Consider the following 72,089-nt stretch of genomic DNA (forward strand, 5'->3'; position numbering starts at 1 on the left):
GAGGCTCTTCTAAAGAAGGAACTAGGGTAGACTTAGAAACTGGTAGTGGTTCGAACTTAGGTTTCCATCCATTACTAGTATCTAACAAAGGGGTTGAATCTAACAAAGCATTCACCTCATTAATCACCTTATCATCATCAAAATCAATCCCAAAGTGAGCTAGGCATTTCTCTAATGGATCTTCTAACAAAGTGTTTGGTAATGACTCCTCGACTAATGTTCCTATCATGTTCACCTCTTCTATATTCGAGTCATCTAGTTCAGAGGGTAGCTTACTAATATTAAAAATGTTCAGCTCAATAGTCATATTACCAAAAGACAAATTCATAATACCATTTCGACAGTTAATGATCGCATTGGATGTAGCTAAAAACGGGCGACCTAAAATCACTGGTATTTGGTTCTCTGGGTCAGGGATAGGTTGGGTATCTAGGATAACAAAATCCACCGGATATATAAACTTGTCGACCTCTATGAGAACATCCTCGATCACACCACGAGGAATTTTAACGGACCTATCAGCTAACTGAAGTGTCATCTGTGTAGGTTTCATCTCACCAAGTCCTAGCTTAAGGTACACATGGTATGGCAGTAAGTTCACACTGGCTCCTAAGTCAAGCAACGCTTTCTCAACACGGTACTTACCTATTGTACAAGCAATGGTAGGGGACCCTGGGTCTTTATACTTAGGAGTAGTGGTATTCTGAATAATAGAACTCACATGACTAGCTATGAAGGCTTTCTTCTGGACACTGAGCTTACGCTTTCGCGTACACAAGTCCTTAAGGAACTTGGCATAAGAGGGAATCTGCCTAATTGCATCTAATAATGGAAGGTTGATATTAACCTGCTTAAAAACCTCCAATATATCATTAAAGTTGGACTCCCTCTTAGTCGGAACTAGCAGCTGGGGGAACGGGGCTCTGGGAACAAAGCGGGCTCATCAGGACCCTCATTGGTCTCTTTGGAGACTCTATCAGTCTCCTCATTTTCTGGCTCATAAGGGTGAACTACAGCATGTTCACTATCAGGCATGGCAACCTTATTGTCAACTTTCTTTCCACTCCTAAGGGTTGTAATAGAGTTCACATGATTGTACGATTTCTCTGCTTTAGGATTGGGTTGAGTTTGACTAGGAAACTTACCTTTTTCCCTCAAAGACTCATTTATATGACTAACCTGGGTTTTCAACTCGGAAATAGCCTGAGAGTTAGCCTGACCTATTCTCTTATTTTCTTCTATACCTTGAGCAACAGATTGCTGAAACTGCATAGTGTTACGAGTTAACAAAGCAAGAGACTCTTCTAAACTCATAATCTTCTTATCCGAAGGGTTCTGAAACTGTGCCGGGGCTGAAGGATTCTTAGGATAGCCAAAACCTGGGGGAGCTTGAGAGTTACTAGACTGACCTTGATTCTGGCCCTTAGACCAAGAAAGGTTGGGATGGTTTCTCCAGCCAGGGTTATAGGTTTCTGAATAAGGGTCAAACTTCTGACGGTTATCGAATCTAGTGTTGTTATAAAGAGCATTGGCTTGCTCTTCAACAGTATGGTCTTCCCAAAAAGGCTATATTCTACCACTAGTACCACTAGAATGACCTAATTCCAACGCTTCTAACCTTTTGGCTATGGCTGCTATTTTAGCATCTGACTCATAGGATCCTTCTACCCTATTGGCATTTCCTCTACTAAGAAGAATTGTTTTCTGGGGTTCCCTATTATTTTCCCATTGTTGGGTCTTATTGGATATTTCATTCAAAAATGTCATCGCCTCATCAACAGTTTTATTCTCAAACCCACCTGTGCATAAGGACTCAACCATGGTCGTTGTTGAATAGTCTAAACCCTCGTAGAGGATCTTAACTAACCTAACCTTCTGTAAACCATGATGAGGACATTGAGAAATTAAGTCATTGAACCTTTCTAAATACCTATATAAAGATTCTCCCTCTTGTTAAGCAAAAGTACAAATTTTTGTCCTAATAGACGATGTTTTATGCCTTGGGAAAAACTTATGTATAAAGGCATATGTAATTTGTTCATATGTTTCAATTGACTCAGAATCCAAACTATACATCCAAGATTTGGCTTTATCTTTTAAGGAAAAGGGGAATAACCTAAGTTTTAGTGCATCATCACTAAGGTTTTTAATTTTCAGAGTACTACATACTTCCTCAAATTCCCTAACATGAAAATAGGGGTTCTCATTCTCTTTTCCTAAAAAGGTTGGGAGCATCTGTAAAGTCCCAGGTTTGAGTTCATAATTTGCCTCAGTTTCAGCTAACTTGATACAAGACGGACGAGAGGTCCTAGTTGGGTTCAATAAAGCTTTTAAAGTTGCCATTTCTGGCACTACCAAAGGACTAGGAGAACTTTCTTCACAAAGACGCAGATTCTCAAAACTGAAGTTTCGAAAAACGGGGCTCTCTAAATAAGAGTCTTCGAGCTCCCCGCCTTCACAAGAAGAACCACTAGGTTTATCACTAATCAGACGACCTAGAGTGTTTCTTTTCCAAGCCCGTTCTACCTCGGGCATACACTAGAAAAACAAAACTAAAAAGAAAAGCCCTAAAAGGGAAGGGAAGTTCTATGCAAACACAAACAAGGATGACTCCACCACAGCAAACCTACTGAATTCTAGCAAACAAAAATCATGATGACTCCACTTAGATTGTTTCTAGACCAGCTTCTAATCCTTCGAAAGGGAATTCGTTACAATTTAAGCAAACCCCTATGGATTCATTCCGAGTCAAAGTAAGTTGAATTGAGGCGAGGGAAGCTCAGTGGAGCTTTGATACCCAAGGCCTCACCGCTATCACAAGGCGACGCAGTCACGCATTCAACTCACAGAGACCATCATGAACTTCGAAGTATGCTAAAAGAGTAACCAGTATTTTTCGAACAACTTTCCTACTAAGCTCGTTACCCTATAGGTCTCGTTCTATTCCAAATTTTAAAGCTTAGGTTCGCGTTTGGTTTCGTTTTCCTAAGGCGGGCAAGAAGAGAACGGTGATGAAATCCGAACCCTTATCTTGTATGGCCATTCCTTGCCCTTTACTAGGAATTTAAAGCAGCCGTTTTCAGTTCCTCAGCATATATGCAAACGAAGGAATACAGTAACTCGCTGACATAGGATTCGCGAGTGTTTCGACAAACTTACCTCCCGTTCCAGACGGGGGATGAACCGTTGTCGTCGACTCGGGCCACAACTCCTATGTTGTGTACGAACCCGAGGGGCCGAGGTGATATCATAATCACCGTCCTTCTCTGCAAACAATTTAATATTTAATCTACCCTTCCGTAGGGTTTAAAAAAAAATTAATGTCCAAATGTCCAAAGTCCAAAAGAAAGGTCCAAAAAATAAAGTGCAAAAAGAAAAAGAAAATACAAAATAAAAATAATTCCTAATACAATCTAATAAAATAACACTCTCTTTTTTTCTATAAAAAAATTCTTCTTCTTTAGCTCCTTTCGCTTTGCCTTTTACTTCAAGTCTTTAAATATTAGCCAAAAGCTTTGGCAAAAATTTCTTTCGCTCCAAATTCCCAAAATCTGAAAGGAAAAGACAAAAACCCAAAAACATAAAGAAGAACAAAAAAAATTAAAAAAAATAAATCTAAAAACTCTATCCTAAAGACAAGTCCCCGGCAGCGGCGCCAAAAATTAATGTGTTTTCAAAGTTGTTGATAAAAGGGTTGTTTTAAGACTTGTGAAGGCAATGAATTTTAGACTTAATAAAAATAAAGCAAATTAATTTTCAAAGAGTGATGTCAAGATTTAAAATGGACTAAGGAACCGGATTCACTATTATTTCAAGTTGATTGGTTACAAAAATATTTCATAATTATTATCTAGCTCTTTTTCCATTAAATCACTTATTAATCTATAAGGTGTCCAAATATTAAATTGTAATCCTTAAGCATGATTTATCAAAGAATTAATTCTAAGCATAAAACATCAAACTGATTCACAACTAATTAAGAAAACCATTTTTATCTCTTTTTTTTATTGATCCAAGTGAATTAAATAAAATAAATATTTAAGAAATTATAAAAAGAATTTACCAATCAAACATGAGTGAATAGATCCTCCGTCGCCTCAGTCACCAGGTATTTTAGCCGCTCATCATGTTGGAAAACCTCTCAAAATATTTCATTGATGCTCACAAGTGTTTTACAAATGATGAAAAGGAAAATAATTGAGTAAATCGGGTGTTTGCAACACTTATAATTGTTGCAGAACACTGTTACAGAAACGATAGAAATAAACTGTTGCTGACGGTAATTCTAAGACCCTCACGTGTTAGTCGTTATCACTGTTGAAGAACGACTGTCCTGGTCTGTCCATTCTTCGTGTTCTTCAATGGCAGCAGTAGAAACTTTCCTGTAACTTGATTTTCTCGCTCTGTTAATGCTCTATACTTCTCCCAAACTCTCCCTAAACTTGCTAGCCCTTCCTTCTCGACATTAGGGACCTATTTATACACAACAGATCACTCAAATCCTCGTAATAATTCCAAGAATATCCGGCCATTAAAGAAAATATTCCGAAATATTTTTTCTTTGATTCTCTGATTTGTTACGGATTGTTCCCTGTTTTATCTCTTCTCACGCGTCATCCCTGAGCTGTAGGGATTGTTTCCGGCCAATAGAATCAACCCATGCACGTCTCTTCCATCCAAGAATTCCAAGAATAGAATATTTTTCCTATTTTAGAATATTTTCCTTGATTTGATTCCCACCGGTTATCTAGCCAATTTTGACCGAATCCAACACCCATACCAGCTCTATCTAGGCCCTAGGAACAAACCCATTTAATTTGGGTCATTGAATCTCACTGGAACACCTTCAAATCCTCAATCCTAGTCACGACAGTTCAGGAACAATTTTTCCCGCCAAAATTTGAAATTCAAAAAGGTTGAAGATGATATGCCCCCTATCCTGAACTGGGGTGCGAATAGAAGATGCCTTCGGGGTGACCTGGGAATGCCCCTTAGTAATTAGGTTACCCCTTATCCAAAAGTGAGAGTCCGAATAACACTTGTCCTCCGGGTGCCAAAATCAACTTTTCGAGCCAAATTCTCCAAAAATGTTTATTTCCTAAAAATACATAAAAACACAATATTAGTACAAAAATAGAGTTCCAACAATACAGACATTGAGGACAAAGTAGACACAAAAATGTGTCTATCATTATCAACACAAGTAGCCAGAAACCATTTTCTGATATACAAGTCAGCCAACACCTTCACAATCTCAACACGTTCTTCGCTTCCCTCCCTAAGATCAACCCTTCTCCTTCACTTTGTGACCGAATTGAATCTGGAACGACCATTTCTTGGTTTAGGCCAGAGTCTTATAGATTGATCTCTCGAACCTAAAAGCATTCCCGTACAGTGCATTTGTGTAAGGTTTGAACTCGTTTCTCATCAACACACCCCAAATTACCAAAAGCAACAGAATCAGTTTTTACCCCAAAACATCGCCACAACAAGGCTACTTCCAATGTTTGATCCGCCAGTACCGATGGAACAATTTCTTTATGTTCTGTTTTTGTACTGTTCTTACAAAACAGTTTTTTTTAGTTTTTTTACAAAACTTTTATTCTTTTGTGTCCCAACTGAATTATGTTCTCAATGATAGAATGAGATATTTTTTCTTTTATAGATTTATGAATATGCAATTTCATGGGATTCACCACTTACGAGGGTCGAGAGGGCAGCGCTCCCTCGTATCACTAACAAAAATATATTTCTTTCTTTATTTTGATATAGCACTGGTTTATTAACATGTACTGTAAGATAAAACTCAATAGGAATGCAAGTATCTGCCCCTATGAATATTAATATGTAGTTTTGTCTATCAATACATAGTGATATGTATCACTACATATTCATAACAAACACAACAATGATACTGTTATAACAAAGTAATACAATGTAAATATCACTACATATTCGATATCACCATATCAATATGAATATGTATCACCATTTACGGGGGTCGAGAAATATCACCAACAAAAATATCTTTCTATCTTTCTTTTTATATAGTACTGGTTTATTAATATGTATTGTAAGATAATACTCAACATGAATGCAAGTATCTACCACTAGAAATATCAATATGTAGTTTTAAGTATCGATCACTACATATTGATATGTATCACTACATATTCAATGCCAATAACAAACATAACAATGCTACTGTCATAAAAAAGCAACGCAATGAAAATTACCAACAAAATAACAACGCAAATTAAGAACTACTAATAAGTTAGACAACTATTTTTGAACATTCCAAAGATATGTTCTATTAATATAAAAGTTGGTTATAATGGAAACTACAAAATAAATCTAGTTATTTATTTAGATACTTATCAATATGTTCAGTCAGACTATTTTTAGCAATTAGGACTCTTTTCTTTCAGTTTCCAACTAATTTCTGGTAGAGATGTTGTCAACAATTTGCATGCTAAATTGACCCTTTTGTTCTGAATCTTCAATTGCACTTGCTCGTCATCTCCCAAACTTATCCCCTCATATTTACTTTTCGACTTCATCTTCATAAAATGCATCACATATAATAGGAAGTCTGGTGATTTTCCTTGTTGAGGTGCTTCACACTCATTGACTATTACATCCTTCAGTGTTTCTTTTCCGTTCTGCATCAAGTATAGGTTGATAGGTTTGAACAAGAAATCTTCCATTTTTTGGCATTTGGATGATATATTTCCTCTCAATCTTTCGCAGAAGAATTGTAGTGGTTGAATACCATTTTTTAGCAGTCATACTCAAGTAGCGTCCAACGAAGGTTGGAATGGCACATTGATACAAGAATTTTCTGGATACTTTTATCCATCTCCAAGATTGGTTTGAAAACAGAATTTTCTTCTCCTCCTTCAATTTTATCCAGGTGCTCGACATTGAACTGAAAAATGGGATGTACTTGAAGAGTCATATCTAATCATTTTTATGCAATATACATCATGGGTACCAATATGTTAATAAACAAAAACTTATCCACCACCACATACTGATATGTTCTGAATATAAACATGCAGTGTAAGATAAAACACAACAACGTTGCAAGTACTTATTCCTACATACTTTAACATCAATATGTGGTGTGGTAAATACCAATATGCACCGTAATATAAACTTACCCAAGCGGAAGGATCAAGATGCAAGACATGTAAGTATTTTCGTTCTGTTTCGTGCTTCACCTGGTCTTTTCGAAACTTATTGTTAAGCTTGTATTGTCCGTAGTTGAGAAGATCTTGCTATAAATTCTTGTTATGCACCAAGTACGATCCGCTGACACAAAGACCACCTTCTCCCGTTCTTCAAGAAATTGAGCTGGAAGTAACTACGAAAAGTTTAGAATAATCAAAGTAAGAAGCGTAGATATCAATATGTATTCTTGTGTAACAAAACATATTGATATGTACTAAAGCATAATATACCAATATGTATTGCTTACATATCAAAAGTACATATTAATATGCAGTAGATATGGATATCTATTATTTTTGATGTCAATATGTATTGCTTGCTACGAATATAATAGTACATGCAAATTACTAACAAAATAATAGTGTCAATTAAGAACTCACCAATACTGTATTATCAAAGTATGTGGAGAGCATAGTTTCTTATTCATCTTTCAAGTCTTTATAGAATGGCGATCTTTTCAGTTTCAAGAACGTCTTGCGAATTGTAAGCTTTTTGTCCTTCTTTTGTTTCACCACTAGTGGTATTTCTTCCGATGCTCCAGCTTTCGGCTTCTTGGGTTCTTTATAAGATGCAAAGAACTAACTTACACTTTCTTAAATGTCATCTTTCTTTTTTGCAGGATGGGAACGAGTAACGGGTCTGATAGGTGTGTGTTGCTCCTTTGTGGCGCGCTTTTTGTACACTGTCACCATCTTTTGTTTCTGACTTGGGGTAGCTGGTTCCTGCATTTTTTTATCAACATAAAAAAATATGTACTTTAAAAACACAACATAACTGCTTACTCAATAATAAAACTAAGTATTCTGAAACTAAGTATGCACAAATTAACATTCAGTACATATCATTCACCTGTGATGGAACCTCCAAATTATCACCATCTTCCGATCCGCTAGGTTCTTGTTGATCATCTGTAACTTCACCTTCACATTTAGATATGCTGGGTTGTTGTTGCTCAGTCGTAACTTCGCCTGCATCTTTCGATCCACTGGTTTCTTGTTGCTCAGTTGTATATTGTGGAAATTCTACAGGTTGGAAATCGCGTCCAAATAAATCTTCAAACTATTGTCGTATGTCAATACCAAAAGACCAAGATTTTGATCAGTACCACTATCTGGGAGGAGGTTTGCATACTCTTCGACATAAACTCCCATGCCAGAGTTTGCCAAGTCTAAATAATCTTTGATTGAGAGATGTTCGATCTCTTCCAAATTAGACATCTCACTAAACAAAGTTACATCCATGATCATAAAGCTACCCGCCGTCGTTTCAACGTTATAGTCTTCAGATTTCTGGGACATAACTTCAACTGAAGCAATTGTTTCTTGTATATTTGTGATCAACTACTTCGCTGATACCTGTTGAATTTCAAGTAGATCAGTCTGGAAAAAGAGATGGAAACTGTCAATATAAAGATACTTACATATCAATATGTATTTCTATGTAACACTACATACCAATATGTAGTGTTAGATACCACTACAAGAATGTAAGTATCTACCACTACATACTGATATAGTACATATTGTGAGTGTCAGAAACTTAAACAACTACATACTTATATGGTACATATTAGATACTACTAAATTACTGATACAGTACAAAGTGAACGTTAAACCTAAACAACTACATACTGATATGCTACTTACTTGTGTGTTTTTTTTTCTATTTTCCGCTTGTATCTCTTCGAATTTTTGCTCCAAATTAGATCCAGTCCATCTTTTAATCTTAGAAAGCTGAACTTCAACACCGCAGAACTTCAATACAGGAGTTGTTGTTGACAAAGCAACTCCATAGGTGGCATTAACATCTGTTTGATCTTTCTCCGAAATTGTCATTTGGACTTCAACTATTGGGTCAACATCCAAATCTTCATTGGGGTTGGTTTGTGGAGGTGTAGATCCCAGGCGAATATAATCTTTATGGATGGCTTCTCTCTGCAAAGGGAAAGCTTTCGAGTATATTTCATGTAACATCAACACAAGCTTTAAAGCGTCAACCGTTGCGCCGTCTTGCTGCATTGTGTTCACTTCGCTCCATTTTATCAGAGACTATACTCCTCAAATCATTGTATTTTGATTTCCAATCCTCTCCCCCATCTGCTGAGTCATCTTCTTCCATTGGACTTCCATTCTCTTCTTATTTCTCTTCTTCTGATTCACCTTTTCCATCTTAGGAAATGGGAGTTTCAGTATCTTCTTCCTCTTTAATCCTTCTTGAGATACGATTAAGATTTTTTTTTTCATGGTTTGTGTACCCGTCTTTGAATTCACCATGGAACTGCACAAATTTTATGTACTTATCAATATGTATTTTTTTGACAAAGTATGCACTGCAAGTTTATTTTTTGACAAAATATGGTTTGTGTACCTCATACTCATAAAGATCAATATCCTTTAGGAATGTTGTACATATCTTTGTATAGTTCCATCTAGCAGCTCTTGGCACACACATTCCTTCAGGTTCCGTTACTACATTCTATGGCTCGACCAAATGGGTATTCCCCGCATACCAAGGCTGTAAGTATTGATATGTAGTGTTAGATATACTATCAAAATGTAGTGAAAACACACAAAACAAAAGAGTTTAAATAAGGGAAATCTTACCAACAAATAACCAACACAACCAGTATTGTGTTCTACGTTTTCCTCGTTTTCATTCAGCTCTTGCTCTAAGTAAGAATGAATAAGGTCGGGCCATGAAATATTATTGGCTTTTTCTCAAGAACATCAATGAAACCAATGTATTTTCCAGTCAAAGCGTATGCACCTTTTGTTTAGAAAAATAATGAAATGCACATAAATATGCAGATAAGCCTAACAAGATCTTTGGCATCTTCCTCGTCTTCCTCAGATTCTTGAGAATCTTCATTTGATTCATCACCCACCATTTGCATAGAATTTTTACCAACTTTTACATTAATTGTTTTCTTTTAATGATTTTCAAGATTGCCTTCACAATCATTGGCCTAGTCACTTTATCACCACTTTCCAGTGCATTAGGAAAAATCCTTTTTAAGAATGCAGTTTGACGCCATCCACTTTTTAATGTAAGTTTTAATCTTGATATTACCTATTTGGCATTCTTGGCATCCCATAAGTGATTCCCATTTCTTCTGGTGTAGATGTCAGCTCATGTGTTATGTCATGCCTTACAAAGTGAAATGTATGCTTGTTTGGCTCTCGACCTCTCTTGTAACATCGTAATATTTTGGTGACTGCTTTTCATTCTTCAACCAATGTTTTAAATTAAAACTTGTGTACCATAACACTAGGAACAGGTTCCTATACGATGCTTCACTGATCAGCTACAACTGCAAGTCAATCAATTTAAGTCTTTTTGTCTCCTTAATCTTCTTCATAAGCCCATACAAGCTCCTGAAACCGGATTGGTATAAACTTCTTGGTTTTCCAGCTACTTTCTTATACTTATTACCTGCATAATAACAAGTATCTAAAACCATTACATTACATTTCAATATGCACCTGCTACATATTTCCATCGCTTAAGCAAAATGTAAACTTAACAGGAATTATTGAACATATCAATATATAGTTATAATACTACATATTTAATATATTAGTGGTAATTACTCAAGATAAAAATATCAATATGTCAAACATCACATACTGCATGTATCCAGCTATATATTAGTACGTAGTGATGCTTTGTAATCATAAAATATAGAACAATAGCTAAGAATTGTACCTTCTTTCAGGGGTACATTTGATTTTTACTCTTTGCTTTTGGTGAAGGAGTATCATATTTTCTCTCCCTTCTTTCTTTTGGTGAAGGAGTAGCAACTTTCAGGACAATTTCTTTCTTCCCCTTTGCTTTTGCTGAGTATCAGCTTTTCTCGCCCTTTTTGCTTTTGGTAAATGAGTAGCTACTACTGTGTTTTTTTTTTGGTTTTTTCTATTGGTGCATTAAAAGTGTAAGTATTTGATAGTAGAATACTATATATATGTACAAGTTACCTATAATGTGATTAAGAAGAATATTGCTACTTATATGTACAAGTTACCTACAATCGTATCTAAGAATAGACACTACATATCAATATGCACAGCTACACATCTAACACATATTGATATGTAGTATCAAACATATTGCTACTTGATACTACATACCATTCGATCTAACAGTATATTAAACATATCAATATGTACTGTCTACTGATAAGTAGTATTAAACATATTGCTACTTGACAGTATATACCATTCGATCTAACAGTGTATTGAGACATATCAGTATGTAGTGTCTACTGATATGTACTAGTATCAAACAGTATTCAACATATTGATATGTAGTGTATAACAGTATCAAAACATAATAGAACCTCCACATGCAAAGAATTTCCACATTTTGCAAATCTACAACAATACATATTGGTATGTAGTCTAAGTATCATTTGAATAGATGTTTACCTTTTTTCAGGATTACATTTGATTTCTTCCCTTTTGCTTATGGTGAAGGAGTACCGTCGTTTTCATTCATTTTTGTTGATGAAGGAGTAACAAATTCAGAATATTTTGTCATATTTCTTGTTGTTGGTCAATTTGCAGGGGTTTTTCTTTAGTTTTTGTTGTTGGTGAATCAATGCCAGTTGTCCTTCTAGTTTTTGCTGGTGAAGGAGTTTCTTCTAAAATTACTTATCTAATTGTTCGTTTAATTTCCCTTTTGGTAACCATTTTTCAGATTGAAAATTATTAGAACGGTTAGGGTTGCTGAAAATGGAGTTTGGGTTTGCTGAAGAAGATTGATTGGAGATTTTGGTTTTTGTTGCTTATAATGGTCGATTTTTAGATATAATTAAGCATGGGTTTTAGGTTGATTTTGTTGTTGGTGCCGTTGATTGAGAAGAAGGAAGAAGTTTTCGTCTGTAGATGAAAACAATGAAGAATTTTGTTTGAAAAAATAAAGAAGAAGAAGAATGAGATATAACTGTCTATATGTGAGTGGTGAGGGTAGCCAAGTAATTTTAACTTTTCAAATGTTTTTGGACCTCTGGTTAATTGTTTTTGGCGCTGGACTACAGAATAAAGTTAGTCGGGTTTTCTGGATGAATCAACAAATTTCTCATTACAAATTCTTCGCATCATATATAACTAAGATCGTAGCTAGCTTGTCATGTTCTTGTTGCTTTAATTAGGTTGAGGAGGACTCTAAATAATTCCAAGCTTGTTATTCCTTGCCCAAATTTATCATTTCTAGTATAACTAGAACACCGCTGCCACGGTGGGGAGGGATGACCGAGAAGAATTGGAAAAGTAAAAGTATAATTTTTTTTGAAACGAAGGGAGTACATCGTTTTATTAGTTGCAACGGAAAATTACTTGACGCAGAAACCAAAATATGGATGCATAATGTGGTGGTTGTATAATGATATGTACTTCAATTTTCAAAAATTGTGCTTAAAAGGATAAACACCTCCGTATTTTCGTAAAAACACCAAATTTGATATTATTGTTTATACTCATTGCTTAGATCTTTTTATAAGCTTTCCAACGAGATAAAATTTGTAAAATTTCAAGGCACGGATTTTTAGATATGTTATATTCTAGTTTGGTTGCCAATTATACCCAGAAAAAATAGGATTCATGAAGAGTTATATTAACTAAAAGGGAGGGACAAAAAAGTAACTATGGATACCAAAAACTTCTAGATGAAATTTGTGTGAGGCTTCATTTTACAAAAAAACAAAAAAAGGTCATAAAAGGGACTCCCTTTCTCCGGGCCCTCTGATCGGTCGGCCTAATCAGTGTACAATTCTGTTAGGTCTATCCATTTAAAAAACTATTAATAGATTACCGTAGTTTAATTAGGAACGCGCGATTGGGAGATATAAATTACTTCCCCCAACCAATAGTGTTTGTTAAAGGGTGTTTTTTGGGGGCAAAATATGAAACTACCCTTTAAAACAATAAAAGCTAAATCAAACATAAAAATACCCTACTCCCTTTTAAATTCAAAACATTTCTCACTCCCTTCTCCTTCTCTGCCGGCTCCTCACTTTGAATTTTTTTTCTTTTTACATTTGGTAGGGATGAAGACCATGTCGATACTGAGTGTCGGCATGGTTATTTAGGATGAAGACCATGCCAGTACTGAGTGCCGGCATGGTTATTTAGGATGAAGACCATGCTGATACTGAGTTCCGACATGGTTATTCAGGATGAATACCATGTCGATACTGAGTTCCGACATGGTTATTCAGGATGAATACCATGCCGATACTTGCTATTTCAAACAAATTTTTTTTGTATGTTTTTGTCCTCAAACCGGCATGGTTCATTTGGGAATAGGCCATGCCGGCACCACTACCGGCATGCTCGATAATACTTTTACCATGCCGGCACTGAGTTTTTCAGGCGTAACAATGGCGGATTCAATGAAAAAAATCAAATTTCAATACATTAATACCTATACATGGGTAATTGGAATACTTGTATGTTCATCTTGTTTACTTTCCTGGGTTGGTTCTTCACCTAAAGCTTCATGATCATAAATATCTTGATTTAATGTTGTTGCATCAACAAATTCAACGCTAATGATTTATACTAATCATCATCAAACGAACCTATTAACTTAAGTAATTATAATTAACCATTAAACATGATTAGTGAGGGGCAGATTAGGAATTAGTTAAAATACATGGATAGGGGGTGACCTTGCTTTACTATTTAAATCCGGTTTTTGTCTTTTTCCTCTATCCCCCAATTAGTGTTAGTATCCCCCAATTGCGCGTTCTGAATTATAGGATTGTTGAAGTATTGTGGATATTAAAATACTCAAAGAAGGGGCGATTTTTCTGGCGATGTTGACTTTAGTCAATTTAGAATTCTTCATCGTTCTCTTGCTCAATATGGATTCCTAGTTTCAATCTTCTGGATAAGTTATGTTCTCCTCCTAATCTCAATCCTCTATTATAGCTTTTGCTCTGTTTTTTCTGTGTTTAATCTTTTCAAATAGTTACTTTCTGAGTTAGCCCTAATTTTTAAAATTTCAATCGATTTTTAATTTCAATATATCTTGTTTATAATTTATGATGTTCTTTGAAATATTCTAGTTGGTTTCTATTAAATTTGCTCTGCTCCTGTATTGTTTTGATTGTTTTGTGAGTTTTTTCTTGTGTGTTTTCATTTTAGGTCATGAGCTAATGGTGGTGCAATCATAGAGATTCAGAGGCATCATCATGGGATTAAGAGAACAGTAGTGATTTCTGAGAAGACGGATTTTTGACTGGATATTGGGTATGGTTTAATTGTGGTTTCACTATCGCTTCATTCTGGTCCGCTATGGTTTTTCTAGTTTTTTTTTTGTTCTATTAAAAATTTGCAAGTATTAGTCATTTGAATGATATTGAGGGTGATTGAGATCCTACTTAGAGTAGAGATTTGATACAATCTGATTCAATTTCAGTAATATTCTTCTCTATCTATCAAGTGTTACCTTAGGAATGGTTTTGCTGTGTGTATGTTAAGTCCACTCTTCATGATGATTTATTAAGATAGGTTAATAGGGTTTTAGGCTTTAATCTCATGGGGGTTTTCTTGTTGGAGTTAATCTACTGCTCCCCTGCATTAAAAGATGTGTTTTCTTTTAATTTCTCCATAGTTTTTAATTTTTAATTAGGAGGAAAGAATATTCTTAATTTCTCTACATTGCTCTATCTGTTAATGGGCGTTTTAATCAGATTAATGTTTACACTTGGCAATCTACTTTAATTATTCTCTTCTGATAGATTGATCTTCTGTATCTGCAGTCTAATCCTCTATATATGAGTCTTTTAAGTTACCTGTATTAATGGCTAACTACATTTGAGTGTGATGTCGATTTCATTATGGCAGACTTATGATCTTACAATTCCAAGAAGCAGCTATTATATATTTTGGTCCTTATCTTCATATACCCCTCAGTATCCTTTTCTTCTGCAAAGTTTAAATTTCTTGCTGCTTTGTGTCTGCAATGGCTTATGCTTCTCATCAAGTTAGAGTCTTAGACTTAGATGAAGATGTTGAGGAATTTCCTCAAAAATTTGCTGCGCTACTTTGTGATAATACTAAAATTTATTATAAAACCTCAGTAAAGCATCAACTTAACAGAATTTGGACTATCAATTCTGCTGATTTTAAGTTGGCTAAACCTTATGCCCAACGCATAGGTCTTCAGAATCTGTTTGTGGTAATGTTTAAGAAGAGTCAAGATAAGGAATTGGCATATGCTGCTAGGCCTACCTTACTGTTTGGTCATCTCTTTGCTGTTCAGCCTTTATGTGATCTAGAATCTATTTTTGAATTGGTTTGGGATACTACTTTAATGCCAGTTCAAATCATTATTCCTACAGATTTGATTAACAAGGGAAAAGCAAGGGAGGTTTTGAACCATATTGGTACTTTTGTTTCGGTGGATACTCCAGCTGGAAATCAATATGAAGCCAAGCTTATGGTTCCTTTGAAATCTCCTATGACAATAAAGGTAGTATTTAACACTAATAGGAGAACTTATTACATGACGGCTTTTTATCCAAATCTCCCGTTTCGTGCCTACAAGAAATGTTTTGTGCTATTTCATGATGAAGAAAAGTGTAAAGAAATTCAGATGAGGATTTTTGTTCGACCTTTGCCTGCACCTACCCCACGAGCTACACATGTTGTCGTTCCTAATGTTGTGGTTTGTCAAGAAGTCGGTGAGTGCTCAAAGTCTACTGAACTAGATAAAGCTGCTGAAGTTTCTGCTTCCCCTATGGATCACTCCAAGCCATATGCATTTTCTGTCAGCCTTCAACCTTCGGGGTCTCTTGGTAACCGCGGTTCGGCCTTATATCCTATTAGTATTTCTTCTGTTATGCCTGAAGTATCAGCTCTGACTATTAAGGAACCTAATAATTCTAGTCAATCTCCATTTCTTTCTCACCATGCCCATTTAAGAAATTCAGGTTACATTTCTCCTTTTGATAATGTTTCTTTTGGTCTTGATGGGTCTATGCATGATAGAAAAGGAAAACGTCCTAGAACTGCTTTTGAATCAGTATACTTAGGTTCTAACTCTTTCTCTTCATCCTCCTCTATGATGCATACTCCTCGATGGCCCCATTTGTCTTCTGTTCCTCATTTTTCTCCTCTTTCTGATATTTCGTTTAAATCTGGTAGTTTGGGTGTGACCTCTAGTCATGCTTCTTCATATGCAAATGTATTTTGGTCTACCTCATGTTCGTCCTTCTCTCAGACTGTTGTAACTTCTTCAAGTTTCTTCTTTAACTCTGCTTCGGAAGTGCATTATTCCTCTGAACTTTTTATGCACCTCAACTCTGAGAATGACTTTTCGGATAATATTGATTAGAATGTAGACAACAAAGATGTTTTAGTTTTGGAACCTATTACTTTAGCTTCTCTTCCTCCTGAATCGGTAATCACTGATGAGGAATTCATGATGACAAAGAGATTGATCTCACGATGATGGATTCTGACTCTATGGATGTTGAACCCTCCTCGGCTCATGACCTAGTAAGTAACTCATTAAATCTTTCGTGCTTTGTTTTATTATCTTCCTTCCTTTAATTTTTTTTTATCTGTTGTTATCTTGTTTAGTTTTTACTTTGTTCTTCCTTATTGATTTCTCGACAGTCTTTTTCAGGTTTTTTGAAAAATGAAATTTTTGTGTTGGAACATTAATGGTTGTTGTTATGACAAAAAATGGAGGCACTTGTTTAATATGATTAGGAAAAACAAAATAGATTGTGTTTGCTTATTAGAAACTATGGTTGATGAAGATGTTGTTAGAAAATATACTCATAACTTGCTCTTTGATTCTTGGTCTATTATTCCTGCGAATGGTAAATCTGGAGGTCTTGCGTTTGGTTACTTTGAAAAGTCGAATATTGAAGTGCTTGGTTGTTCTCTTAACATGATACATATCTTATGTGATATTACGCCTGCAATTAAACATTGTGTAGTGTCTTTCATTTATGACTCTTTAAATCTGGCTGGTAAGAAAAATCAATGGAACTTTCTTAGTAGTATGAATGAAAATAACAATAATCCTTGGTTACTGGTAGGAGATTTCAACTTTATCTTAAATACCTCTGAGAAACAGGGTGGAAATCCAAACAAATCTTTCCCCCAAATTTTGTTAAAGAAAACCTTTTAAAGATGAATATGAATGAAATTGTTTCTTTTGTAAATCCTTTCACATGGTGCAATAGGAAATTCAAAAGCCCATTAGTTGATTTTTGAAAAGTTGGATAGGGGATTTATGAACGATAAATGAGTGTCTGCTCTTCCTCAAACTAGAGTCACTAATTTAGGAAGAATTTATTCTGATCATAGTCCCATCATGGTTAAGTGCTTTCACTGGGAAAGGAACATCAACATTCCTTATAAAATTTTTAAGCGTTGGCAGCTTAATCCCGAGTTCAAAGAAATCCTTAATAAGTCTTGGTCAATTAGTATGAAAGGATCCACTGGTTTTGTTGTGGTCAATAAACTCAAAAATGTGAAGTAGGAGTTAATTAAATAGAATATTAATTCTTTTGGACACATTAAAATACTATAGGAAGATTGAATACTGAAATTGAAAAAACTTCAAGGTTTACCTTATTCTCCTCAGATTGGTGAATATATCTTGAACTACTCTAGACAATTGGACTACTGGTATGAAACTGAACACTGTTTTTACATACAAAAATCTAGAATAAATTATTTTACTAAATATGATAGAAATACCCATTTCTTTCATAAAATACTGTTAAACTCAGAACATGTACAATACAATACACACTATTACAGATGATCAAGGAAACTGGTTAGAAAATAGAGAGCAGGTTGCAGATGTGATTTCGAAACATTTTAAGAAGATCTATACTTCATCCAATCCTGGAAACGGTGATATAGAAGAGGCTTTAAGGTATGTTAAACCAATTATTTCTGATGAAATTAACTCTACCTTAATTGCCATTCCTTCGATTAGTGAAATCAAGAATACCATTTGCAATATGGCTTCTTGGAGCTCTCCAGGCCCGGATGGTTTTCAAGCTGGTTTCTTTAACGGTGGGTTTGTTTGCAGAATTCACCATTTCCAAGAATTTATAATCCCATGGGATTATAAATTCTGTGATTCATGTAAATTTCTTGTGTGTTTGGTAACTCAATAAAAATTCCTAGGATTTATAAGGTTTTCTTGTATTAAAGTCTTTATACCGTTTGGCATTACCCTCAAATGTTAAAATTGCATATATATATGGGACTCAAAGTTAAAAAAAAATGGGTCCATAAATCCCTTAATAAGTTTCCCAACAAATCTTAGGGGGGGGGGGTCGGACTCCATATGGAGGATTTTCTGGAAAACTGAATCCCATAGGAAACGTGATTCGAAGGATTCGGGCAACCAAATATAGAAAGAGAAACGTAATTCTACCAAATTCCCTGGACCCATAAATTCCACCTTTAAAATTCTACATCCAAACTCACCATAAGGACAATTGGGTTATTGTTCATGCTGAAGTAGTGTCTCATGTCCAGAGTTTTTTCAGAAATAAGTTTCTCCTTAGACAAACTAATTTCACCTTTATTACTTTAATTCCCAAAATAAAAAATCCTACTTCCCCTCATGATTTCAGGCCTATTAGTTTATCTAATTCGATTTATAAAATTATTTCAAAAATTTTAACTAATCGTTTGAAACCTATTTTGGATTCTTTAATTTCGCTTTTTCAATCTGCTTTTGTTGCAAATCGGCAGATTCATGATAATATAGTTATCACTCATGAAATTCTTCATGCTTTTAAGAAGAAAAAGAAAAACTCTAAAAATGGTCATTTAGCTATTAAGTTGGACCTTTCTAAGGCGTTTGATATGCTAGAATGGCCTTTTATTCTAGCAGTCTTTAAGAAGCTTGGTTTTTCAGAAGTTTGGTGCCAACTGATCTTTCGATGTATTACTACAGTTTCTTATTCAGTCTTGATTAATGGCTCTCCGGGTGAGACATTCTTTCCTTCTAGGGGCATTACACAGGGTCATTGTCTGTCACCATACATTTTTATAATGCATGGAAGTCCTTTCTCAGATGATTTTAAAAGCTGAAGAAGACAAACTGATTCAGGGATTTAAGTTTAAGAAGAACGGTCCTTCTATCTCGCATTTATTTTTTGCGGATGATTGTATGTTGTTTTCTAAAGCTTCGATTACCCATGCTAGAAATCTGATAAAGGTTATTAATGTTTTTGCAAAAGAATCTGGTCAGGCTATCAATTTCGATAAGTCGGGTTTCATCACCAGTGGTAAGATGCATCATATGCATATTAAATTATTACGTAGCACTCTGAAAATGAAATTTCTTAGTAGTTCTGAAAAATATCTTGGCACTTCTCTATTTATAGGAAAAGATAAAACTAAATCTTTTGACTTTCTCATTGGGAATTTTTATTCTAGATTAATTTCTTCAAAGAAGTCAAATTTAAATGACGTTGGTAGAACTGTGGTTACAAAACATGTTCTTTCTAGTTTAGCGGTTTATCATATGGCTTGCTTTCCACTGCCGAAAACTGTTACTTCTAGAATAAATTCCATACAAAGAACTTTCTGGTGGTCTAAAAAGAATCCTGAAAATGCTGCTTATTTTTGGTCTTGAGGTGATATAGGTAAATCTAAATTGAGTGGTGGTTTAGGTATCAAGAGAACTTTTGTTACTAATAGAGTTTTCATCTGTAAACTTGGTTGGAGAGTTATGAATAATCTGAATATCATGCTAACAATTTTCTTAAAAGACAAATATTTCCCTAATCAGAACTTACTTGAAATTGATAAAGCCGCTGACACTTCTTCATGGATCTGGAAAGGTATAGTGAATGGTTTACACTTCAATAGAGGTAATTCAATGGTAAAAATTAATAATGGGGAGTCCACAAGAATCTCGAGTTCTTCTTGGATTCCAGGTTATAGTACTCCTCATGTTTCTTATAATCCTAATGATAGTAATTATATCTTTGTTAAAGATCTTATATTAGGTTAAACCTCAATGATAGTGACAAGTTAATGTGGGCTCATACAAGAAATGGTAAGTTTACAATTAAATCAGCTTACAAAGTCTATATGAATGATTTTAGTTCCTTTGAAGAATCAGCTTTTTGGAGAAAGATCTGGGATGTTGATTGTCTGCCAAAAATTAAGTACTTTTTATAGAATTTTTTTACTCAGATGATTCCTGGTAACTCCTTGCTTCATCTTTATAACCCTTATGTGGATATTACTTGCCCTCTTTGTCATAGTGGTGAAGAAACAGTTATGCACCTGCTTGTGAATTGTTTTGTTTCTTTCCATATTTGGTTTGGACTCTCTCTTCATCATTTGGTTCTTACAGATTTTGATGGGTTGGATGATATTTTTCTGTATTGGCATAATTCTGCACTTGGTATTTCTCCTTTAAAGTTTCTTGGCCTAGTATAGGTGCTATTGTTATGTGGTCTATCCGGAAGTTAAGATGTGATGTGCTCTTTAGAAATACTCCGATTGATCTGAACAAGGTCATAATGGCAACCAAGAAAATGATTAACTCTTATATTTCTCCTAAGTTATGCTCTGTTAGTTTATCCAGGGATTTCAAGATCCCTATAGATGAAGTTGATCATTTTATCTTTGATGATGGTTCTTATAAACATTTTAAAATGGGTTTGGGTCTTATTTGGTGTGATACCGCAGGAAACATAAGAGGTTCACGCTCGGACTTTGGCTTGATGCAAGATGCAGTGGTTGTTGAAGTTGCTGCTCTTATTTTGGCGTTCTCTTGGGCAGAAAAGATGAATCTTGTCAAAGTTGTTTTCATTAGTGATTGTCTCTAATTAGTGGATTTTGTAAATGGAGGCTGTTCAAGCATTGATTGGAGAAGTTGCGACCTTCTTGATCAGTGTCGGAATTTATTTTCTAGCTCTGTGTCTTCTAAAATTATGTATATTAAACGTGTGAAAAACCTTCTAGTAAACCGGCTTGCACGTCGGGATAGAAAAATAAGTCTTAGGGGTCTTTGAGTCTCCTATCCTACTTTTCTCAGATCTCTTGTTAGGAAGGAAAACTTGAACGATGTTTGTAACTCTTATCTTTGTTAATCCCATGGTGTTTTTCTTAGCAAAAAGGGTTTAATTAGTAGCATGTAATTCTTTATCAAAAAATAATTAGTAGCATATAACTATAACCCTTCAAAGAAAAGCAGCCTCGCGGCGTTGTTAAACATATGGTGTATTATTCATTTTGAGATTGTACAATGATTAATTATGGAACAACTAATTCTTGAAAACAATATGAATACAATGAGGATACACGTTTTGAAGATACTGGACATTTTGGCATATTAAAAAGAATCTAAATATTGTACTATACAATTGATATGAACAGCAAGAAGAGACCAACATCAAGTAACATCAGAAGAGCTTGCTAGCAAATTCTTTTGGTTGCTCATCTCTTGAAGATGAAGACCTAGCCGCAAAGTTTCTGAGATCAGATAAACTTCTCCCCAGCTTTAAAGCCACCATCATTTCAAATATTTCTCCGTTCTCTCTTTTTTCAACTTCTTTTTCTTCCAATGTAGAATCTATCGTCTCTTCTAGTAATTGGAATGAACCAGCAGAAGCTTTATACATTTCTAACACCATTCCTACTTGTCCACCATGTTCCAATGTATTTACAAGGGTGGACAATGCTCCAGCAAGGACGCCACAAAACACGGCTGTTGATCCCTGAGAAGGCGAGCCAATGAAAGCTGAACCTATTGCACCGATACCTGTTAGCAATGGACCTGAAATAGCTAAAATCTTATTGATTTTTAAGACCATGTTACTTAATCTAACGTATTCTTCAGTATCTCTACTCTTTAATGCTTCGACTATGTCTCTCATTTCCCTCTCAAGCTTATTACTCCAGCCGTTCATCTCTACTATACCATTAGTGAACTGTTTTTCTTCTTGGTCTTGTTTCCGTTGTGGCCACCAAATTGCTGGTTCGGCCTTCTTTGGGAATTTTTCAATCATTACACCTCCAAGCAGTGGAAGTGGGTAAGCTTTATCAAGAGCCAAAATGTTTCCCATTGCTTGTTTGACATCCATTTGAGCAATAGGTTTACTAGAAGATAGAGAAAGTTTGGTTTTGATCTGTTCGTGAAGTTGTTTGAACAATCTTGTTGCATTTCGTTGTTCTTCTGCAAGTTGTGAAGGTTGAATTGTGTTCATCACTACCATCATCCCTGTTGCTGCTGAATATAATAAAGTAGATGATAGTTTAAGAGCCAAAAGGGATGACGAAGATCCGATGACACCAGTTGATGCAAGTCCTGACATAGTTGCAGCAGCGATAGTGATTGCATTAATGGAGTTCAAAAGAAGGGTATTCCAATTGTTTCTTTGTTCTCCAATATTTTTATGCATCTCTATTCTTTCAGCAACAACTTCCATGATCATATATAGCTCGGCAGCCACTGTTCTCGGACTAGTATCACCACTACGATCTTTAGGGCTATTAGCACTTGTCTTCGTAACTTCTTTAAAGCTAATGGTTGTGGGTTCATTTGTAGGTAGTGTAGGAAGAGACAAATGAGAAAGTGCTGGAAATTTTGGGACTCGGAGGATGGCACTGACGCCATTTCTTGGCTTGGAAATCGATGAATAGGAACACAATAGATTTAAGGCTGTAAGAACTGCCATATATAGAATGCTCAAGTTTGTATATGAAATAATTTAGTGGTTTTGTCGTTATTCTTACTATGGATGTTGGTGGGATTTTGCGGTAGTGCTTGGAATTGAATGAGATTAGATATGGTCATTTATAGGCCGAGATGATGATGGTCAAGAATAGAGAGTTTTGACTCTTGACTTTTAACAGACTCGGTATTGTTCAACAATTTGATCTGGTTCTTAGTAGACAGTTTCTTCATTTGGAATTGTTGTATTGGTGACTTTCAATGAAGACGGGTAAAAACCCTTGAATCAAGAAACAATAAGACATGGTTTTTTTATTTTCCTTGTTCAGGTTTTGGGCATAACCAACGACTTTGGAGGAACATGGCATTTTTTTTTTGTTCGAAAAATGAGTTATTTGTCTAAATAGTTTTAAAACATGATTCAAATGAACGAGTAAAAATTAGTATGGGTAAAATGGACACCAAAAAAATAGTAAGGATGAAACTGGATTCATCCTGTCTTAAATTTAAAAAATAGTAAGGATGAAACTGGATGCATCCTGATGTAAATTAAAAATAAGAAAAAGTATTTGAAAATGGGTAGGATGAAACTGTTTACATCATGGCTGTTTTTACATTTTTGTCCATTTAAAACAGTATCAAAATCTAAATGTCATTTTCACCCAGAAATTATTGATTTTGATTTTTTTAACCAATTTTGTGTTTTTTGTTTTGGATATTTGTTGGATATTTTGAACTTACCGAAAATAGAGTTGTTAATATTCTTTTCCAATAACGCAGAAGCCACTGGCCGTTATACTATAGGTTGTAACTTTTAAAGATAAAAGTTAATGGGGTTGGCGGGCTGCTGGTTAGGATAAGCAGACAGGTCTATATCTAGATTCTAAACAAGTTGAAACAAGGCTTTTTGAGTTAAGCGAAAATTATAGCCACAACATTTGAATAGTAAATGCCGTCGGAGCTTTCTGTGCATTCCTGTCTCCTTCCCCCTTAAGGAAACATGCACAAAGTAAAGCCATCGAAATCTCTCCCAAGTATAGAGCTCAGAGAGAGTGGATAATTGATAAGCAGGGTCCATATCAAAAGTTTCCGCAAAAGGAAACTTGGTGGATGGCTGGGTGTTTTTCCAGACTAAACAAATTAAGCATTTTTGTAAGAGGAAAGGGCCAGTGGCATCTCATTAAATAACATTTTGTACGCAAGTTGGTCTGTGTGACTACCGGTGGTTGAGGCTACGAGTCCACGACTCCACGTTAGATACTAATCAGACCATTGTTTTAAATGATCTGAGCTATATCTGAATCGAGCTTAATTTGTTCTCAAAATGCTCTTTTCTTCTTTCGGGATCACTTGCACAATACATTGAACATGTTTAACATACATTAGCTTATTGTTTCCGGACAGGATCACTTGGTTAAGGCCTCACAGATTTAGGACTATTTCTAAACAATGCAAAAACATCTGAGGACTGACAACCAATTCTAGCGACATCAACTATTTCATTTTTAACATGTTTATATGCTTCATAATCCCAAAATTGGTTGTATAATCCAAGATAACTCAATTGTAAGGACGGCTAATCCTTCTTGACTTTTGTCCTGAGACAATAGTCTTCCTGTATTAATACAAGATAACAGCCAACAAGCACATATTATTCCTTCTTTATTGCAGGAAACAATAAAGTCTTTCTGATTCTCCATACCAAATGAGATCAACTTAGCCATATATTGAACACACTAGTCATGGCTACCCTCAGCAACCAATCCATAGTAAAAACAAGAAAAGAAGATTAATAGATTATTCTAAGATGTAGAAGAAAACTGCTCAAATAAAACTGGAAAGAACATAAGCATAGTAGACATACACAAAATAACCATAATTATTCATCTACCCACTTTGCGAACCGATTGTAATTGCAGGAAATCCTACAACCACATCCATACAAGAATCTAAACATTCCACTAAGAAATCATGATGAAAATCATTCATTTACTCATTAAGATCTTAAATTGAGTACAAGATAATACAAAGGCTTAACTTGTTCTCCAAATAAACTTTCTCTCTCCTAACTTCTTTTCTAACACATTCCAAGAGATCTCTCTCATTACATGATATCCCTTCCCTTTATATAGGATACTACATAGTGGATGACAGCTAATAGATCCCCTATTTTTGGAATCGATGTGCGTTACAATCGCTCATGTACATTCGCTCAACTTCGCACACTTTACACTTCCCACAGATCTTCACACTTTACCCGTGACTTTGCTGACATCATCAAATACGTCATCTCAATTTCACTATGTGCGATGATCTTCGCTTATATTAAATGACCTTTACTTCGCATACATAATGAATATGCGATATTTCACTCCTACATTTTGCCTCTTCTCATTTCGTTCTCTTTATAGAGTGAGCGATATGAGAAATCTCCATCCTATAGTATCACACATGTTCAACTTTTCATATTCTGCTTTGCCGACATACTTCCGGAATTTGAGCTTTCCTAATTTACGCGTGTCTTCTTGACCACTCATTATCTGACACGTCTTCATAACCGCTTCTTCATATCCATTCATTCTTCGCATTAAATGAGATAATTAAATCTCGGAAAACTAGAATAAGTTTTCTTATATATCTTCCTTCATCTTCTTCTTTTTACTTCTTCTTTCTTTTCACCTGTTACTGCAATTTTCTTCATCATCTTTTTTTTTACAGTCCATTACCTCTTCCCCATCTCCTTTATCATTCTCCACGTTTTTCCCTCTTTTCCTTGTAACTTAATCTCAATTTCACTGGTTTGATTATAACCTTACTGATTTGATCATAACCTTACTGATTTGATCTTGATCAAGATTTTTTTTTTACTTATAAACCCGTCATTCCCATTCTTATAATGGCTCCTGCTGGTAAAAATATGGAGATAGAATTCACCAAACTCAAGAAAGAACTTAACACCAGAGGTTATTCGCTTTCCCTTCCTTCTGAATCTGATTATTCATACAAACTCAATCTTGAGTTAATCAATTCCGAACAATGGACTAACCAGAAGATTATCGTATCATTAGGACAACTTCTGAATAATCTTCCTATCCCATTGTATAATCCAGAAATCCCCTTATTTTACGAAATTCTGGCTGATGATCGATTAGCACGGGGAATATTTCAGCTGAGTGGTGATACTATTAGAATATCTTTGGAATATTCGCGGCGCGCAGCAGGATTAGGAAATTCTTATTCTTATGAGGTGCGAAATGAATTTTTTCGTGATAAAGCTATCGACCTTGTTGATTATACTCTTGATAATTTCTTCAAACACTACTATGTTGCGATCATGAAGAACGAATCAACCAAGTGGGCCATTCGCTAAAGAAGAAAAGATGGCATTTCTGAAGACGAAAAGATTATGCGAGATGTAGATTGGAACGAAAAATCCAATAGTACTGCTCGCAGATCTAATGATACATGTTGGCTTAATTGTCCTGTAATCTTAGAAGGTCCTTATGTATTTGGAAAAGTTGATGATGGTTGCGATCTTCCCCTGCCTGAGAAATTTTCTTCTTATCAGCCTTGGAAGTTGGCTCTGTCCGAAGATGAGAATAATAAAGCGGTATGAGATCTTCGCAGAAGTATTCTAAATTTCGCGTAACTTTATTTTCTTTATTCTTATTTTCCTACTCCTCCAATTCCAGGTTTTTAAGCCAAAGAATATTACTAAGAGGGCCAAGACTTCGCACGATGTGTCATCGTCGCAGAATATCGAAGTAAGGAACATTCTTTCTCTAATTTTAACAGTATTGTTGCCTCTGTTCCTTATCTTGGTTATTCGCGCAGGTTGAAACTTCGGGTGTTAAGACTTTGGGTAAAGCTAAGAATCAACCCAAGAAACCCGTGTCTAAATCTTCATCTAAAACTTCTTCTTCGAATCTTTCCAAGAAGCGTAAAGAATTTTATCCTTCTTCAAGTCAAGAATCCGACGATGATGATATTCTTTCTTCTGAAGATCCATCGATCTCCTCTTCCATGAAAGATTTATCCACCCTTTTCTCTGATACAATGTCGGCTATTAATGATGATGAACTACAACGCACTTTTGGAATGGTCTCTAAAGTCTGTGATGCTCTCATTTTGGATAATCCATCTCTTCGTGGAGCTGCTTCTGTAATTAACCCAAGTTTCCAATATGCACTTGGTTATATGGTAATGTTCACATCTTCGCACTTTCTTTAATATTATTTTTGTTCTTTCTTTTTATTACATAATGTTTTCCTTGTATTTTCGCAGGTATCTCTCCTATCTTATGTGGTTTCCTCATATTACCAAAGGAAACTTCTCAAGCTGAGGAGAGAAAATACCTAACTTAAAGCTGAAAATTCTACCAACTCTGAATTGATTCGCCAAGTTCGAGAAAGGAATGATGAACTTATTGGTACGTGATTTTTGACTTTCTCATTCTCCTTGCTTTATGTAATATAATTTGCACTTCTTACTTTTCTATATTCGCAGAAATTTATAATCTTTACGATGAGGCATCTAACTTTCTTGACGAGGAAATTCTTTTAGAACACCTTAATTCCTTTTTAAACGATTATCTTACCAAAGGACTTGAGAATCTCAATCTGGAGGAATTAAGACTGAAGTATACTGCTCTTAGAATGGATCATAGACCCCTATTGACTACACTTAATAACTTCAGACATCGTCTTCATGAGAATAAAGAGACAATTCAGGCTTTGGAAGCAAAGAAGAACAAGCTCATTAGTGAAAAAGATGAGATTGCTCTCAAGGGTCCGAAGGCACTAGAAAAATTCCAAGAAACTGTCCTTAAAGTTCAAGTTGAACGTGATTTAGCTTTGTGCGAAAAGAACGCACTGGTTGAGGAAAGAAATTTAATCCGTTCTCAGCTTCTCATAGAAAGTGAAGTTGGATTTAGTTGGGCTGCTAGAGTTCTTAATGATGCTAGGAAGGGTTTAGCCGTAAACGTGAGCTTTCAATCTGAACATTCTGACTGTTTAAATGCATTATTTCCAATCATGAAAGTCATTTGTTGTTCTTTCATACTTGTCATTTCTTGAGTATGATATCTTTTTTAACTCTAACCTGCTTATTCATACTTCGCAGAGAAAGCGAAGAACTATCTTGAGAAGATTGAATAATTAAAGATGAAATTAGATGTTGAAGGGAAGAAACATCTTGAGGAAGCCTAAAAGTATTTGATGGAGTTATCTGCTCGCAACTCCAAGTATCAGAAGTTAAAGAAGAATTACATCCTCACTATTTCGAATAATGGCAAGGATGTCACTCGTGCTCGTGATGCAGCTGTTAAGAAAGTCTGTGTTGATAATGATATTCCTCTCTCTAAGTATACATTCACAGACATTCCCCCCAATGAAGTTGTTCCTGATATTTCTGATAGTGAAGAAGAATATGAAGAATACGATGAAGAAGTAAGTGATTCTGAGGCCGAGTGAAATCATGAAAATAAAAATTAATCATTCTTCACTTGCTGTAAATTCTTTTTCTTCCTCTTTTATATCTTCATGTCTCTTGGAATGAACACCTTTTAAGTATTAACCTTTGTTCCTTTAATATATGTTTCCTTTGATTTATATTTGTATTCACACATAGCTTTAACATTCTTTAAAATGTCATTCTTTCTCGCACGTGCATGAGACTATCAAATGGGGCAAATAACATTCTTCTTATGTTTGCATTCCCATTCTTTCCTCTTTTAGTTGCCACATATTGATAGGTTGATGAGCTTAATGTTGTCGCAGCACATTCATTTTCCTGTAAAACAAAGTTAGCATATATCTTATTTTTCTCATGAGGTCTTATTTTGCCTTCCTAATTAAAGGTCTTATTTTGCCCAAAAATTTCTTTGTTCTAGTGCGACGAAATCGCAGGACGTCTTTACACTGTAGTGTATCGACCCATTGATCCCGCCTTATCTTTTTCTTGTATTATTACCTCTTCAGGTCTCTTATGTGCGTAAATATGACAAGCCTTAATACTCCCATGAGTAAAAAGCCTCATGACATTTACGTCTTTTGATACAATTCAGCTCCCTAATAGAGGGTGTCGTCCTTATATTTCCCCTGGTTTCCCCTTCAAGGAAGCTTACCTCTACCGGGTTAAAGTTGGATCCTCCCATCAGGTAATACAACAAACAGTTGATTTCGCAATCTCTTATCCCTCCACTGATAAGGTTTATGGTTACGAGACTGCACCCTAAATGGGGTATCTTCGAACCGAGTGCATCATAGTTAGGACTTGTCAAGAGTGGCAAGGTACGCCCCGGGCACTCTTTACTCAACCGTGTACCTCGGCGCCCTGATCGAGTTTCTGCACTCCTTAGGAAAGAGCTTATTACCCCAATCTTTCGATTTAGGTGTCTCTCCTGGATGGGAATTTTCGTTTTTCTCACCCCAAATCTCCATGACTCAAGTTCCAGGGTCGATATAGCTTTCCCTTGAGTTATGCTTACCAGGTTTTCCCCGATTATGATGTGTTATAGGTCTTACTTTTTGCCTCTTGCATTTATGCGAACTAGATTGCACGCCACATTCGGAAGCCTAGCCTCCCTAGTTAGAGTTTTTATTTCTGTTGCCTTCTATTAAGGACTTATTATTAGGACTTACATTTGCCTTCTCTTGATATGATATCATCATATGAAAATAGAATTTTTCATTCCATTCTTATTCTTGAGTTATACAACTCTAGTACATAGAATTCTTATTAATTTCTTACTCATGAAGAAAAACATTTGCACTTTTCATACTATTCACTTGCTTCTTTCATCCTTTGTATCTCTTTAAGTTCGCAGATGCTTCTCAGAACATTATTTCGCATGATTTCTTCGATCTCCTCTGTGCGAGAATCATCGCATAATTCACTTTCTTCTTGAGAACACAACTTCTGCATCTGCATCCATTCTCCTTCTTTAGAAATAATCTTTCTGGCTCGTTTGGTATTATTATTCGCAGAAGATTTTGCTTCAGTATCCTGCTTATCTGTTTTTCCACTTTTAGACACTACATCCACCATTAATCTTTCACCTCTTTGACTGTCTTTAGCATGCTTCTTCCAATTTCTTCGCTTGCATTCTCTCTCTTCACACTTGTCAATATCAATTTCCAGAAAATTCCCACCTTCATTTGTATCTCCTCTTATTATGCCAAGACCTTGAGGTAAAGGAAACTTTATGCATTGATGAAATGTCGAAGCCACACCAAAGATACTATGCAGCCATGGCCCCCCAATCAAAGCATTATAAGGTGACTCAACATCAACAACGCAGAATACAATCTCTGTTTAGAAGACTTTGTAGAGGAATTCGCATTGTCACTTCTCCTTTTGGCTTATTCGCAGCACCATTAAAGCCGTAAATTTTATAAGTTGAAGGAATTAATTCGTCATCTCTTCCACCCATAGTCTTGTATGTATGATAAAAGAGGATATCAACAGAACTCCCAGGATCTATGAGTATTTTATTTATATCCTAAGTATTCGCTTCATCTTCTTCATCATCCTCTACTTTTGCTTTCGGATTAATCCCTAACCTCAACACTAGTGGACATTCATGTGGTTCTCCTGCTCCTGGTGTTTCTTCCGCACTGAACGAAATAGTCTGATTTTGCCGATCCTTTAAGGGTGATACCTTCGCAAGGTTAAAGATTTCTCTTCCATCATTGTCTCTCGCATGCACCCGACTTAATATGTTGTCATGAAAGTCTTCTATATTCTTGAACGAATGTATAATCGAATTACAGTATAGGTTCTTCGCCTTCGCACCAACTTCAATTAAATATGTATTCTTTCCTTTCTCCGCACCATATGCATTTCCTCTTGGTGGTGGTGGTAAATTCTGTGGCTGATGTGCTAAGAAGTGATCCAGTTTTCCTTGTTCAATCATTCGCAGTATGATTTCCCTCACATTTCTACAATTACTTGTTGTGTAACCATGAAAGCGATGATATACACAAAATTCTTTGCTCCTTCTCCCTAGTGGTGGATCATCTCCTACATTATGTGGTTCAGGAATTTCTTCCATTAATATAACAGCTTCCCAGATTTTGTCTACTGTAGTATTCAACTTTGGCAAGTTTATCTGTTCCCAGACCACCTTTCCAGTTCCTTGTCTTCTATTATAATATGGTTGTTGGCCTCCATATCCTTCTGGTGGATTGTCCATTCTTTGAATCTTATTATTTCCTCCGCGATTTTGAAATTGTTTTTCTTTGCATTCCCTTTCGAATTCTTTTTGATATGCGCTACCCATGGCTACCAGCTTTTGTTCCATCTCTGTAATGTTATTTCATTGACTTCCCTGTGATGTACTCGCAACAACATTTGTCATCCTTGGAAGTAAACTTGTATTCCCATTATTCGCATTAGGTATCGCAACTGGGTAAGACTCCATATCTCTCTGCTTCTCCTCAAGTGTTATATACTCCTCTTGAAATTTGCGCAGCTTTGACATTGTTACGATGTCTTTTATCCTGAAGATCTGTGTACATAATAAATCTGTAGGAAAAAGAGCATTGATAAAGGCTAGTATAAGATTTTGTTCATCTACTCGTCTTTCCATTTCACTAAACATGGTTCTCCAGTGCATGGTTAGATGACGTAACTCTCATTGATCCTTCTGCGAAGTCCAAAGGTTGTCTCAATCCCTGGTATTGACATATTATTACTGATATATTGTCCCAAAAAGATGTTCTATAAATGACGAAATGATCTAATGGTCCCTACTGGCAACCCTTCAAACCACTGCAAAGCTTCCCCTGTCAAGCTTGCAGGGAAATACTTACACAACACCGCATCATTCTCTTGCCATTGCAACAGAGATCGACTGTAAGCTTTTTTTATGTGTTGTACTGCACATGTGCTTCCATCAAATATACTTGTGACTACTGGTAAATTTCATTTAGGTGGTATTATTGCGCTTTGAATTTGTCTTGAGAAGGGTGTTTTTCCAGCTTCCTCTACTGCTTTCTTTAACTGTCTTCTTCCTCCATTTCTTCGCGCAGTCATCATTTCTCTTAGTTCTGCCATTTCTTTGAGAATTTCTTCACTCATAGTTTGATCTAAGTCATGTCGCATAGGCCTTTTTAATCTCGCTTGCCTCAATCTATTCTCATGATTACTCTGTCGCATGGCCTCTTGTATCTCTCTTTCTTCAGCTTCTTCTCTTATTCTCCTACGCCTTTCTCTTTCATCTCTCATACGTTCACGAATAGCATTATTTCTTTCATCCTCTTCTTCGCGTGCATATTGATCTCTTAATATTCTCTACCATGCAATAGAATTCTCCCTTGTTCTGGATCATTTTCTTCATCATTATCTGACTCATAGTGTGTGCGATATCGTTCGCCTGCATTTTGACGTCTATTGTTCCTTTGACCTTCTTGTCGGTGATGATGTTCACGCGGTTTCTCGTATCGATCATATTCTATGCGTCTCTCATCGCGTTGATCTTGTAAATTATCACCTACTTGTAAGTTGTCATCAATATTATCTAAAGGTTGCTCTCGTCTAGCATCTCTTTGATTAGATTGACTTCGTCTTGATGAACTTCTGCTTGTCCTAGATCTTTATCGTGTAGCGCTTCTTGATCTATGTTCTTGCAATCTGAGGTTCTCTTCCCTTAGTTCATCATTCTGACGTATCAAGTTCGCACGCTCTTCCTCTTCTCTTCGTCGTTGTGCAATCAATCTTTGTCTAAGTTCTGCAATTGTCATATTTTCTTCATTTCCTTCAATCCTTCATGCATCTCCAGTTCTTTGTTCTTCTTCTTCGGTAGAATTCGTTCGCGCAGTATGAATACTCACTCGATCGTAATCAATATCATTGTTCTGCTCTTGTGTACGGTGAGGTCTAATTGGAGTTGCATTTCTTTGATTTTCTCTTTCTCCTACCTCTGGTTGTTCAGGAATTGCACATCCTCTTCTTTCAGCAATTCTCTTACTCCTCCTAGCTGTCGCCGTTCGTTCAGCAGTAGATCTGATTCGTACCATCATCACTTTTTTATATTAACAAATGAAAGATTATTTTAAAAAGAATTGAAAGGTTCTAATGATGAAAATCTCAGTTGTTTAAAGAAAAATGTTAGATCTAAAATTCTGTAGACTTGATTTCTAAATGAATTCACCAACAGGGTATATCACTCGTCCCTGTTTCTAGCGCTAAAATGTAGTTGTAGGATTTTCTACAACCACATCCATACAAGAATCTAAACATTACACTAAGAAATCATGATGAAAATCATTCATTTACTCATTAAGATCTTAAATTGGGTACAAGATAATACAAAGGCTTAACTTGCTCTCCAAATAAACTTTCTCTCTCCTAACTTCTTTTCTAACACACTCCAAGAGATCTCTCTCATTACATGATAGCCCTTCCCTTTATATAGGATACTACATAGTGGATGACAACTAATAGATCCCTTATTTTCGGAATCGTTGTGCGTTACAATCGCTCATGTACATTCGCTAAACTTCGCACACTTTACACTTCCCACAAATCTTCACACTTTACCCGTGACTTTGCTGCATCATCAAATACGTCATCTAAATTTCACTATGTGCGATGATCTTCGCTTATGTTAAATGACCTTTACTTCGCATACATAATGAATGTGCGATATTTCACTCCTACACCAATTTTACCTTCAATTCCAGAGACATGTCTTCACTAACAATCCTGTGATAAACTTTAACCTACTAAACTGCAAGTTCAACGTTCGATGAATGTCCTCTTGCAAAGTCTTAGAGCCTTATAAATGCACCAAAATGGTTTTTGGGTGGGTGCAAAACTTGTTCAGTCTTCAGAGTCCAAATGAAGTCACAAACAACAGAAGCAGCAGGAATAAAGAGACTTAATACAGGGAAAATACTAGAGAGGCAAAACTTGACCTAAGAGGGTTGAAAAGGATGGGGTGGGTGAAGAGTCAAATTTTGGGTGCGTGTCTAAACTAGTAGTGTCAACTTATCAACCTTAGCGTGTCTACAGCTAGCAAAAAGACCAAATCTGAAGAATAGAATGATTCCTCAACTGACTGAAAATCAGGCTATTTTTATCTCCTTGATTTTATTATCTGTTTGTATATTCAAAATTCAAATCAACTCTAACATAAGGTATATTGTAAACATTATGAAAGCTGCAACAGCATGACTTGCAACGTGCCATCCTAAGAGGTTAAGTCGTCGTCAGTAACAGGTTTACCACAAGTTGAAAGAGCACCAAAAAGCTGTTTAGCATTAGAAAAAATATTGTTGCAGAGTGTTACCTTCTTCAGTTGATGAAGTTCTTGACGGAGGTGCAGCTGGTGAGCTCAGGTTTGTGGAGCAAATCTCTTTCCAAGAGCTTCTTCCCATACTTCAAGAGATGTTTGCAATCCTGCAACGCGAGACATGATGTTTTCAGTTAATGAAGATAACAGTCAGCCAAGAAGGATCTGGTCTTGTTCTTCCCACTTGATATATCCATTGATATCAGTAGAGTCAGGTAGGGTACGTGTGGGACCTGGAAACCTTCCATCAGAAGTTAACCTTTCAGTAAGGGCTTGAATTGAGTTATCCATAACAGATAATTGTTGTCATTGAGCTTCACGTTAATGAGGTGATTGATGTGGAGCTGTTGTAGGGTTCGTGTTGAAGCTGATTGAAGGAGAACAGGAGGGAAAAATGAAAAGGGTTTGTACCTTTTTAGGACCCTGGCTGATACCAAAACAAGATAGACATTTTTGGGTGCATGTCTGAACCATTAGTCCCGGTGTTTGGAGAATTTTGGTGATGAGTTTGAGGTGCAAAATACGTGATTTGGATAAAAGAATGCATCAAGGGTTAGTGAAAGTACCTTCTTACTGATTCTTTGTGCTTTCCCTTGTTAATCTTATCCATTGGTGTCTGCAAGAACTGCCCAAACGGACCTCTGCAGGCATAACCAAAAAGCTGCAAGTGAATCATGTCAAGGCTACAAAATAATACTCCCTCCGTTTTTAAAAAAAAAGATACTTTCACTTTTTCAGTTTGGCCTATTTTTAAGCTAAAATAAAAAAGTGAAAGTATCATTTTTTTTTAAAATGGAGGTAGTATATACATAAGTTGGCATGCAAGGTTCAGTAGCATCATTTGATTGCAGAATTTAGAAACTGCGATAATCACGTAATACAACATCTGAAATGCTAAAGACAAAACCAAATAAAACTCCTGAACCTTTGGATTTCAACTGATTGTCAGACGTCTGCTCCTCGAGCTCTTTGCAAGAAAAGTATGTCAGATATTGTGGATTAGCTAAAAATAGCACAGAACACATTCCTTCAGAAAAGACAAAAATACTGATGATCTTCTCTAGGCTAACAGTACTGTGAAACAAGAGGGAACCCAGGGCATTTCATGGCGGTGAGCCTGCAGAGCTGGGTTTCTGTGGGATATTCCATCTGTTAAATCCTGGTACGGAATGCATTTTCCTATCAACGACAACAAATTAGATTATCTGTTTCTTGTTTTCATTCAACCATATCGCCTGGAGTTTTCTTATCAATCAATTATTTCACATGCTGAGGAAGTAAAAAGTTACATGGCACAAGTTCGATAATAAAAGAAAAATTATGCAGTATGTATAATCAGATGGCAAACAATTTCTTGCTTCTAATTGTAATAGATTGATTTGTGGAATCAACCACCATAGCGGGTCTTGAGTAGCTCTGGAGGCTCCTCTTCCATGATTGTCGAACCTCCTTCGCTAGCCAAATACTCACGAATGGTTGTCCTTCTGTTGCCGAGGAAAGTGTGATCCAAGAAGTTGTTATATGCGATATCACCCAGATTCTTTGCTGCCAAAACATTATGGACAAAAAGAAATGAATAAAAGTAAGCATCTTTTAACAAACACGTTTTAAGTTGAAAAATAGCAGTCATAGAATGAATTAAGATACAAGACAATGAATTCAGCTGTAAGCATTCACGCAGGCATAATACTGGCCAAGAAGTAGAAAGATGATGACAAAACTCAACAAAAAATACAAACTAAAAGGTAGTTCATTGCTACGCACCAGTGTCGAAGGTAAACACGGCAAGGTAAGATATCGTCCCTCCATATCTTCTCAATACCGTACCGTCCATATCGCTCATGATATATCTTCTTGCTTCCTGCAGATAGTGAAGGGAAGTTGTACATAGCAAAGTAAGTCGACCATAAACAGCCTTCGGGCCCTATACATAACAGAGCGAATGTGTAATCCTCTAGCTAAATACTTAACAGAGCGAATGTGTAATCCTCTAGCTAAATACATAACATAGTGAAAGCGTCAATGGCCCTCCATGACAAAAAAAAAATCGGATAACAACTGTTAGAATGTGCCTATAGTTCTCCCAGATTATAGAACAACAAAGAAGCAAGAAAATGCTGAAATTTAAATCCATCGAATCTTGGGTGAATATGGTCCACATCTACTGTCAAACCGATGAAAAAAACATTTCAAGTTGTTGAAGACATTGTACCTTTGCATCTAAACTCAAAATACTCTTTGTCACTGTAACGACCACAGAGCACCTAACAATGTCGAAAAAGTAAGAGTTCAATCAAATGATCACCGTACGAAGCCATAAAGAATTAGCTCGAACAGGTATAGTTTTAGTGAAACTTACAGCGGGTCGATGAAACAAGGTTCCTTCTAGTGTTTGAGGTACCACCTAAACATACAATTCCACTCAGTTCCATTATTTTATAATCCAGACATCCATTATAACGAAATACTGAAGTAAGAATACTTACAGCTAAAACCGAAATTGAGAATCGATTAAAAGATGGAATCTACATTAAAAGTGGAGAATGTTAATCGATGTGAAACATGAACAGTAGTTACAACTAGTAGTATCCATCATGAATGTAGAGAAAATTGAGTTTACCTCGGATTCTTTGATTTCGAAGACAGTTACTACAAGTGTTTCACCTTCACATGGTTCTACACTTAAACTCGAAATCTCCTGAAATCAATTCAAATTTCAGTCTAGGAATAAATCAAATGCGAAAATGCTCGATTCTGCTAACTCCACATCTGGATTTGAGTCCCAAGGTTACACGGACACGGACACACTAAAAGAGGGAAAACTGAGATGAACTGTAAACCTGGATTTGAGGATTGGCGATTCCGCGTTCAAAGAAAATTGGAGCAGTGTGAGCAAATACACGTCGAAACCCGATTAATTTAGCAATCCTGAAATTGATAAGATCCGGAAATGTACTCCTGGAACTTCTCTCGGAGAGAAGAGAACCAAATCCACATATTGAGAGATAACCATTATCATCTGGAGTGATAAGAGCTTTGAAGTCGGACTCGGTATTGAGTTCGATTAACTCTTTGGGTTGACTGGGAGTTCTGTTAGGGTTCTAGACCAAAAAACTAGGTTTACGTGACTGAAATAGATATAGAACCGAAGAATTAAGAGAATGAGAGGATTAAGAAGAAGAAAAGAAGTCTAGAAGAGATTGAAGAAGAGTTTCTCGTATTAATTCTTAAGTATTTTACAAGGCTCAGGTGTAGTATTTATAACTACAAATACTTGTGAAACAAGTAATGCTAACTATAGAGTTCAAACTAAATAAGGAAACTAAATAAGCTAAATATAATGAAATTAAATAAGTAAACTAATATGAATAGGTGTTGGTACCACAACATCCCACCCCTCTCGAAAAATGGCTTGTCCTCAAGCCTGAAATTCTGGAAATGCATCACGACGTAACGAATGTGCGCGGCTTGTATTCTCCATATAATTCTCTTAAATTACTGGTACGGCTTACCATGATCAAACACAAAAATCATAGCCTTGGAGATTATAAAACGAAGTAGCCACAAAATGTTGTTCCACGCATCATAAGATGTGCATTTAAATTTTCCGCCATCAAACACCAAAGTCACCTCATTAGTGGTTGTAATGGAGTTGACCATGCAAGTAGCCGTCAGTAAATTCTTCACTTTTCCTTCAACTTGGTTGACCTGAAGTGAAACTTCAATTGCAGCATTTAGATCTTGAAAGCCTACGCCAAAATGCATGTGATTAACCAAAATTTTCATCATTGCATAAACAGTTTCTATTGTATTGAAGTTATCCCTTGGAAGTTGAGAAATTCGTCCTCCTGTGACACTAACATTAAGAGAATCTTGTGCCAATGAAAGTCTTAGTGTTGCAATCAGATCCTGTAGTCCCAGCTGTTGTAGAATGTACCTTACTGATGGTAACAAATAATATGCAATAAGACCGATCTCCTCTATCGACGTACATCTCGTTTGTATTGCACCCTTGAATGAGCTGCGGTACTTCATAAATGTGGTACTGCATTGTTTGTTGATCCTTGAAACTACTTTACCTCTTTCATAGCAATTATCCAAAAATTCCAAATTGGATGTTTGAATGCTTCTCCAAACAGAAAAACACCATCTACTATGTTGTTGATCCAAAACATTCCTTTGGCAATTGACTTGCCACGATCGAAGACAAAAACCAAAACCTCAACTCGTTGGAAATCCTCACAACTTTGGTTAGAACTAGCTGCATCTATACACTGTTCAACACTCTTGTGGACGGTATCCTTTAAAACACATAACTGGCTTAGCTTGTGAATTAACCCAATAGTTATAGACTTTTCCTTCCCACTATTTACCTTTTGAATAAAATCCTCCAATGAACTTCTAAACACTTTTAGCCATAAATATGAGTTGTGCTGATTATTGAACCTCAGGGTTCCCTTGCCTTGCTCGTAGTATTTGCCAAAATCATCCGGAAAAGAAAACTTCTGATAAGCTTCAAGACTGCCTAGTATTGAATTCCCAGCCTCAACATATGAAATTAATTTCTTTGTCTGTACGGTTAGTTCCACAAGTGATGCTCTTTGCTTATGAACTGAGACCAATCTCTCAGATTTTGAACTCTTACTGAATATTATTTTCTTCGGAAATTTTATACAAGGTGATAAAAGAGATCCACTCATAAGCAATCTAATACTAAAATGTTTAGCCACTGCCTTTGCCAAGGTCTTTTCATAAATGTGGTATCCTGGAGGACCAGACGACAACATTCTCGGAGTTACGGTACGAAGAACTGAAGTCAACTTTGGAAACTGGTCACATTTAACAAGGTCGACTATTACCATTCCTCTAATTGAGACTAGTATTTTGACATCATTCTGGATATGGGACTCTGAACATGCAAGCATGATATAAAACTGAATGCCATCCGTAGAGAAGTTTCCTAACTTTGGAATGATCACGTCTACTGCCAAACACATACACGTCCTCGTTTCTTCGAGAGCCATAAATTGTAGTACGGTTAGAGAGAAACCACAGGTGTCGTGAACATCATATTTTGAAATAAAATGGCAGTAAGTAGTCCTCTTAACTAGAGTCTTAAACCCCCGTGAAATACGTACACCTTGCAAAATATTGTATAACCCACTTGGGTACATGCCGATAACTGTTACAGCAAGATAAAGTCTTCCCTTTTTATCGTGTAGAAGAGGCGAAGCATGAGATGAGATATCCAACTTGAAAAATGTTTCAACAGAATCCTCCGTGCTTCGACCAAATTGAATATTCAGGGCTGCACTTTCTTGATCAAAACCATGATACTGCACAACTAATGAATCTGTTTTTATATGAAGCAAATCCATACGACCGTTGGCATGTTCCGGATGTAGATATTGCGAAGTAAGATCATTACTGTTCTTCAACCATGGTGCATCATTGTGCACAAAATCAATTTCAAAAACAAGAATTCCAAACGAAGCTGGAAGTAACAATAGAATACCAGAGATTCCAAACAAGAGCTTATTTGTCGTTTCTTCTCCCAATTTCGAGCAAAAATATGGATTTTCATATAGCAACCTGTTAGATTTGGTAATAAGCTGGAGTTTCACTTGTCAGGCCTTTTCACGTCTACTGATTTTCTTATTAATGCAATAAGCTAGAAGACTGCAATAATCGTGCAAATTCAAGGCAGTAACAAAAGCTCTCCAACAATAACGATGTCTCCCAGAAAAGATATTGGCGTTGTCATGCTGCCACTCCAAAGTAACCTGACCTTCCACAAAAATAATTCCAAAGATAATGTTAATCCTTTGGAAGCATTGTGTATTAACTCCAAGATGAATTACATTCTTCCTACAACCCAGAAGAGCAAATTTCTTGCAGCTACAGCTTCCAAAATCCAATTTAGTAACGACATTGTAAGCATCACTTGATGTCGATAGTCCCGTTTCGAACAAAGATGAATAAATTCCATATGCAATGTCAGAAACAATATGCGCAACTGTCCATCTTATACTCGGATATTGCACCAAAGTGTTCTTTTCGCAAATATCCATCTCTGGACATGAGTTCATGTTGTATCTTAACTTCACTACAGAGTCTTTCGTCAATGATACTCTCTTGGATTTTGAGAAAATACGACCACATATCGTTCCAAAATAATGTTCCAATGGTATATCATTTGGAGATCGACATACATGCAAATCGACTAACATTAAAGATTTCTCGTAGGATGAATCCACATATACGGACTCAACTACATCGTCCTTGTTAGGGTTTATATAAGAGGCGATATATGTTTCCTCATGATCAATAACTTGATTATTCTCAACAGCAGATAACGATAAATCAAAGTTCTGAACTACTAAATCATTAGGTTTACCAAAATTTGAAGACTTACCGTTAGGCTCTAACGAATCATCCGTAAACCCTTCAACTTGATCTCCTTCGTCCGTCTGAGAAGTATTTATATCATCCGCACCGATTAATGTAGCCGAAAACATGTCAGTTCTATCTTCAATTGGTGATGATGAGTCCTCTTGAGCTGACAACGATACATCATTATCGTTATGTGATTCCTCCTCTTCGTCGACCAGATTTTCTTGTTGTATAGAAACATGAGTCTCTTCATTCCTTTGAGAAGTCGTTTTGGTTGCTTCTTCTAGAACAGTAACTTCTCCTGAATCATGAAAAACATATGGAACCTTGTTGGCCTGTTGTTTTTCTTCTTCTTTTTGAGTTGACGATGAAACTTTCTGTTTCATGGAACAAAATTCTTCCCATGTAGAAACTGTAATCGCTCCATCACGAATAGGAGTTTCAAGAATTCCATCACTAATACTAGGGTTAGTAGTGACAGTATCAGCAAGATTGGTGGTATCTTGTTTGTGTTGTTGCAGCAATGTACTCATCTCTCGTCGATGTGCGGTTAAGATAGATTCCAAACTGGTATTATGCAAAGTTTGTGTTTTCTGAAGAAGTTCATCGATAACAAATTGGCGAGAGTGATCTACCTTCTGAGAATTCTTAATAACAGTCTCCATAAAATCATGAACAAAAGTATCTAGGGTTTGTATGGTAGATAAAAGATGGTTAACTTCATCCGTGAGTGTCATGATGCGGAAGCGTGAGAAAGGAAAAAAAAATTGGTGTTTTTGAGATAAAGACCTAACCATCTCTGATGACAGATGTTAGGGTTCTAGACCAAAACACTAGGTTTACATGACTGAAATAGATATAGAACCCGGATAATAAGAAGAATTAAGAGAATGAGAGGATTAAGAAGAAGAAAAGAAGTCTAGAAGAGATTGAAGAAGAGTTTCTCGTATTAATTCTTAAGTATTTTACAAGGCTCAGGTGTAGTATTTATAACTACAAATACTTGTGAAACAAGTAATGCTAACTATAGAGTTCAAACTAAACAAGGAAACTAAATAAGCTAAATATAATGAAATTAAATAAGTAAACTAATATGAATAGGTGTTGGTACCACAACAATTTCCCATGTCACAATATAGTCTGGTAATAATTTTGCTCTTCTTGTTGATTTGATGAATAGGTTGCACAGAAATTTGGGTTGGGATTTTGTTTGTGAAATGACGATGACTGTGTCTGGATGTGATTAGAGATGATGAAATTGAAAGTTGGGTAGCAGAAAAACAAGATATCATCATTAACAATAATTCGTCATTCTCTCACTACTACTTTTTTTTTTTTGCAAGGCTAATAGTCTCCCTAAACTGTTGGAGTTAGCCAAGCAGGAGGCATAGACCAGTACATAGAAGTTTTCTTACGTTTAGTCCATTGATCTAACTCATGAGCAACGGTATTACAGATTCTAGGTTGAAAATTAAAGATACAAGTTATTAAATTAGAGGCAAATAACTGAATGTCTTTAAATATGGCATCAGTCCTAGAATCACCATCAAAAGAACCCAAAGAGAACTGTTCCATCAGCTTCTTAGCATCACTTTCAATGATGATATGGGTCATCTTATGTTCCACTGCTTTCTTGAGAACTCTCCAGATGGCTCTGGCTTCAGCTTCTTCTGCAGACGAAACTTCAAAAACCATGGCAGCACAGAAAGAGGCTTTACTAGTAGAATTTCTCATCACATATCCTGCACCATTATCTCCAGAGATGTCATCAAAAGCTCCATCAATGTTACATTTGATCTAACCAACCAAAGGGGACATCCATTTGTGATTTAGAGCTATGGGATTTGAAATGGTAGCAACAAAAGTATTTTTCCTAGTAAGGGGCATTGCCCTAGCTTTTTCTATGACAGACTTATGATTTTCAGACACATTTTGAAAGACCAAGTTATTTCTACTGGTCCAAAGGGACCACAGGATAGCAACAAAAAGCTGTTGAGCATCATCAGGCAATCTAGAGTTTTTCTCCAGAATCCAGAAAGTAAGCCACTGCTGAAAAGTTTTTTGAGTAAAGAAAGAAGTGTTTATGCAAAAACTTGACAAGAACCAAACCTTAGAAGCAAAAGGACACAGAACCAAAGTATGCATAATGTTTCATGAGGATCCTTGCATCTGGCACAATCAACAGAATGCATGGGCATTCTGGTATGAAGGACAGTTCTAGCTGGAAGAGCATTTTTAGCAGCTTTCAAAATGAAGAGTTGAATTCTGTGAGGAACTCTAATCTTCCAGATATGTAACCAAAGAGTCTTACACGGAGAGGTATTAATGCCTCTGAGGCCCAAGTAAGCGGATTTTGAAGAAAATTTACCATTCTTCGATAGGTCCCAAGCCCTCCTGTCAGGAGTGCAATGCTGGCTTAAGGGAATAATGACGATCTTCTTAACAGAAGCATCATCAAAGTGGGTAGAGAGTCTAGAAACATTCCATGTTCTAGTATGGTTATCAATGAAGTAATCAACTTTTATGCTAGGGTCCTGAGGGGTGAGAAGGTTGGGAGTAGCAGAACCCAAATTTGGAATCCATTTATCACACTAGGGGTCGATAAACTTTCCATCCCCAACAATCCAGGAAACAAAGGGTTTAATAAACTCCTTTATAGCATGAAGGAATTTCCATGTCCAAGAGCATTTATCAGGACATTTGGCATTCATAAAATCAGTCCTAAGGAAATATCTAACTTTTAAAATCTTAGCCAGCATGCAATCAGGGTTTTCAATAATTTTCCAAGCATTCCTAGCTAACATGGCAAGATTATTTAGCTCATATTTCCTGAAGCCCAAACCACCTTCAGATTTAGGGGAGCACAGAGTATCCCAACCCAAAATATGGAGCATTCTATCTTTTGGGTCAAGAGATTCTCCCCACCAGAATTTGCAGAAATGGGCATCCATCTGTCTGCAGAGGTGCTTTGGGATGAGAAAAGCCCACATCTGGTACAAGGGGATATCTTGGCCAATATGTTTCACCAAAGTGGTTCTAGCAGCCTGAGAGAGGAGCTTGTGAAGCCAAACAGTTATTCTGGCATCCACAACCTGAAGGATGCCCATATGGGTTTGGATTTTATAAGATTTGAAAATAGTAGGAGTACCAAGGTACTTCTCACCCAAATCTCTGCTTTGGATATCCAGAATATTAGCTAAATGGGTTTTCCTATGTTCAGGGATTTTCCTACTAAAAAGAATACCAGATTTATCAAAATTAATTTCCTGCCCAGAGGCAAGGCAGTACTTTTGAAGATAACCTTTTATAACAGTAAAATTTTCAGTAGTATCATAAGAGAAAAGAAGAGAATCATCAGCAAACAGTAGATGAGTCATTTCTGGAGCATTTTTACAAATTTTGATACCCTTAAGAGTTCCATTTCTTTGGAGACTATCTATGTAAGAAGATAGAGCCTCAACACAGATGATGTATAGGTAAGGGGATAAAGGATCCCCTTGCCTTAGACCTCTCTCAGGTTGAAAGAAACCAGTAGGACTACCATTTAAAAGAACAGAATAGGAGACAGTAGAAACACACTGATTTATGAGTTTAATCCATTTTTCTCAAAACTTTTTCTAGAAAGGACCATTCCAATTTATCATAAGCTTTTGACATATCAAGTTTAATGGCAGCAGTGCCCTCAACTTTGTCATTATGATTTACAGAATATATGGCTTCATTAGCAAGGAGAATATTATCAGAAATACTCCTTTTAGGTATGAAGGCACTTTGGTTTTGGGATATGATGTTATTCATAAAGGGTTTAAGCCTGTTAGCAAGAGTTTTGGAAAGAATTTTGTAAATGAAATTACATAATCATATGGGTCTGTATTGACTGACTAATTCATCTAGAGGAACTTTGTGAATAAGAGCTATGTTGGTATGATTGAAGACTTTAGCTATATGCCCTGTTCTGAAGCAGGGTTGGGTCATATCAACAACAGCTTCACCCACAATATCCCAATGTTTTTGGTAAAATAAGCCTGTAAAACCATCTGGTCCTGGGGATTTTTTACCTCCCATTTGAAAAACATCATTTTTTATTTCCTCAGCAGTGAGGGGGAGATTTAGAGTATCATTATCCTCGGCAGAAAATTTAACAGGTAGATCATTTAAAATTTCATCCTGGAATTGTTGGGGTTGAGAAGACTAAAGATTTTTGAAATAATCTAAGAAAGAATTCCCAATACTATCTTTATCAGTTAGGATAGCATTAGAGGAATCCTTGATCCAGCTGATAGCATTCCTCTTTCTCCTGAAAAGAGTGACTCTATGAAAATAAGGTGTGTTTATGTCACCTTCAATGAGCCGTACTTCTCTAGACTTATCTTTCCAGTAGAGTTCCTCCAAGGTATAAAGGTACTCTAGTCTAGTTTTAAGTCTAGCAGTAGTATTAGAATCAGTGGGATCAGAAATCTGTATCTCTAACAAATCTTTCCTAATGGTAGATATATCAGTTTGAATATTACCAAAAGAGGATTTGTTCCAATCTCTAAGACCTTTTTTAGCACTAAGAAGCTTAGCTTTTAGTTTATAGGCTGGAGATCCTATAACATTGACAGACCAAGAGTTAGCTATAATGTCTCTGCAAGTAGGATCCTCAATCCACATAGCCATGAAATGAAAAGGTCTAGGCATGCAAGTTTCCTCATAATTAAAACCTATATGCATGGGACAATGATCAGAAGAATCTCTAGGGAGATTGTTAACACAGAATTTGGGACAAAGGTCCTCAGCAATTTGGTTTAAAAAACATCTATCTAGCCTTTCTAAAATTAAATCAGGACCTTGTTGCATATTGGACCAAGTGAATCTTGGGCCAGAAAACCCAGGATCATGCAAATTGAAAGTAGAGCAAAAATTTCTTAGATGTAAAAAATCAGAATCATTAACTTCAAGACCATCATTCTTATCTTTTGTTCCTAAAAGAGTATTAAAATCACCAATGACAAAGACAAGCTCATCTATGGGGGCAGTAGTTTGTTGACACTGTTGTTCCCAGAAGGAGGGTCTGAGGGTACTATTGGGTTCACCATAGACACATTTTTGTGTCCGATTTGTCTCGATTCTATATATTGTTAGGGCTCATTTTTGTACTTATTATGGTGTTTTATTTATTTGTAGGTATTTTTGGCCAATAAACATTTTTGGAAAAAATTGGCTCGAAAAGTTGTCGGAAAGCACCCGGAGGACACTTGCTATTCGGACCCCGATTTGGATAAGGGGCACCCCTAGGACACCCCAAGGCAGCTGTTATTCGTACCCGCACTCTGGATAGGGGGCGACCACCATCTTCTCCGTTTGAAATTCAAAATGGCGGGAAAGTAGGTGCAGTTTCTGGCAGATTGAGGGTTCTTGATTTGGAGGAGTTTGAGGTCGATTAAACCTCTGATTTTCATAGGATAGACTCTTTATGGGTCTAAGAATCTAATATGGGTGTTGAAATCGATTAGACTGGGCTCAATCGACGGATTTTTATCACAACAGAAATATATGGAAAGTCACGTGTGTGACCTGTTTTAGGGAATTTTAGAGAGATTAAAGTGCTATGAACCTTCCCAAAGATTTGTATCTATCTAAGGAAGAGTTTAGAATAAAAAGGAAAGCTCAGAAACGTGTAGAAATTCTAAAACAAGAAATTGCCGCAACTTTGCGTGAAGAGAAGGGAAGAGATTTGGGAGAGATTTAATAGGTATTTTTGGTATAAATAGATTGTTTGGGTCATATAGAAGGTGTGTAAAGAGTTTGGGGACCTGAGGATAGCCAGAGAAGAAGAAATCAGAGTTTTATCAAACTCTGTTTCTGCTGCTGCACAGCTCAAGAACGCGAAGAACATTGACGCACGATAAACAGTCGCAGAACAGTGTCGTTGTTCAACAGCAGAAGATAAGTAACGTTTACATACAACAGTTAATCATTGTAACGAATTCCCGTTCGAAGGATTAGAAGTTGGTCTAGAAATAATCTAAGTGGAGTCATCATGCTTTTTGTTTGCTAGAAATCAATAGGTTTGATTTGGTTGAGTCGGCCTTGATCTGTATTTGCTTACCCTTCCAATTTAGAAAATTCTATTGTATGCCTGAACGTAAAAGAGACGCACTAGGTGATGAGTGCCAAATATTGTATATATTTATCCCTTTTTGTTGGCATTTTAACTCATCTTTTGTGCATTAATTCTACATTTTATCCCATATTCTGTATTTTCATTGTTTTCAAGAATAAATATTTTTATTAATTAATTTTGCATTTTTAGGTAATAAATAAAGTTCGGATGAGTCGCGGAGCGAAAAAGAGCAGAAAAGTAGTGAAAAGCCGGGAGAAATCACGCAAGGAAGCCGCGGAGAATGGTGCGCACAACCTCATTTTCTATAACCAAAACCGCCTCCATCTTCAGCCGTCGGATTGGATCCATCTCATCATCCGATGGTCGCTCCTTCATCGCGCATCAAAATCTGAAGCTCCTGCAAAACACCATAGTGCCTAAATTCCAAGCCTTCAGATTAGATCATATTTAGATCCTACGGTCGCTTCTCTGCCTGTTCATCAAATATCGATACTTCCGGTTAACACTACAACACCTAACCTCTATCTTCGCCGTTGATTTTGTTGTATCAAAGCATCCGACGGTCGCTACCAACCTCATCAGGAGGAACCATCCGATCCACCACCACCTTCACATCCCACGGCCCATATCACGAAACATCACCTCTTGATGGACCCGGCTCACACCCTAGCGACCGAGCACCTACACCCCAAACAAACAGACCCTTCTCCCATTCTATCGAACCCATCTCCTCCACCTTACCCTGCTGCAAAACCAGTAAACCACCTCTCCCTGCAACTGTCGCCACCACCTTCTCCCTGCCACAACCACCCTAGTTCCGCCACCATCATCACCCTATCGACCAACAACCAAAACCCATCTCCCCCCTAGCCCTCTAGTTCCCTATTTTCTCACTTTTTCACGCTTCTCTGCCTGAATCCCTAGGCGTGAAAAACTGATGAATTAGGTAACCTAGAGTTGCAATTGGCGCATGAGAAGAGGTCAGGGAGCAATTACAAAGCATGGGTCGACATCAAAATGGAGTGGTTGTGTCAAATTGGGTGAGTAATCACAAACCCTAACCTACTGTTATTTTGGGAAAATGGGTAGAATCCTAATTGTGTTGTGGACTATAAATAGGAACTATGGGTGTGTTGTAAAAGTATGCTTGGAATAGCCAGCATCCAGGACTTTCATGTCCTGTTAATGTTTTAAATTTCAGTTCAGTTTCATGTTCATGTCTACTATGTTCTGTTGATGTTACTGTTAATCCTTTTGCTTCCTGTTAGTGTTAGTTTATCATGTTAGGTTAAATTAATTCCTGTTAGTGTTTCTGTTAATGTGTTCATTGTTAATTTCAGTTGGTTATGTTAATGTTAAATGTTGTAATGCTCCTGTTGATGTTTGTTAATGTTCACTGTCATGTTTAAACTGCTGTCACAATTGATGGAATGCTAGGCTAGATATCTGTGAAGCATTGATGTGATTGTGCAATGGAAGAAATCAGTGCTCATAGCAAGCTGATTTTCTTGCCATTCCTTGTGTATGCTTAGGTTGCAGTGTTGATTGAGCATTGGGAGAAACTAGTGCTCATAGCAAGCTAGTTCTCTTCCCATTCTATAGGAATGCCTGTATTCTTGCCTTAGTATTGCTTCATTTTAGTTTTTCCACAACCCTGCCCTTGGCCTTAGGCCTTGGTTCATTCTTGTTTTGTTTCGCTTTTGTTCACTGTTTTGTTTTTGCTGTTTAGTTTTTCCATTGCTTTTGCCTTGTTGTTTCTTCCCTGCCCTGCAACTCTGTTGCTTCTCTGGTTTGCTTCCAATTTGGCCTAGAGCCACTGTTTACCACTCCTAGTGCTGCTGTGCACTGCTTGTGCAGCTGCTGCTGTTTTGCATTGTCTGCTACCACTGCTGCATTGCTACTTCTTTTTCTTGGCCTTGCTGTGCAGCTCTTTCTCTTGCAGCTGCTGTTGCTGTTGCCCTCCTTGTGTTGCCTCTGCCAAGCTGCTGCTGCTGCCTTTCTGCAGCTGTTGCTGCCACCCCACTTCTGCAGCTGTTGTCTGCTGCAGCTCCATTGCTGCTTCCTCACCAAGCCCACAGTTCACTAAGCCAAAGACCCTCAAGTCCAGCCACAGTCCACTGTTAGCTCAATCCCATTGAACCCAAAAGCCTCTGAAGCCCAGTTAAGGCCAAAGCCTAGTTCACTACCAAGCCCAATTGAAGCCAAAAGGCTTCATAGCCCAATAGCAAACTAGGAACCCAATTAGCTAAAACACTTCCAAAACACACCCGATCTCTGTGGATCGACCCGTACTTGCACGAGCTACAACCGACGACCGTGCACTTGCGGTATTACTGTAGGCCCCCGTTTTATTGCGCTTAATTTTATACCCTTTCAAGGCCTGCCACTAGGTAGATTTGTTAAAGAGAAACCTAGTAGTTCGAAGCGTCTCGATTACCTTAATCTAGAAAGTCCGACTTTTGAAGATTTTGTTTTTAAACGTCCTTTGACTGAGGAGAGAATCCCTGTCGCTCCGATAGCGCCAGAAATGGCAACTTTGAAAGATTTGTTGAATCCAACTAGGGCTACTCGTCCTTCGTGTATTAAGTTAGCTGAAACGGAGGCACCCTATGAACTGAAACCTGGGACCTTACAGATGCTCCCAATCTTTTTAGGGAAAGAAAATGAAAACCCTTATTACCATGTAAAGGATTTTGAGGAAATTTGTAGTACTCTAAGAATTAGAGGCTTAGATGATGATGCTTTGAAGCTTAGGTTATTCCCATTTTCCCTGAAAGATAAGGCCAAGTCGTGGCTATATATTTTGGACTCCGAGTCAATTGAGATATATGAACAACTTACATCTGCCTTTTTCAATAAGTTTTTCCCTAAGCACAAAACATCGTATATTAGGACGCAAATATGCACATTTTCACAACAAGAGGGAGAATCTTTATATAGGTATTTGGAAAGGTTCAATGATTTATTATCTCAGTTTCCTCATCATGGTTTAGAAAAGGTTAGGCTAGTTCAGATCCTTTATGAGGGTTTAGATTATTCCACAACGACCATGGTTTAGTCTTTATGCACTAGTGGATTTGAAAACCAAACTGTTGATGCGGCGATGGAATTTTTTAATGAAATCGCCGAAAAAACCCAGCAATGGGAAAATAGTAGGGCACCCCAGAAAACAATTCTTTTAAGTAGAGGAAACGTTAATAGGGTAGAAGGAGGCTATGAATCAGATGCCAAAATTGCTGCTATAGCAAAAAGGTTAGAAGCTTTAGAAGTGGGCTAGACTAGTGGTAGAGTGGAGCCTTTTTGGGAAGGCCAGAATATTGAAGAGCAAGCCAATGCTCTTTATAACAACACTAGATTTGACAACCGTCAAAAGATTGACCCATATTCAGAAACCTATAATCCTGGTTGGAGAAACCATCCGAACCTTTCGTGGTCTAAGGGCCAAAGTCAAGGTCAGTTTAGTAATTTTAATGCTCCCCCAGGTTTTGGCTATACTAAGAATCCTTCGGGACTAGCTCAGTTTCAGAATCAGTCAGATAAGAAAATCCTAAGTTTAGAGGAATCTCTCGCCTTGTTAACTCAGTAAACTGCAAAATTTCAGTTATCCGTAGAACAGAGTCTACAATCTAGTAACAGGATAGGACAAGAAAATAGTCAGGTTATTTCCGAGTTAAAAACCCAGGTTGGTATGATAAGTGATTCTTTGAGAGAAAAAGATAAGTTTCCTATTCAAACACAACCCAACCCTAGAGAAGTTCATGAATTAGGTGCAAAACCATCGAATCAATTGAATGTTGTTAGAACCCTTAGGAGTGGTAGAGTTGTAGACAATAAGGTAACCATGCCCGATAATGAACATACTGTAGTTCACCCCTCAGAATCTCACCTCTCAGGACCAGTAGCTGAAGAGACTGATAAAGTTTCTGATGATGTGAATTCGGTTCCTGAAAGGTCTGATTTTATGCCTAGAGCACCATTTCCTCAGCTATTAGTACCAACAAAGAAGGAATCGAACTTTAATGACATAGTGGAGGTTTTTAAGCAAGTTACCATAAACCTTCCCTTATTAGATGCAATTATGAAAATTCCTGCTTATGCCAAGTTCCTTAAGGATATGTGTACGCGAAAGCGAAAACTTAGCGTCCATAAGAAAGCCTTTTTAGCTATTACGTAAGTTCAATCATTCAGAACACCACAACTCCAAAGTACAAAGACCCAGGTTCTCCTACCATTGCTTGCACAATAGGTAACTTCTGGGTAGAAAAAGCTTTACTTGACTTAGGAGTCAGTGTGAACTTACTGCCATTCCATGTATATTTACAGCTAGGACTTGGTGAAATGAAACCTACTCAGATGACACTGCAGTTAGCTGATAGGTCTGTTAAAATCCCTCGAGGTGTTATCGAGGATGTTCTTATTGAGGTCGAAAAGTTTATTTATCCAGTGGATTTCGTGGTCCTAGATACCCAACCTGTCCCTGACCCAGAGAACCAGATACATGTGATTTTAGGTCGCCCATTTTTAGCTACGTCTAATGCGATCATTAACTGTGGAAATAGTGTGATGAGTTTATCTTTTGGTAATATGACTATGGAGATGAACATTTTTAATGTCAGTAAGCAACCTCATGAGCTAGATGACACATGTGTTGAAGAGGTGAACATGATAGAAGCCTTAGTTCAGGAGTCATTACCAAACATTTTGTCTGAAGACCCATTAGAAAGTTGTTTATCCCATTTTGGTTTAGATTTTGACGACGATAACACTATTGAACAGGTGAATGCTCTATTAGATTCTACCCCTGTGTTAGATACTGATAGATGGAAATCTAGGTTCGAACCATTACCAGTTTCTGAAACTACCCTAATTCCTTCTTTAGAAGAGCCCCCAAAGTTGGACCTTAAACCACTACCCGATACTCTAAAGTATGTGTTTTTAGGCCCATATGAGACTTTACCTGTGATTGTAGCTTCCGATTTGGATAGTGATCAGGAAAGTAGGCTAGTAAATGTACTTCAAGACAATAAGGAATCTTTAGGGTGGACTATAGCAGACATTAAGGGTATAAGTCCTACTGTGTGTATGCATCAGATTCATTTAGAGGAAGACTCCAAACCTTCTAGGGAGATGCAACGTCGACCGAACCCTAACATGAAAGAGGTAGTTCGAAAAGAGGTGCTTAAGTTGTTAAATGCGGGTATTATTTACCCAATTTCAGACAGTAAGTGGGTCAGCCCTGTTCAGGTTGTCCCCAAGAAATCAGGTATCACTGTAGTCCAGAATGATAATAATGAATTAATCCCAACCCGAGTGACCACGGGATGGCGTGTGTGTATTGACTATAGGAAATTGAACAAGGTCACAAGGAAGGATCACTTTCCCCTTCCTTTTATCGACCAAATGCTAGAGCGATTAGCTGGACATAGTCACTATTGCTTCTTAGATGGCTACTCCGGTTATAATCAGATCGTTATTGCCCCAGAAGACCAAGAGAAAACCACTTTTACCTGTCCCTTTGGTACCTTTGCGTATAGACGCATGCCTTTCGGGCTATGTAATGCCCCTGCAACTTTTCAGCGTTGTATGATGAGCATATTTTCTGATATGGTAGAACGGTTTTAGAGGTCTTTATGGATGATTTTTCAGTGTTTGGTTCATCTTTCGATGAGTGCTTGCATCATTTGACATTAGTGTTGACTAGGTGTAAGGAAAAAATTTAGTGCTTAATTGGGAAAAATGCCATTTCATGGTTAAATCAGGAATTGTTTAGGGCACATCGTCTCTTCAAAGGGTATAGAGGTAGACAAAGCCAAAGTTGACCTTATTAAGACTTTACAGGTCCCAAAAACCGTAAAAGATATTAGGTCATTCCTAGGGCATGCAGGTTTTTACCGTCGATTCATTAAGGATTTTAGCTTGATTTCTAGACCTCTTTGCAATTTGCTTGCAAAAGATGTTAAGTTTGTCTTTGATGATGCTTGTTTAGAGGCTTTTGAGAAGCTTAAAACTTTACTCACTACTGCCCCGATAGTCCAGGCACCTAACTGGAACCTACCCTTTGAGATTATGTGTGATTCTTCAGATTATGCTATAGGCGTTGTTAGGACAGAGAAAACAAATTACTTCATGTGATTTATTATGCTAGCAAAACTCTGAATGATGCCCAAATGAACTACACAACTACCGAGAAGGAACTTTAGCCATCGTGTTTGCCTTGGATAAGTTTAGGTCCTATATTAGGTTCTAAGATCATAATCTATACAGATCATGCTGCTTTGAAATACCTTTTCTAAGAAGGATACCAAACCTAGATTGATTAGATGGATCCTATTGTTACAGAATTTTCCCCAGACATTAGAGACAAAAAGGGTGCAGAAAATGTAGTAGCAGACCACTTGTCTAGGCTAGTTGTTAGTTCCCCTAGTGATTCCCTTCCTATAAGGGATAGTTTCCTGATGAACAATTGTTCTCTGTTTCCCAATCACCTTGGTATGCAAATATAGTGAATTATCTTGTTACTGGTCGAACCTCAACATTGGGGTAAGCAAGATCGTTCTAGGTTTTTAGCCGAGGTTAAGCATTTCTTTTGGGACGATCCTTATCTGTTTAAGTATTGTCCGGACCAGATTATTAGGAGATGTGTATCTGAGAGTGACCAGTCTAGTATTATCTCCTTTTGTCATGAACATGCATGTGGGGGTCATTTTAGTGCTAAGAAGACTGCTGCTAAGATTTTGCAGTGTGGATTTTACTGGCCTTCGTTGTTTAAAGATTCCCATAGTCATTGTGTTTCTTGTGAGCGTTGCCAGAAGTTAGGAACCATTTCCCGTAGAAATATGATGCCTTTGAACCCTATTTTAGTGATTGAGGTCTTTGATGTGTGGGGCATTGATTTTATGGGTCCATTTCCTATTTCGTTTGGTTATCTTTACATACTTGTCGCTGTAGACTATGTGTCTAAGTGGGTTGAGGCGGTTCCGTGTAAAACGAATGACCACAGGGTCGTAGTCCAGTTTTTGAAAGAGAATATACTTACACGTTTTGGTACGCCGCGAGCTATAATTAGTGATGGAGGTTCACACTTTTGTAATAGACCGTTTGCTCTTTTAATGAAACAATACGGTATTACCCATAAAGTAGCAACCCCATATCACCCTCAGACTAGTGGTCAGGTAGAGGTTTCCAATAGGGAAATTAAACGTATTCTAGAGAAAACAGTTAATCCAAATAGGAAAGACTGGTCGTCGAGGCTTACTGATGCCTTATGGGCTTACCGTACTGCGTTTAAGACACCCATTGGAATGTCACCTTATCGTTTAGTGTTTGGCAAGGCATGTCACCTGCCTGTTGAGTTAGAGCATCGAGCCTATTGGGCTATTAAGAACTTAAACTTTTCACTTGACAAGGCAGGAGCTCAAAGAAAGCTCCAGCTCAATGAGTTGGACGAGATTCGTAGAGATGCATACGATAGTGCTAAGGAGTATAAGAACAAAATGAAACTTGTGCATGATAGGAATATTTTACGAAAGTCATTTTCTCCAGGTCAAAAAGTTCTTCTGTATGACACTCGTTTGCATCTATTCCCCGGGAAGTTGCGCTCTCGGTGGACCGGTCCTTTTGTGGTCCGTACTGTTTTTCCTCATGGCGTGTTGAGATTGAGACACCAGATGGTAGTAGTTCTTCGAAGGTTAACGGTCAGCGATTGAAGCCCTTTTTAGAGCCTTTTCCTACAGGTGATGTTGAGGAGGTCCCTCTGGAGGACCCTGTTTACCTTGATTGACCATCGAGGCGATTTTGTATGTTGTATAATATTTTTGTAGGTTTTTGGTTACACTTCACCCAGGTACTATCTTTCCGACTTCTCTCTTTACTATTTCCTCATGTTACTTATATTTTTGGTACTGTTCTTTATTAGAAACATTGAGGACAATGTTAGATTTAAGTTTGGGGGTGGGGTAGAACTTTTTGTTACCTTTTCGTTGCAATAAATAAACTCCAGAGCCTAGAAATTTATCCCTATTAAGGATGGCACTAACCAATCTAAGTGGATGGAAGCATTTTGGTTGTAGGAGTTGAGGAACCAATCTGACTAGATGGCAACATCTAAAGAGTCTATTCATAAAAGCACAGAGCTCAGGTGTTAGAAATAACATGATAGTTTCACCATATCTCGTTGAGTCCTTTTCACTTCTGTTTTTATTTTGTTTTGTTTTTAAACTATGTTTCTCTAAGTGATTAGGTGGGGCTCACGATTCAAGTTGTTACCAATGCTAGGGTGAATTAGAGTGATTGAGATACAAAAAAAAAAAAAAAAAAAGAAAAAAGAGACCAGACCATCAGACCAACTGGAATAAATTCAATAAAGTCGACCACTGGAACCCTTGTATATGCCAGTTGTGTTGACCTAGAGTTAGGATTATCAATCACTGGTTCCCTTGTATATGCCAGTGTGTTGATATTAGTCAGACTAGTATCTCAGTCCATTAGGATAGGTTCATTTTGGCGGAGGCCTTCAGACAGATATGAGAAACACCGTTCACCTAGTAAACATCAAAACCATCTATGTTTTTCTATATCCATCTTCTTGATCTATCCATGTGATTAGTTTTGACTCCGGATATTGATGTCCATAGTGCGACTATCTGAGTAGAGCTCTGTCACTTCATATGAATTTTAGTATGCTTGAGTGCAACTCGTGTACAACAATTGGAATTTCGCATCAGGGTACTTCCTCCTGTAGTCAATAAGTATGCCAACCAAGGAGATTCTTTAGTGCCTTCCAAGGTTCTGTGTAGATAGCTAGGGTCTGGAGTATAAAGGTTTTGTGGGTATACCTCTGGTAAGCCCTCCGGAGACAACACTCCGCCACTAGGGACACCTAGGGGTTTAAAGGCTTATTGCATACGCTAAATGCAATCGACGATGCCTGCGACAGTGAGTTAGGATTTTATTTCTATTTTATTTTTGCTCGAGGACTAGCAAATAATAGGTTTGGGGGTATTTGATAGACACATTTTTGTGTCCGATTTGTCTCGATTCTATATATTGTTAGGGCTCATTTTTGTACTTATTATGGTGTTTTATTTATTTGTAGGTATTTTTGGCCAATAAACATTTTTGGAAAAAATTGGCTCGAAAAGTTGTCGGAAAGCACCCAGGACACTTGCTATTCGGACCCCCGGTTTGGATAAGGGGCCCCAGGACACCCCCAAGCAGCTGTTATTCGCACCCCACTCTGGATAGGGGGCGACCACCATCTTCTCCGTTTGAAATTCAAAATGGCGGGAAAGTAGGTGCAGTTTCTGACAGATTTAGGGTTCTTGATTTGGAGGAGTTTGAGGTCGATTAAACCTCTGATTTTCATAGGATAGAATCCTTATAGGTCTAGGAATCTGATATGGGTGTTGAAATCGATTAGACTGGGCTCAATCGACGGATTTTTATCACAACAGAAATATATGAAAAGTCACGTGTGTGACCTGTTTTAGGGAATTTATAGAGATTGAAGTGCTATGAACCTTCCCAAAGATTTGTATCTATCTAAGGAAGAGTTTAGAATAAAAAGGAAAGCTCAGAAACGTGTAGAAATTCTAAAACAAGAAATTGCCGCAACTTTTCCGTGAAGAGAGGGGAAGAGATTTTGGAAGATGTGGGAGAGATTTAATCGGTATTTTTGGTATAAATAGATTTTTTGGGTCATATAGAAGGTGTGTCAAGAGTTTGGGGACCTGAGGAGAGCCAGAGAAGAAGAAATCAGAGTTTTATCAAACTCTGTTTCTGCTGCTGCTGCACAGCTCAAGAACGCGAAGAACATTGACGCACGATAAACAGTCGCAGAACAGTGTCGTTGTTCAACAACAGAAGATAAGTAACGTTTACATACAACAGTTAATCATTGTTCCTCTTTGTACCAGAGATCTGTAACACTTTTACGATGTTGCAAATCAGCTGCTTTACACCTTTCACTCTTTTAATCAACTTTTGAGCAACAAACATGTATTTTGAGCAAGTGATTAATATGAGGAGCTAAACCCCATTGCTGAGGCGATATAGGAAACTATTTTTCCAACAAAAAGTGGTATATTCTTATTTATTTATTTATCGCAATTATTTTTATGATTGTTTTGCCTTGAGTGAAAATTGTTTGAATGATGCTTGTTAAGCAATTGTTATTTCTTTTGATAGAGCATGCTTGGACCTAGGTTTTTGATGTTCTATGCTTCGGATTTACACTTGTTATTTTGAGAATCTACTTGTTGCAATAGTTTAGAATCAAATTGAACGAAAAAAAAATTGCATGAATATAATATTGGATTAAATCACTTTGAATTTGGAAAATAGTGGAATCTTAGCCTTAGTGTTCTTTTAATATTGATATCAACTTTGATTGAGTTTGATATAATTTTTAGTGAGTTTTCTATTTTAATATTAGAATTTAAGTCTAATTAATATCCTTTACAAGTCTGAGAATCGAACCACTTTTACCATTATCTACAAATCACATCAACCATACACAAAATGAATATGACAAGTTTTTGAATGGATAATGTCAGTTGAAGTCACATAGATGCCCCTCAAGCTGGAAGAAACAACGTTCAGATGGATTTCTTTTTTTCCAGGCCAAAACTAGACCGCCACTCCTACCAACACTAGGAACATTGCAAGTGCAGGGGAAGCCCATGTTTTTAAGTTTTCTGGCTGCCATATCTTTCCCCATTTTAGTCTCAGAAAGGAAAATGATATCAGGATTAATATTCCTACAAAGCATACTAAGTTCTTTGTTTGCATATTTTTTTCCAAATCCTCTAAGGTTCCATGCTATTAAGTTTATGTTGTTGATAGGGAAGAGGTTAAAGGCAGGGTTTGAATTATCATGAGTAGGATGGTTGGGTATGGGATTTACCTGAGTAGTAGAGCCGGATCCATCACCAAGAGAAGAATTGGAACCATTACCATTTTGAGAAGAACTTTGGGAGGAATTGAGACTAGAACCGGCAGCATTGAGAGGGGAATTGTTGACATCATTGCTACCCGAGGAACTATCAGCAGGAACGGTGTAGCTACCAAAGGAGTTGAAGATAGGTTGGGTATTGAGGGAGCAAGTGGAGAGATCTATGTCTGGTACTTCACCCAAATTGGTAATTGGGGTGCACAGTTGAGCATAATCAGGCTCAGTAGAGGTTTGTTCTACAGGAATAACCTCAAGGATAGCAACATTGGAATTAGCTCTGGTGCGTTTTCTTAGGTCAGACCTTGGGTTGATATTTTTTTTGAGGTTTGCTATAGCTTCTTGTTCGGCCAAATTTCCTGCTCTTCTGGTGATTATAGAGCTGGTATTTGGGATAGCAGCAGTGTTGAATCTTCTTGAGGAGTTGGTAGTGCGAATCGGTCCCTTTGGAATAGACTCAGAACCAGTAATTGAGGAAACAACAATAACATTTTGAGTTGTAACTTGCTTTAAGATAATTGGCAAGCCATTTTCCATCTAAGTTTCGTGTTTTTGAACAGGGCCAACATCAAAAATCTTCAGGGTAGTGGATCTGTTGACAAAGGGGACCATTTGAAAAGTGTTTGACAAACTTTTCTGAGAAGTGTGTTCCATTCTTTGATCAACAACTACAATTTTTCCTTTGGAACTTACTTCTATAGCAGTAGATCCCATTTGAGTATTTGGTATAACCTCAGAATGTTGCATATTGATGTCAATGTTGCTAGAAGATGGAGGAGTTACTTGTTTGGCTGCTGAAGGCATCATTAACTTTGAAACACTCGGAAGAGTGTAATTACTGCAGCGAGAGTCCAGATCTGTAATCTTCTTTTTCTTTAGTTTCCAAGCAGGGAAGTTTTGATCTTTGTGATCAAGGATGCGACAGGAAGTACAGAAATATCTTGGAACTATGATGTGTCTACATTCAATAAGAAAAGGTCCATTCCTACGATTTGTGAAAAGCGGAATGCCTGTTGGTAGAGATTTCTGAACTGGAATTCTAATGCAGACTTTAACATTCTTCTTATGAGGATGTTTACCAAACGGATTCTGAGCTTCTATGAGTTCTCCCATATTTAGAGTGAGAAGCTTAAGATATTAAAACTTTGTGCATTCATTGGGGATGTTACACAAGATGAACCACATAATTTCTTCATTAAAAGAAAGTTGGTGATTTGGTGGCCAGCCTTCAATTGGTACAGATTTTAGCACTATTAGGTAACCACAGACGAACCAAGGTTTCTGAGAATTGATTCTGTTAAAATCCTCTTCTGATAAGTAGCCGATGAGAACTTTGTTCCTATGACCATTGAAGGTAGTGACAGTAGGGTGTTGAGCTAATGTCTAATTGTTGCAGATATAAAATCTGATAGAGGAGGTTGGGATCAGAGTTTCACAACAAACATATCCTTCCATACACTATTTCCATTTAGTATCAGCTTCTGCTAGGGCAACTTTCTTATCAATGAAGACTGATTTAGTAACAGAAGATGGTAGATTTAATTTTTCAGACATCTGGTTTGAGAGAGTTTGAATTTCAAGATTCAAGTTTTGGGGATTCTCAGAAGAAGAGGGGATTTCCATAATATAAAGGCAATGGGTACATATGAATGTTATTTGATTGAGATCAGAATTCCAAGTAACTATTATAAAATGAAGAGATAGAGAGAAGATTATTTTATTGATATTGTTTTGATAAAGGTAACAGGCAATGTGGAAGAGGGAAATGCAGGAGGGGTTTGTTTTCTTTTGAATTTGAACCTTAAAAAAGGAATGAGAAGGTTGTTAACCATAGTCAGAGAAACTTTCAGGAGAGTTTTGGTGTAAGATTGTTGTAGGAAAGCTGAAAGTTATGCTTTGGGTGAGAGGTTTGACATATGGAATGTCACTATCGTTACCATGCTTTTGAGTTTGTCTTCGAACCAAGGTATTCACGTGAGTATTATGGAGGGAGAGCCACAAGAGGATGTGGCTAATAGTACCTTGCTGGAACATTTGAGACAGATTGGATTGGGGATAGGTGACATGGATATGGGTTGTTGAGTATTTATTTTGTTTATCATTATTCATAATGACGTTGAGGTGATGATGTAAACTGCCAAACGTAATAATGGTAGAAAAGGGGGGAATTTTTTTTTGTCTGGATGGGTGGTAAGGGGGAAGATTTTTTGTGCTTGCTGGGTGGTTAGGTTTGATGGATAGACTAAAGACGTTTCTGTCTAATATGCCTCAGGTTGCGGTGAAGCCTTCCAACTGGTGCTTCCATCTCCTAGTCTGCATAAAACATAAAGTGTTAATTAGACCCCAAAGATAAATATCAAAGTTTGGTAACCTACCAGATACTCCCTTAATGGAAAATCCAAAGGAAGTAAAGTTCTTAATGAAGATTAGGTGTTGAAAATAGGTCTTGATAGGGTAATTATGATTTGGATGGGTAAAATCGGACGCATGGCTTTGAAGAGGCGTGGTAAACAAAGCGACATGACGCTTAACCAAGCGCCTTAAATGTCAATGAATAGGTATGGTGAGGGATTTAAAAGGTGGTTTTGGGGGATAATTAGCATATTCAGAGCAGAAAATTATCTTTCTATCAACAGAAAAGGAAAGGTTTAGGGAGAATTTAGAAAGTCTAAAAAATGGCCAGCAAGTCTTCTCAGAGTGCAGGGGTTGTGGGAGTTCCTGAAGAGTCTTCTCTGTCGTCATCTGCTTCATCTCCATATTAACCAGAATATACATAAGCCAAGGCTCTTCTTTCTTCACTGAGGATTGCAGAGTTACAGAAGCTACAGGAGGATGTGCGATCTGAGATCGATCGGCAGTTGCAACTTCAAATCCAACAAAGGGAGGAAGAGAAGGTTGCTAGAGAACGAGAACGGGAAGATAGAAGGCTTGATAGATTGTATGATGCATGGCTGCCAAAATATTTTGAGATGCGAGAGAGAAAAGATGAAAAGTGGGAGGAGAAGAAACCGAAGAAACAAGCAAAGGCACCCAAGTATGGAAGTGTAACTGAAAGTGATTCTGAGTCAACTGATGGGTTTGAGGCTGAGGGAGAGATGGAGACCAATGATTTGGATTCAGATGCTTATGGGGGTCAAGAAGAGGACAATCATGGAAGAATGGTGTATGATGAGAAGCATTTAAGGAGACGATTTGAGTATGAAATTGCCAACCCCAAGATATTCTCAAGAACCATGAATGAGGGTGAATCAGAAAGATTGAAAGTAAGTTTGAATGTGCCTGATTCCGATGATGAAAATGAGGAAGATAGGGATGATGCTTCATACTCCAGTGGAACTTCGCCTGCTCCATCAGATAGTGAAGATAGTGAACGTTGTGAACGGGATGAATGGGATGAGTTGTGGTGAACACTGCAGAGTTACTAGAAGAGGCCAGATTTTCAGGTTGAGCATAAAGCTTGAAAATGGTTAGCAAGTTTTTTATGAAATGGCCCTTCTGGTAACTTCCCTTTATCCCAAACTTCTTAAATCTGTTGCTATTGATGGTGGTAAGTTTCTTTTTACTTCTTAAGGGTAATCGGTCGGCTTTTTTTGCAGTTTTTTTGGTTTGTGTGCTTGTATAGTTGTTGCTGGTAAGGTTTAAACAAGTAGTAGTCTTTGAGGTTTTCTGATGAACAGTTAGTAGTCCTGTGGTAAATGGAGTTTGATTAGTGGTATTTTGAATGTTATAATTATAATTTGAATGTTGGGGATTTTGGTACTCAGTGTTTCGAATGTTTAAACTCTTGTAATGGTTTATGAAACTCTGAGAAGATCAGGGAAAATTTTAGTAATATCGCTGTTTCTATTTCCTGCTAAGCTTGTGGAAAAATTGAATTTCTTAATGAAAATGGTGAGACTATAGGTGAATAAACTTGTACTAGGATCTTTGATATTAAAGAACTGAGAAATGTAGGATATGTAGTTAACAATAAAAGCAATGCAAATTATGAGAGATTGATGAATAGAACTCATGAAAGGTGAAAAACGCTCCTAGAGGATGCAGAGACTGTCTTTGACTCGTTTTTTGTTTCTTCTATCTGATTCGGCTTATATATCTGACTCAGAACTAATTGAATCAAATGTTATACAGTATGTATACATTCATCAAACTACTAGAGTGAACTAAAGGCGTCGTGTATTATCATAATATGATTTTATTTGCTTCTGCGGAGCTGCTTCCAACCCAAAGTAAGAATGTGTTTGTTTTTTTGCTTACTCGGATCTGAATCTGACTCGGCCCCTGAATCGGTCCGAGTCAGATGTCAGACCGTTTGTTTTTTATTTTGAGTTATATCTGACTCGCGATCTGAGTCAGACCTAATCCCTGACTCGGATTCGTTTGAGTCAGGTAATAAAATACCACTAACTCATGGGAACAAACCACTGACTCATATTTTTGAGTCAGATCTGACTCGAAAAACAAACATATTGAGTTAGATCCAGATGAGGAAGGTGATTTCAGTCAGATTCAGATGAGTCAGGAGAAAACAAACACACTCTAACTTGGTTGTTGCAGGGTACCAATCTGCTTAAAATCCGACTATTGTTATTGCTAAACCATTTGGGGTTGTAAACGATCAAACTGTCCAAAATATGAGGACTCAGTTGTAATCTATGAAAATTCAAAAATATCCTTCTTTTAGTAGTCTTATTTCATTATTACCAATCCCTTAACTAACCTAAATCAAAAAAAAAAAAGAAAATTGCAAGTTAAGTATGTAACATATATTAACTAGAAAGGATCTATTACACGGACTACGTATACATTGAGGAATTACAATTATGACTAAAACTAAGAAATTTGAACCACATTAATAGTTCTTCAACAACCTATAGTAATTCTTCTATCTCCTTCGGTATCCATTGAGTTATTTTTTAGTGTCAGATGAGCGCCTTTGCTCGTGATATATCATGATAGGGTCCTGACTATTTCTATCAATTTTGATGGAAAGGCTTAAATAAGAAGAAAGAGTGTATTTAATGAAAGAGAAATGTGTTTTAGCTTTTTTCTCAATCGAAGATTTGAAAGGTGAAGATTGTATCTTAAAAGTGATATAAGAATTTGCGGCCCGGTTCATAGAACCAAACCAAAAAGTTTTACATACCCAACAACGATTTCAACATCAAGTTGTTGCTTCATTTTTCTAGGTGTCTGGGAACAATAAACCTGAACAAAAACAAGTTAGAAATGTTCATTTCTTTCCATCCCATTTCTTTTCTCCTTCTTCTTTTCTTTTTTTTTCAACTCATTCCAACAATGATTAATCGTTAATTCTCAATTTTGTTATCGTCGATTAAATTCTTCGTATAAATAAGGATAAACTAGGGAAAGGTGATATTCGAAATAAAAAACAACCCTGACATGCAATGACATCAAATGTAAGATGTTGAATCGGAAAATGAAGATTTGTTGAATGAAACAGTCGAAACAGAAGCTAATACTCTTGATATGGCTGTTATAAGATAAGAATCGAAAAACCCACCCTTTATTTCGGCTATTGATTGGTTAAATATGTAAGTTAGGTTTTCAAATCGAGTTTCAAGAACGATTTACGGCTGGGAGTTCTTAGTTTCCCAACCATAAATCCTTTATTACGAATGAGATAACATGAACTCTCAGTCGTAACCATAGCTTACGGCTAGGATGATTTTGAGAATGCCGAAAAATCAATGTTTTGCCATTATTATGACTAGGTATTTCCTATCCATAATTGTTAATTTTCTCGTTCATAATATCTGTTTTCTAGCCATAAATTCATTTGCAGTTGGGTCGTGTAATGTGTCCAAGTAACCCAATTTATGTTTGGAAATTTTCCAACCGTAAGTAGTTACGTTTTCCAGCCGTAAAGCTTTTGTCCTAGACGTAAGTTGGTATTTACGGCGTGGAAATTCAAACTTCCTAGCTGTAATTGGGTCGTGTCCCATGTCTCAAGTGTAATTGGTTAAAAAGATTTTATAACTTTTACATGTTTGTAAAATTTCCAAACTATAACTAAACTTTGTTACGTGCATTTATTAGACATTTTTTTAACATTTTTAGGAGGGGGTAAAAGGAAAAGAAGAGAAAAGAACACTAAGAAATAGCACCAAGCAATGACCCGACTCCCGCCCCTCGCCGCAACAAATATTAGGTACAAACAAAGGGAAGTGAAGTGGAATTGTCATCGGTAGAATCACAACAGAAAAGAATAATGAACGCGCAATAGTGTTTTCTCAATAACCGGATCAAGATACTGAAGAATAAGAAAGGGCCGAAAAAAGTGTTGGTCCACCGGAAGCTCTTGATAAGGGTAAAAGAAAAGCAGGGGACAAGAAGAAATATCCTCCGTACCTAAAGCAAGACGAATCATTGATGATATAGTGTTTTTGATTGAAAAGGTGAATGAGGGACCTGGATGAGCCAAGAGATAAATTGGCCTTGTTTGGTTACAAAATTTCATGGGATGTAAGGGTTTGTGTCGCACAAGTAGTAATCTAATTCTAAGATTATATATGTTATTTTAATTTAATTATAAATTGTTTATTGTGACAACAATATTTGTAGAATTTTTTTAGGATCATAAGCAAGCAGTCCCTAAACTGAAACGTACCAACATGCAAAATTTTATCCAGTTGAGTGAGAGTACGAAGTCGTGATAGCTTTGGTAAAATATTCGGGGTTATAGTCTAGAATTGGGCCTACACATGTGAATTAAGATGTTGTTATTATCAGGGATGTCAATGGGTACCCGAATTCCCAGAATCGGCCCAAAATATGCTGATTAGGGCCTGGTTTCCAAAACTATACCAATTCTTGATTTCGGTTCCAAACTGGGTAGACCCGGTAGTAAGCGTTTTCATACTAGTCTTTCCCATCGGGTAGTCCGGTCACAATGGTTACTTTAGTAATATCCCTAAGAAAAACTACGTTATATATATATAGTAGGTCTCAACCCGTGCTGTTAATAAATATATCGTAATCCTCGAATCTTTTAATATTGTGTATGTAAGTCATACAACCCTTTAGAACAAACACAGTTAATCTTTAGAGAAAACCCTATAGGTAGTAGAACATTGCTTCGTTTACTACTTCAGAAAATATCATCAAATGTCATTCAAACTTGTACCAAAACTAAAAACACCTAAAATTACTTTAAAATGAATTAGATTAATCTTGCAAAATCTATTAGCATTAGAATTTAATTTTTCTCTTTGACATAAATTGTTGGGTTCCCAATTTATATAGATTTGTGTTTATTCATTTTCCTAAAATTTATAATAATTATTAATTTTTGATCAATTTCTTTTCTTGTCTATTTACCTATTATCTTGAAAAATTTCTCAAGCATGCATAATTACACGAAGCTGGGGAGAAATGACAAAAATAGAAATCATAACAAAAAAAGGGGGAATAAAGAGAAATGTAAGAAACTGAATGAATCACAATTAATTCAAGCGTATCCTTGCATAATCCCATGAAGTAGGGGAGAAATAATGATAGAAACAGAAGCCATGACAAAAAAGGGGAATAAAGAGAGATGTGAGAAACTGAACGATTACAATTAATCCACATGTAGCCTTGTATTTGGTAAAAAATATTTATAGGTTTCATTTTTCTTCCTGCCCCCTACTCGGCAAATCTTAAAATCACAACATCTTCTTTTTTGGAAAATTCTGGCCTCTAAAAATTGTTTTAATTTTAAGAAAAAAAGAAAATTGAAAACTAAAATCAAATTAAAACAAAACAAAACAAAAAAAATTAACCAAGGGTGACTAAATAATTTACCTATCCTAGGACACCTTTTCTCACCCTACTATTACTACTTCTTCCACCACCATATTATCGTCACCACTCCACCAGTCTCACCAATACCCACAACCATTATCCCCATCGCCGATCCACCACCACCACCCACCATCAAAATCATCATTAGTGCTTAATTTACCTATTTTAGGACTCTTTTTCTCACCCTACTACCAGTACTTCTTCCACCACCACATGTCACCACTCTACCAGTCTCACCAATACCCACCACCATTATTCCCACCACTGCCCACCATCACAACCACCATTAACGCTTACTGATATGGTTAATATCAAACAAATTTATCACGTATCAACAAAAATATATTCATTTGATTAATTAAATAAACATTTACTATGAAGTATCAATTGAACATTTATCATTAAATTTCAGTTAAACATGATCATTTATAGCGGTAGATTTATGTTCTGCAAGTATAAATTGATCGTTCTTTATCTAGCTTAACTTGTCCAAACTTTGTTTGTTTTCTAGAGATGTAATTAATTTTATTTTAATAGTAAAAATCGTAATTTATTCTATCAGGTACTATAAATAGCTAGGATCACATTTGGGTGATCCAGCGGTCATGTTCATATTATCTTATATGATTTAGTATCCCCTCAAAATATTTTTGTTTTGTCCTTACCAGTTGTGATAAAAACATCCAACTACATCTATCACAATAAAATGTTTCCCATTAACATCCACCACCGTACGTAAAAACCAGCCACACCCACTATTTTTTCCACCACCAGTAGTGTTACCACCTCCACTACTCACAAATACCCGCCATTATTTCCACCACCCGCTGTTTCTTTCACTACCACCATTAAAAATTATTAATATAATTTTTAACTGGGGTCACTGTAGTACAGTGGTAAATTCATTGGGTGATGATATCAGTTACCTGAGTTCGAAACTCGCCAGCACCAAATTCTTTATCGATAAATATATATATATATATATATATATATATATATATATATATATATATATATATATATATATATATATATATATATATATATAGTTTTTAATAAACTTATTTATTAATAAAATATGTATTTATTAGATTCATTAAATGAACATTTATCATGAAAAATTAATTAATCATTCACCATGAGTAATTAATAGGACACTAATTAATAAAGTATTTATAATGGTTAGTTGAAAAAACCACGACCATAGATTTATCTCTCCTAGACAAATGTCGATCGCTTTTTATCTAACCTAACTTAGCCAAGCTTTCTTTTATATTCTAGAATATATATGAGAAAACACGTTTTGGTTAGATTTACTCATTTTTATCACCTCATGTACTTTATTTCTGCCTCCAATTGCATCAGCACTTACTTTATTCTACTCATCACTTAATAGTTACTACAAATTCGTTTGTTTCTCAAAGTCTCTTACTAATATATTAACCTATTTAGCATTTACCCCAATCAATCTCAATATCTCAATAAATTTTTTCAATTTCAAGTTTCAATACAAAACCCTAGCAAGAGCAGGTAAACGCCATTAAGGATGATTGTTAGCTTATTGTAGATCGTTTGCTTTAATGAAAGCATTCCTAATCTTGTTCGTGTTCTGATCTTTTCAGGAAAAGAACTATGTGGGTTAAGAGTTTTTTTCAAAATAAAAGACTTGATCGAATTTGATCGAATTTGATCAAATTTGATCATATTATGAGTAGAGGGGAATCTCCTTTCAACCAAGCTCAATTACCTTCTCTTTCAGTTGAAGGAGTGAGTAAAAGTCTTCCCCACGAAACAACAATTTGCCTTATAAAAACCAAAATGAAAAAAAAAACGGCAAATAGTATTACCTTATAAAACTAAAAAGAAAAAAAAAACGACAAACATATCGCCTGATGTAACTAAAATGTTGAGATACCAGTCGTGGCACAAAAAAGTGTTGATGCTGCTGATGATGAGCAGCTTGCATTGGATTTTAGGAAAAAAATCTCAATCATTCATCGCCCAGTTTTGCGAGAGTGGGTTGGGTGGGGGTGATATAGTCATTGGCGATCAAAAGATAACCGAATAGTTATTTATTTGCCACATAGTCAAACCATCATTTCTGTCTTTGGTGATCCCATAGTGAGGTAATAATAATTAAACTAGGCCACTTATTTATAGTGTTACCCTAAACCCAAAATTTTGGGATGGTAAACCCTTATGAAAAAAAATGCGTACCATACAAAAACTGTGTTAGTCAACGACTACAATATGAATACCATTTTAATCTTGTTTGTCGTAATCTAACGCGTAATTTGTGGTTTACAAGAACCAGTGCTTTATTACTTTTTTTTTGAGTCTATTCGTCGTAGATTTTTCTTTACGTTTTAACAGAGTTTTGCGTAAAGATTCACCAAACAATTAAAGCAAGTTAAAAATTAAATATTACTGGCACCTTACACACATAAGAACTGTTAGAGCATTGCTCGATCGAACTCGCATTCGTTGCTATCTCAAACATATTTATCAATGTTAATGATCAAAACCATAAGTTTTGATTTCTAGTCCACTATAGCTAAGTCTCGGATTAGGATAGAAAGTGTAGTTGAGCTCAAGAACTCCATGGCGGATAATCATACAAGACGAAGAACTACTCAAAGAACCGGTGGAACTTCATCGACAAAAAGGTACGTGGAGACTTGAACTTATCTATCACTCAAAAGTCTATCTACTCTATCTCCTATCTTGAGACAAAAGTCGTTTTGCTATATCGACTTTGATTATATACATTTGTTATTTCGAGCTGAGTTTAACTCGCCTATCTATTTCTCGAAGTATGTGTTGGTAAGCTTTCACTTTGGCCAAGTTCATCTTTACCTAGTGACGAAAGTCATGTTATGTTTCAATCACTTTGAAAATTGCTTTGACGAAAAATGGTTTGTGTTAGAGCATTGCTCGGTCGAACTCGCATGCGTTGTTATCTCAAGCATGTTTGTCAATGTTAGTTATAAGTCTTGATTTCTAGTCTACTATAGCTAAGGTCTCGGACTAGGATAGAAAGTGTAGTTGAGCTCAAGAAATCCATGGCAATCATCATACAAGATGAAGGACTACTCAAGGAACTAGTGGATCTTCATCGACTAAAAGGTATGTGGAGACTTGAACTTATCTATCACTCAAAAGTCTATTTATCTCCTATCTTGAGACAAAATTCGTTTTTCTATATAGACTTAGATTATACACATTTGGTATTTCGATCCGAGTTTATCCCGCCTATCTATTTCTCGAAATATGTGTTGGTAAGCTTTCGCTTTAGACAAGTTCATCTTTACCTAGTGACGAAAGTCATGTTATGTTTCAATCACTTTGAAAATTGCTCTGACGAAAAATGGTTTGTGAATAACAACTATATAACGTCTTCTGAGAATGTTTCAATGATTGAAATGAGAGTTTAGATTATATAACCATTGGAGGATATAAGCATTATTGCGGAAACACATATATGTATAAGTCCTTATTCCTTGAACCGAAGTTTGCGAACTTTGTTGATCAATTGAACCGGATTAGTGCGTGAGCTAAGTCCGCGAACTCAGTCCGCGAACCCAGTCCGCGAACTGGTGAAGTTCTCAAACCCGAGAATTTCTGCTGGAGTTTGTAAACTCCATCCGGGAACTTAAGTCCGCGAACCCAATCCGCGAACTTGAGTAGGTTAAATCTAAAAGAGAAATTTGTGAACTTATTCATATTAACTAAGGAATACAATTGCAAACCGTGGCTATATAATTCATGAACCGATTCAAGTGATACACATCTTTTTTGCTTCAATTGTGTCTTGTGTAGTACATAATATTTCCTTGCAATTGAACAACTCTCTAACTAGTTCATTTCAGTCATTTGAACTAGTTATGGTGAAGAAGAATATGGTTGATATGAAAGTAATCATATGGCTAACCATTTGGTTAACTATTGTTGAACCAACTAATGTACAAGTTTTGGTACGGTTACACAATCCTAGAAACGTGCATTTCATTTGTGTATAACAAGCTATGTTTTCGATCTAACGGCTGATAAATATTAGCTTGAATCTAATCAGGTTTTCATCTGACGGTGAATATTGAATGCTTTGTTACCAAGCTAACATTGATTGCAAACCCTGATTTGAAAGACTATATAAGGAAAACTCTAGCAACTGAGAAACCTAATCCCCACACATTCTGTGTGATACTAGTTGTGCTAAGATAGAGTCGATTCTCCTTTAACCTTTCGTTTTTTCTTCTAAACCAGGTTAACAAATTAAAGACTTCATTGGGATTGTGAAGCCAGGCCGATACTACTTTCTTGTAGTTGTGTGATCTGATCTTGCTGTTTCTATCGTACGAGTACAATTGTAATAATTGGCTTGAGATTTCTATCTCCGATAGGCAATATAAAAAGTAATCACAAACATCTTCGTCTCATCGTTTGTGATTCCACAATATATTTTTTCGCTATGTCGATTAAGACTATTGTGAGGTGATTGATAATACTAGGATGTTCTTCCGAGAACTTGATTTAGATTATATCTAAAGACGATTGTTTATGAACTCATGTTTATATAAACTAAGGAATGCTAATTGAAAACCGTGGATATAAAATTCATGAACCGATTCGAGTGAATCAAATCGTTTTGCTTCAATTGTGTCTTGTGTAGTTACATAAGATTTCCTTGCAATTGAACAACTATCTAACTAGTTCATTTGAGTCATTTGAACTAGTTATGGTGAAGAAGAATATGGTTGATATGAAAGTGCTCATATGGCTAACCATTTGGTTAGCTATTGTTGAACCAACAAATGTACATGTTTGGGTACGGTTACACAAACCTAGAAACGTGCATTTCATTTGTTTGTAACAAGCTAGTTTTTCGATCTAACGGTTGAAAGATATTATCTTGAATCTAATCAGGTTTTCATCTAACGGTGAATATTAAATGCTTTGTTCCCAAGTTAACATTGATTGCAAACCCTAATTTGAAAGACTATATAAGGGAGAACTCTAGCAACTGGGAAACCTAATCCCCACACCTTACGTGTGATATTAGTTGTGTAAGCTAGAGTCGATTCTCCTTTAACCTTTGGTTTATTCTTCTAAACCAGGTTAATGACTTAAAGACTTCATTGGGATTGTGAAGCCAGACCGATACCACTTTCTTGTAGTTGTGTGATCTGATCTTGCTATTTCTATCGTACGAGTACCATCGCAAAGATTGTCTTGAGATTGATATCTCCGATAGGAAAGATATAAAAGTAGTCACAAACATCTTCGTCTTATCGTTTGTTATTCTACAATATCTTCTTTCGCCGCGTAGATTAAGATTATTGTGAGGTGATTGATAATACTAGGCTGTTCTTCGGGAATATAAGTCCGGGTTATCAATTGGTTCCTGTTGACCTTGATTTATCAAAAGACGGAACAAAAACTCTTGGGTATTTCTGTGGGAGACAGATTTATTCAATTCTATAGACTTTTCTGTGTGAGACAAATTTGTTTATTAAAGTCTTCGACTTTGGGTCGTAGCAACTCTTAGTTGTGGGTGAGATCAGCTAAGGGAATCAAGTGCGTAGTATCCTGCTGGGATCAGAGACGTAATGAGCGCAATTGTACCTTGGATCAGTGTGAGATTGATTGGGGTTCAACTACAGTCCAGACCGAAGTTAGTTTGGAGTAGGCTAGTGTCTGTAGCGGCTTATACAGTATGTGTTCAATCTGGACTAGGTCCCGGGGTTTTTCTGCATTTGCGGTTTCCTCGTTAACAAAATTTTGGTGTCTGTGTTTTAGTTATATTTTCACATTATATTGTTTATCTTTATAATTGAAATATCACAGGTTGTGCGATATAATCAATCAATTGTAAATCCGACCTTTGGTTGTTGATTGAAATTGATTGATACTTGAACATTGGTCTTTAGTACCGTTCAAGTTATCTCTCTAGTATTTGATAAAGACTCGCAGATTTCTATTTGCTCGAGTATATATCAAATCGAGAGATTGAGATATTAACTCTTTGATATACGTTTTTAAGATTGAGTCTTATTGATTATCTTAAAAGCATACTAGAGTTTATCCATACAGATTGCTAAGCGAAATATTGGGTGTGGTTGTTGTACCCCCGCTTTTTCAATTGGTATCAGAGCAGCCAAACAATATAAACCTAATAAGTTTGTGTTTGACTGATCCCTAAAGTCTTTCTTTATGGGAAAGTTGCTCTTAGCATCTGTAACACACACCAGAATTCCTTAAGGATTATTCAAAGATTACTATGTACCAGATATATGGTTTCTCACGATAATCTTACTTCATCTAAGTTCTTGGAAAAGTTAGATGATGAGAAACAACCTAAAGGAAAAATAAAAAAGAAAGGAAGGTTGAAAAAACACTCTTTACGCTAAAAGATATGGAATCTCACTAGATTAGCTCTTAATCTTTATGAGAAATATTATCAGGATGGATCTATTGACAGAGATCTATTTAGAGCATTTGAAAACGTTTTTGGATTCTTAGAAAAGCTTAACTCGCTTAAAAATAAGAATCAGTCCGATGAAAGGTTGGTACACAAAATTCGTGTACGAACTAATACCATTGTCAACACAAGTAAATCCAACATAACGGAT

At 36.6% G+C, this 72,089-nt stretch overlaps 2 protein-coding genes across 2 annotated transcripts; both read right to left on the minus strand.

Moving 5' to 3' along the window:
* Nucleotides 1–21,570: 21,570 nt before the first annotated feature.
* Nucleotides 21,571–22,915, minus strand: LOC113351781 (probable F-box protein At4g22030). Its single transcript, XM_026595715.1, has one exon. It carries the CDS (start codon nt 22,913–22,915, stop codon nt 21,641–21,643), a length of 1,275 nt encoding a protein of 424 aa, XP_026451500.1. The 3' UTR covers nt 21,571–21,640.
* Nucleotides 22,916–41,956: 19,041 nt separating this feature from the next.
* Nucleotides 41,957–44,665, minus strand: LOC113351782. Its single transcript, XM_026595716.1, has 6 exons — nt 44,550–44,665; nt 44,229–44,411; nt 43,339–44,137; nt 42,710–43,134; nt 42,491–42,611; nt 41,957–42,397 (listed from the first exon to the last, which is right to left on the minus strand). Exons 1-6 carry the CDS (start codon nt 44,663–44,665, stop codon nt 41,957–41,959), a joined length of 2,085 nt encoding a protein of 694 aa, XP_026451501.1.
* Between the last annotated feature and the right edge of the window lie 27,424 nt (nt 44,666–72,089).

Source organism: Papaver somniferum, chromosome 2, assembly GCF_003573695.1.
Source record: "Papaver somniferum cultivar HN1 chromosome 2, ASM357369v1, whole genome shotgun sequence".
NCBI lineage: Eukaryota > Viridiplantae > Streptophyta > Magnoliopsida > Ranunculales > Papaveraceae > Papaver > Papaver somniferum.

What these genes read in the sequence shown, in the direction of transcription:
- LOC113351781 (XM_026595715.1), bottom strand. Translation starts at nt 22,915, where the DNA reads ATGGCAGTTCTTACAGCCTTAAATCTATTGTGTTCCTATTCATCGATT.
- LOC113351782 (XM_026595716.1), bottom strand. Translation starts at nt 44,665, where the DNA reads ATGGGAGGTAAAAAATCCCCAGGACCAGATGGTTTTACAGGCTTATTT. An exon ending in CAACCCTGCTTCAGAACAGG is followed by an intron (nt 44,412 to 44,549) that starts GCATATAGCTAA and finishes TCTTGCTAACAG; the next exon opens with GCTTAAACCCTTTATGAATA. An exon ending in TGCTGGCTAAGATTTTAAAA is followed by an intron (nt 43,135 to 43,338) that starts GTTAGATATTTC and finishes CTCACCCCTCAG; the next exon opens with GACCCTAGCATAAAAGTTGA.